The 69,274-nt window shown below is 48.2% G+C and overlaps 3 protein-coding genes across 8 annotated transcripts; all 3 read left to right on the top strand.

Annotated features, from left to right (window-relative positions):
* Positions 1 to 5,220: 5,220 nt before the first annotated feature.
* EPGN (epithelial mitogen) lies at positions 5,221 to 16,476 on the top strand. Its single transcript, XM_027669743.1, has 5 exons — positions 5,221 to 7,956; positions 8,471 to 8,560; positions 13,624 to 13,744; positions 14,476 to 14,628; positions 14,941 to 16,476. The coding sequence occupies exons 1-5, from the start codon at positions 7,920 to 7,922 to the stop codon at positions 14,993 to 14,995; spliced, it is 456 nt and encodes a 151-aa protein (XP_027525544.1). The 5' UTR covers positions 5,221 to 7,919; the 3' UTR covers positions 14,996 to 16,476.
* Positions 16,477 to 16,601: 125 nt separating this feature from the next.
* EREG (epiregulin) lies at positions 16,602 to 41,945 on the top strand. Of its 6 annotated transcripts, none has more exons than XM_027669741.1 (6): positions 16,602 to 18,727; positions 32,787 to 32,845; positions 39,552 to 39,635; positions 39,782 to 39,905; positions 40,471 to 40,617; positions 41,534 to 41,945. In XM_027669741.1, the coding sequence occupies exons 2-6, from the start codon at positions 32,839 to 32,841 to the stop codon at positions 41,592 to 41,594; spliced, it is 423 nt and encodes a 140-aa protein (XP_027525542.1). In that variant the 5' UTR covers positions 16,602 to 18,727; positions 32,787 to 32,838; the 3' UTR covers positions 41,595 to 41,945. The 6 variants fall into 6 exon arrangements, 4 of the variants coding, with proteins under 4 accessions (XP_027525542.1, XP_027525543.1, XP_027525540.1 ...); XM_027669742.1 differs by lacking the exon at positions 16,602 to 18,727 and adding an exon at positions 27,083 to 32,093; XR_003532008.1 differs by lacking the exons at positions 16,602 to 18,727; positions 32,787 to 32,845 and adding exons at positions 34,192 to 34,363; positions 41,270 to 41,433.
* Positions 41,946 to 55,466: 13,521 nt separating this feature from the next.
* Positions 55,467 to 63,012, top strand: AREG (amphiregulin). The gene is made up of 6 exons (XM_027669754.1): positions 55,467 to 55,585; positions 55,852 to 56,028; positions 58,589 to 58,772; positions 59,223 to 59,381; positions 60,731 to 60,833; positions 61,778 to 63,012. The coding sequence occupies exons 1-5, from the start codon at positions 55,543 to 55,545 to the stop codon at positions 60,816 to 60,818; spliced, it is 651 nt and encodes a 216-aa protein (XP_027525555.1). The 5' UTR covers positions 55,467 to 55,542; the 3' UTR covers positions 60,819 to 60,833; positions 61,778 to 63,012.
* The last annotated feature ends 6,262 nt before the right edge of the window (positions 63,013 to 69,274 follow it).

The following is a 69,274-nucleotide window of genomic DNA, read 5'->3' on the forward strand; positions in this document are numbered from 1 at the left end:
ATGGCTTTTTTGGGTGGAACACCAAAAATTTCCAGGAGGGACTGGTAGAGCAGGGTAGTAACACACCAGCATAGTAACTCACCTTTGAAACTGGAACTGGAAATGCCATTGAAACCAAGTTGCCTGTATCTCCTTACAATCCCTTCCATATTTTGGACAAAGATAGCAATGCTGGCTGTCGAGTCTTTATTAGGTGCTTATGTAAAAAAGAAATCTTTGTGTAAGACCTTTGTAGGTGAAGTAGTTGCAATATCAGTGGAGGGGTTTGTACACAGAATCACAGAAGATGCCGAGTTCGAAGGGACCCACGAGGATCATCGCGCCCAGCTCCTGGCCCTGTACATGAGAACTGTTCAGTTGGACTTGCCAGTGTGGAAGAGATTCCGGAAAACGGGTACCACCAGGAGCAGGGAGGCATTCCCTGTGCTGAACAGCAGAAGAGATGCCTCAGTTAGTGATGGCCGTGGTGCAAGGTGATGGGCGTATATTATGAATTTCCTTTGAATGAGATCAACCCATGATAACCTTCAAATGCAGTTTATGAATGGAAATGGTGGTCCTAGAGCTGTACCTCAGCTGCAGTGTGCCAGAAACCCGGGCTCTGTGACAGCAGCTGCTTCTGACAGGTGTCTGCTGCCGCTCCGCGTTCACTGTGATACCTGCCTGCCTGTGGGCTGCTCCTCAGTTATTGAATCCTTTCCAAATTAGCTCTGTGTGCAGCTTTTCCAGACAGTGGTCACGGAAATGGAACATGGATGTTCCAGCTGCTTTTGCTATAGCTTTAGTTAGTTCATTTCTCAGGTGATTTTGAAGAACTGGCATTCATTTTGCAATTAGTGAAACTCCAGTCTGTGGAATTGTGTCACCGTACTGCTGCCCTGCAAACATCAGGGAAAGCATTGCCTGCTGTTGTGCTCCATGAGTGCAAGGAATCCAGCAGAAGGTTGGCCTTAGGCAGTGGCAGCCAGGCTGGCTGGTGGCTGGCTGGTGGCAGTAAGCTGCTGGGTGGCCCAGCTCAGGTTCTTCTCTGGCCAAGAGGATGTCGTGCAGGGGCCTCACTGAGTAATCTGTGATATCTTGCATTTTTTTCTGCCACCACTTATTATCCCAAGGCTACCACGACATCCCATCCACCTGTCTGTGCTAATCAGCTGCATGTGGAGAAGCCGTGGTGTGTAATTTCACGCTGGGTTTCTCTGCTCAGGATGCCTCTGTTGCTTGGCTTGTAGAGGTACTGGAGAGGGAAATAATGCACTGTTAGAATTGTAGTACTGGGCCATAATTCCTTTGTTTTCCTTTATATTGCAGTTAAAACAGGTGCAGTAAGAGAAACAGGGCCAATATGCAAAAGAAGGAACTCTGAGAAATGGGGTAGCTGCTTGCTTGTTGGTATTCCACAGTGTAGTGAGCCGAATCCCAGAGCGTGTGGAGCCGAACATGGGATATCTGCTGTGAGTGCTGAGCACGTGATTTCACACTTAGGCGGTGCTGCAGGGATGCAGTGATCTGGTGTAGCTTTACAGGGACTTGTAAAGCTGTGTGGAAACAGTGCTTAGGCAGGAATTACTCTGCATCACTTAATGCAGATGCACAAGACCCAGAACTGCCTTCAGGTTGAGACTTGCTCTTGGTTTGTGTGATTAACCCTATTAGGTGTCTGATGTCCTCAGCTTTAAAGGAACCTAGGAATGAAGAGCTGTTTCCAAAGCTGTGGATCCTGTTTTTCAAGGAAACAATCTACATTTCATTTGTTCTGAAGAATCAAAGGAAGATTTCAAGGTTCTCCAGAAGCTGCAAAATAGCAGCTCCTCCTCCATAGGCACCTAATTTGCATACCAGCATTTTCCAGGTTGGAGGGGAAGGCTTGGGAGACCAGCAGACATCAGGAGAAAGCAGAAGGAAGGCTGGGGACAAAGTTATACTGTTCCTGTGAAGCAGAAACAAGATCTGAAGGAACTGACAGCACAACACCTCACCTGCCTACATGAGATCAGTCACACTCAAGTGCTGTCTGAGAACTGTGCTTTGACCTACTGCACCTGACCAGGAAAGGAAATATATTTACAATTTCGAAGGCCACGGTATTTGGCCACTTTGGTATTTACTCTTACCGATGACAACTTATCAGACAGTAGTTTCCCCAGCACAGACACCTGTTGTGCATTTGAAAATGTGGATCAGCTTTTGTGAATAAACTGTCTGGGTGGTTTTATGCTACCTGACACAAAGTATGGCTTCTGCCACACCGACTCACAGGGATTTCCATAATGACAGAGTATGGGTAGAGGAATTCCCCAGCAACTCGGGAAAACAGCGCACTGTGTTTTTCCTGCTGACGAGGGTTACTAACACCACAGGCAATACATGTTGTAGCTGATACTCATTAGAAGGCTTTCTTCAGGAAAGGCACCATCTAGTTGTGGATTGTCCCTCCTTGTAGGTAAGACAGGAGAAGTCTGAGTAACAGCACAGAAAGAGGTATGTGACATTGCCGTGGAAACGAATGTGTTCCATTTTGAAGTGCCCACAGTATTGTCACTGTTAATGTCTGTGTTTCCTTCAGATGTGGGTACATTTCAATAATTAGGATATTAATCTGAGAATTCATAGTAAGTGTATTAACCATAAGCACCAATCTCAAATGGTGGATAGTTCAAAACAGTATGACTATGAAAAAGACAAATTATTTGTGTTTGAGGATATTAAGAGGAACTGCCATGTGAAGTCTTAATTTGTTGTATTTTACATGTTAAAAAAACCGCATTGCAAATTGTTTTCCTTTTCATATATTTTAACGGTATAGCTGGTGGTACCAGTCAGCTGAGTAATTAAAACCCTCCCAGTTGTAATTACCATCTCTCCTCAATGAGGCTTAATCTTCTGTTCTTCAGTTCAGTGAGATATTCGCCGTTAACTTCTGCGAATGCTCTCGTTATGCCCCTGCCATGGGGAGTTCAGACAGCATTTGATTAATTTCTTTTAACCCCCTCTTTCAAATCTAATAAATATTCTTTCCAAAAAAAAAATTCCAATATCCAGTTTCTCAAATTCTCTTCTGATATGTTTTTTTTTTGAGACCTTTTTATTCCCGACAGTTAAGCATCACATAGATTCAAGATGAATACCCTTGCAGCAGGAGCACCTTATCTTGTTTGTTCCAAACCTAGGTGCCAAATTTTCCATCCCTCGATCTCTTATGGCCAGACACACAGTCTGCTCTGTAGTGACTTCAGTGGAATTGAATGTGCTCGTGTCAGTTCTGCTTGCTCAGTTGTCTTGTGTGTGTGCCTTTTGGAAAAACAATGCTTTTAAAAGTGGGGTGTGAGTTACCCACAAAAAATTATTACTAAGCAAGCCAAAAAAACCTCCAAACTAACAAACAAAACACCTCTCACAGTGACACCTGAAAAAAAAACCTTCAGTAGTAACCAGGTTAGTAAAAGGCTCTTTGGACTGACCATCATTAGTAAATAACTGCTCCTTACAGTTTTTTATGTGATTAGTTCCCAGGAAGTTGCACAAAATTGCTTTGCAAGCAGCTTGCAACTCCAGTCAATGGCATTTTGCACAGTATATAAAAATATCAAGTCAGGATTTATTGCTGCATTACATTAATTCCTCATACAAATAGGTTAACTTGAGTGCTTACAAAAATTAATTGGTGCATATTTGCCTCAACACAAGCATTCAAGGTGTGCACTAAATTTGGATAGTCTGGTGTGGCTCATGCTTGGAGCTGATTCAGCTGTAACTCTTTCCTTTCTGTTCAAAGCTGTACTTTCTCCCTTTGCAATTTCAAGTTCCCTTCTGTGATCCCAGGATGTCTGTGCTGAGTGTCGCTGCCGTGGGGAAAGGGCAGCCTGCTGCAGGGAGCTCAGGTGGGCCGGGTGGTGACAGCCTGCCCCAGGAGTGCCAACACTCAGCAGTACCTTGCAGTTCTGGCACTGCACTAACACTTCTGCCTGGGCCTGTCCTGTGCTCTGCGGTACCTGCCCAGTCACACTGCTTTGTGCTCCTCACCAGCTGGGCATTTGGGGGCAGTGGAAGGGGGAAAACCGTTCTGGAAACATTCTTAGCCAAGACCTATTTCTGTTTTCTCTTAGAAGTGAAGAAGAAGGCTGGCTTTATCACTCCGGTGCCGGGAGGGGTAGGACCTATGACTGTTGCAATGCTTCTGAAGAACACACTCCTAGTTGCTAAAAAGCTCATTTACTAGAGGAAATGGTCTACCTTGGAAGAAGAATCTGGGTTGTTCTATTTATTGATACACAAAATGTCTATTTTTTACTACAAATATATTTATTTCTGCATTGTATTTATTTTTTCATGTCAAGTATGCTAAACCTGATGGTTTACAAAATGTTGAAATACTTTGTTTTACCTCCTCCTAGCATATTGTAAGCAAAAATGAGTTGGAGAATGCAGCCTACACAGTTATGTTGTATGTGTTTGAGAATGAAGCATGAATTACAACTCTACACTTGCACTGGTGCAGTTACTAAGGGCTTGTAAGCACTTGGGACCCTCAGGTTTGATCAAATTGTATGAAAACTGAGTTTCAACATACGAGATATCTTTTAAATATATGATTTGAGTTCTGAGGTCACAAAACACTCTGGATGTAGTTCGAAGTCTTGAAATATTGTTTTGTTTTAAACACTTAGAGCTAGCAGCAGAAATCTCAGTTGCAAAAGGAGTGAGAGACTGCAGTGTTTGTGTCAGCTGCCAGGCAGGAATGTTGACGTGAATGCAAATGTTCAGTAAATGTTTTAAAATAGCCAAGTAAACTTGAATGCTGGTGAAATTTTAAACATCTGCAAGAGGTAAGCATGAATAAATAGGTAGAATGGAGGCCTGAATTATTTTATTTTCATATCTGGACAAAATGTTTTGGTGTGTAATCTCCTCATCTCACAAAAAAACCTCCCAAACTGAACAGTTGACTGGGCTGGATTTTACTGAAATTAGGTGAACTGTAGTTGATGTTACTGCATATGTGCAGTATAGTGGGGCAGTGGGTGAAGAGGAAGAGCAAACCAAAACTTTATCTGTGCCAGAATATTTGTGCTGGAATTTAAAGCCATTTAATTATATTCTCTTATTTTCTGGAGCTGCATGACAAGGCTTTTTATTTTTATTCCATGTTGTAAGGCTTGGCTTCAATGGCCACGATGTTTTGCTGCTTAAAGAGGACTATATGGGATAAGATCAGTATGGATGGATCTAGCATAGTCTCATGCAATGTACAAGTTGGAGTGGGGTTAATGCTGAGATGCCTGTTCAGCTGAGCGTGTGCACTGTTGGCATTCCCACTGAAGGCAGTGGGAGCCAGTTGGGACTTTTTATCTTTGTGGTTTTGTCTCAGTTGGGATAACTGTGATTTGTTTTCATCAAGAGCCTTAGATGTTTGCTGGTGGTCTTTAGATAACTTGAAAGAGGAAAGAAAAAATTGTGGCTAAATACTATTGCATTAAACAGAAAAATGCAATTACTGTAATAAAAGAGCCAAGGTGGAGCATCCCTTCCATGCTGACTGTTCTTGTGATGGACTTTCTGAGAGTTTGCCTTAATGCAGTGTTTGCAAAAGTTTGACAGAATTATTACTAAATATACAATGGCAGTAGTGCAGACACTTGTCTATTTAAATTTAAGTGGTAATACCAATGTTAGGAGAGTCAAGGCAGCTATGGAGACTATGCTTCGACTGATAAACCCATGACTGAAAGATGGAATAAAACTTGTTCACTGTTTTGTTAGTCTTGGTGAAAAATGTTGATGGAGTTTTGGGGGTGGTTGTGTTTTTCCCTTGGTTGTGTGTGTGGAGCGCAGTAAATGAAGGCCTTGCATGTTCAGTCGTTGCTGTGTCTGGCTGTTTGCATTACTCTTCTAGATTCGTGTTTGCTTTTGTTGATTTAAGCCTGATTGTCTCTGCATGTTTTGGCAGAATAACCATTTTTGGCGCTGTGCTCCTGTCCCTTGAGCGAGCCTGCTTCTGTCATGCCCTTCAAACACATTGTTGTGCATCGTAAGCTGTTTCCCTTTTCTCAGCTAGTGAGACCCTGGCTTTGCTCCACAATGTGCTGTCCTCAGAGCTGCCAGACCCACCTGTGAGAGTACTCTCCACTGGGAGAACACCCAGAAGGAGCATCCAGAGGGAAGGGCCCATGAACCAACCCAAAAAGCATGCTGGTGTGCCCGACCTGGTCAAGCCCGGTCCAAGTATGAACACTGTGTGTTGGACAGAGCGCGGCCTTGCCCACTACAGCTTGGTCCCAGGCCTACCACACCCAGTGTGTTGCCTCATGACAAAGCCTCCTGTTGGATTCAGGCTGGATTAAACTCCCATTGTGCAGCTGTGTGTTGAAAGCAGGGCTCATGAGCCTTATCCCTGCTTGGGACTGATAGCAGAGGTTGTCCAGGTAGGCATAAACACCCCTGTCTGTCTGGGAAGTGTGCAGGGCACTTGATCAGCGTGCAGGCATGCAGCAATTCAGGATAGCAAAGGAAGGGAATAGCCTCCTGGAATGCAGTCCATGAGCAGGAAAACGCATAATTAAAATGTGCATAACTAGCTTGTGTTTTTCCCTTAACATGTGAAGTGGTTAGATGTAATCCTGCAGATCACTGGGGAGAGAGCAGTGGAGAGGGAGAACTGGAGCTGACCAGTTATTAGGGCATCTATTAGAAGCTTTTTGGTTTTAAAATATAAAAATTGTGAAATGTTGTTATTGCTTGGGGCTCACAGTTGAGAAAGGAACTTGCTGGAGTGAAGGGTGTAGCTCCTCTTTGGTGAGAGTCAGGTTGTTGATGTCCATGTATGTTATTGAACTGGGCTTTTCCAATAATCTGCTCCAGTATCCTTCGGAGACCAGTCCTAGTCATTCCAGGCTGCCTGCCTCCAAGGAAGTTAGACGGTGTTTGGGGCTGTGGAGAGTGGTTTAGTATAAGAAATGTGTTTGACAAGTATGTGCTAGAGACCTCCAAGCACATGGTGTAAAAAGTGCAGTTGTTCTCATTATGCACAGTCACTTGATGGAGAGGCAGAGATAGGCTTTTCTGGCAGTAGTGAAGGGATCTCCTGATACAGGAGGCAACAGCTTACCTGCTCTTTCAGTCTGTGTTTCCTCAATGCCTGTGCTTTGCCAGCTCTGGACTTCTGCCCCACAGCTCCAGCCAGCAATCCAGGCCTTGTGGATACCAGTGGGCTGCCTTGCTTCCTAGAGCTGTGCATGGCCAGGCTGAATGGAAAGGGATTAGCACACCCCTCAGGCTTGCAGAGTCTGGGATCAAAGGCCTCTTGCTGGCAGTCACTGATGGAGAATATCATCCATTATCTTTGTGTCTGATCACTTCCTAATCTCAGCACTAGCTGTTTGAACAGTTCCTCTTCAGGATGGTGGGGACTGAGGGACAGGGAGGACCAGGGGAGGAACACTAGCAGAGCAGGGGCTGATCCCTGGACCCTGACCTCCAGAGTAGTATCCTGAGGCTGAATATCCTCCTGGAAGTAACACAACACCCACATTGCGAAGGGAAGGAAACGCCACGTTTCCACAACATGTAAATTTTCATTTTGCTCACCTCTGTTTTGCTGGTTTTTGTTCCTCTGCTCTGTCAGATTCTGGGTCTCACTCTAAAACTGTACCTTTGCCTGCGCAATTGTGCCCACAGGTAATAGGAAACCAGGGTTTCAAAAGAAAACCTGATCCCATTGCTAGATAATAGCAGTTTCCTAAATAAATGTGTGGTTGCCCGGGGGGGTGAGGTTGTTGCCAGATGCACCTTTTCTTGATTGGTGAGAACAAGAGATGACGCTTCCTGGCGTATAAGTGCAAGAGAAAACACGGGAGCACAGATAAGCACAGCAGGCGAGCCACCTGGAAAGAAGAGCTGAGAAGGTGTCAAAGCAGCTGCCTGCCATGGCATTTGGAATGCTAATCTATATTTTGCTGAAAGGTAGGTTTGGAGGAAGCTTTTCCATGTCGTAAGATCCAGGGCTTTGTTGAACAATAGTTGGCCTCTTCTGAAATAAGCAGTGGGGTGGGAAGTGTGCAGAGACATTGCGAAGCAGAACCACTTCAGTTTGAAACCCAGATGAAATTTTAACTGGTAGGGTATAATTTAGAATTCTTTGAAAAGAATCTGCTTAGACTGGTGAAGAGATGTAAGGCTGTAGTATGTTACACATACCTGTGTCGTAAAATTGTGTAAGATAATAGAGTGGAGAACAGGATGGATTTGTATTTGGGAAATTTGCAAAGCCATATGTTTGTTTTCTCACAATCATAATTATGCCGTGGCAAAAGGAAGTTTGAGGCAAAAATGTTTTAAGTGAATTGTTATTATATTGCTGCCTTGTATGGGGGTTGTATGAAGTGCATGTTGTATGAAGTGCTTTCTAGGTGAAATGAACCTTGAATAGATATACTGAGCTTTTCTGTTCCAGTAAGCATCTATTTGCATTACACAGCAACGGGGGCACTGAGTGAAGAGTCAGCTATTACTGCTTCATCCCTCAGCACAGACTTATGGAATAATTGGACAAAAAACAACGCTGAAGGTATTGCTTTTTTGTTCTGTTTGCTAATCTGTCAATTAGAAAAAAACCCAAACAAAAAACTCCACCAAAATCTATGGTGTTAGCTGCTGTGGTGCTCCTGTCACTTGGACACTGTTGGATTTGTGTGTTTTATTTGTGAGATGAGCTGCTTTCTTCATGGAGCCTTCGAAACCTCTCCGTACTCAGAGCTGCCACCCAGCTGGGATAGGCTCGGTGATGACCAGCTGAAGGATCATTTAACCCAAGTCAGCTATAATTTGACGAAGACAGGGCTAATTAGGATAGATGACCTGCATTTCTAATGGCAATTTCTGTTACTTTTACCTGGTGCCTGGTTTCCATCTGTCTTCAGTGTGCACCTTGGTGTGCAGAAGTGAGAATGAATAAGCACAACTTCAAGTGATACCTCTCATGACTGTTACTCAGTGGTTTCTTTCTTTGTTGCAGTTTTGCTTTTGGCTGTCGTGGCTTCCACAGCCCTCCTCAGAGTGCTGGCTCTCTTCCTTGTTCCTTTCTTTTTTCTGACTGAAATGTGAACTCAAGCTCTTTGCCTGCCAACATGTGAGAGCAGAGCACTGTTTATCCTGCCAGCTGCATTCTTGATGTTACTTGAGGTGCTGGTGATGTCAGTGCTTTGGGAGAGCTCTGCCATCTGGGTCTGAGGTTTTGGCAGGTCAGTAAAGGAGGAAAGGGTTCTAACTGTGATACTTATTAATGTCTTTGCACTTTAGAAAGCCCATAAATATGCACACAAACCATCTGCTGTTAATTCTAAGTCCTCTCAGGATGTCTTCCAAGCTTTTCTAGTAGATCCATAAGATTTTTATTTTTCTTAGAACAAGTCAAGCTGCTTTGTTATTGTTTCTGGTCTGTCCTAGTGGTACAGTGTTATATATATACATTCAGCCATACACATACTGTATATGTGGGTTTCATATATATGTATGTAAAACATGTATGCACACACATATGCATGTGAAGTCAAGAAGATGTTGATTTTTGACTGCAGTACTTTGGTTCAGCAGCTCAAGCACTGTGGTCTGGTTTAGTGTGTCTGTGTGTGACACAGTTCTCACAGAGCTGCATACAGCAAACAGGAGGATAATGAAGTGGAAATATGTTGTGGCTCATTAAGTGTCCTGTTTGTGTTGTTTCTAGAAAGCAGCAGTGATGGGTCATGTTTTAACAGAGAGGAGACTTATTTACAGGGTCACAGCCGTGTCTGTAGTTGTCCTGTGAATCTTTATGACAGCTGGGGCCGTGGTAGTCAACAGGATACCAGCATTTCCCTTAGAGAGTGTTCCACTCAGAGGTAGAAACAAGTTCAAAAACATTCAAGCGCACGTTTATATGGAGAGTTAAAAGTGTATTCCGGTGGGCCTTTTACAAAGCCACTGAAAAGTTAGAAAACAGCATTTCCAGAAGGAAGCTCAAAAAGAAATGCCACCAGAAAAACTGGCTGAATCTCTCTGAAAGTTTCCTGGTAGCTCCTATTCCTGTGCAGTGTAAGTTTATAGTAAGATTTACAACTGGGGTTCATAATAGTGGATTCTAAAAAAATGAATTTCTTGTTCAGTATCCACTGGAGGAACTGGCAGTTTCTTGTGGGATTCAAGTCCTCAGGAGACTGAGGTGCAGTCTGTGGAAAATCACTAATTTCTGCTCAATCCCTTTGCCTCCTATTTACAAGATCATGTCCTTTTTCCTTATTTATGTTACATAGGCTTTACTTGTCACCAGCGCTGGGGGTAGGGAATGTTAGGCTCAGTGATCAGCTGTGGGAGGAAGGGTCATGGAGAGGAGGTGGGAGGAATGGCACGGCAGGAGTACAGAACTTCTGACACGGTTGGGGCTGAAACAGAGCCTTCACAGCAAAATGGACAGCCAGGAGTAGGGAAGGGCTTGGTTTCACTGGGGAAAAAATGGGATCCCTTCGTTGCTGTCAGCTGGTTTTTCTGTGCAGCCTGTAAAGGAGGCTCTGAACCTGTGGCTGACCCCTTCCCTCCCTCCCTCCCCTTTTGGACTCTCCCGTTCCTCCCCGGTGCACCATTTTTGAAGGCTGAGCTGTCCTGGGCTTACTGGCTGACTCTTTGTTGCCAGTCTGTCAGTTTTGGCAAGCCCAGGCTTCCAAGTGCCTGTAGCCTGGATTTCGTGTCAGCTCTTGCCAGCTGTATCTGTTTGAATGACTCAGTTGCAGGCAGCTGTCAAGTGCTTACACTGCATGTTTCGCTCTCCTCACGTGACATGAAAGGGCACATGGACATGTTTATTCCACAGCTTGTTTAGTATTTAGGTGGACAGTATGATAGGAATTAACATAATGCTCTGGGGTAGGTTAGAAAAGCGTTCTTTTTTGTTTTCAAGACTCATTCTTTCAGAGGTCAGTTGTACTTTTGCAATGCCAAAATAATTAGCACACGCAGTTTTTGTGTGTAGACTTAATATCTGATCCTGCAAACCCACAACAGACCAAGCTCTTCCTCCTGACAGCGACGGAGGAATGTGTTGGTTTGTCTCATGCTTTCTAGGCAGGCTGCTGTTCCAGGCTGACCTGGGATTCTAATAACAGCAGCACTCAGGGAAGAGGATCGCGGGCATGCACGAAGCAAGGTTTCCTGCAGGCCTTGGTAGTAGGAGGCTGCCACCTCTCGGCAGTGCTGGTGTGAGTGAGGAGGGATTCAGGATGTGGGAACCCAGGCGGTGGAAGTGGGAGGTGGCTGGCGATTTCATGCCTCTGCAGTGTGGATTTGTACCTTCCACATGTTTCTTTTGTTTGGTTTTTTTTTTTTCCTTTATGACAGAGATAGAAGTGAAATATTAAACCTGTGCAATAGACATCATCTCAGGGCCTAGCAGAAGAGTAGTACTTTGGGTGGCAGGAACTGCAGGTTAAAGGCTGAATTTGATGGGTTATTTTTAGTGATTTCCTACTGCACTTTGTGCTTAAATGGATATTCAAAACAGTTGGTGCCCAAGTGTTTGAGGTGAGTCCTGGGGAAAACGTAAATGTGCCACTGCCTATTTTCTGAAACTCTTCCCTGCAGAGCTTTGGTCTGCAGGTACATTAGACCTAACTGAAAATGGGATTTTGCAGATCCCCTGCATCCTGCATCTCCTTGGCAAGCCCAACTCTGCAGCTGTGTTGACCATGTGCCTTGTCTTCCTTCGTGCTTTCCCCATCAGAGAGCAGTGTACAGTCCTCCCATGCACAGTAGTGTCACCCATCTCTTGTCACAAGATCTGTCTTTTCTTCCTGACACCTGTCCTCTCTTAACTTCTTCCTGAAGTCTGTCCCTTCAAGGCCTGTCCTGTGCTGACTGTGCCCTGAGCCTGTCCTTGGAGGTTGTCAGCAACATTCTGGGAGCCAGCCAGAAAAGAGTCAGACCTGAATTCTGGGGTCAGACCAACTTGTTCCCTTTCATTGTGTTTCTAGGGTCCACAGTGTGAAGAGAAACTTGTGATTTTTTTTCTCCTTGCAAAAATGGGTAAGATGCCCTTTTCTCAGCCCTTAGAAGTTAGTTTTAGAACAAGATGTGTTTCTTCCACCCCTGTAGCTTTTCCTGAGGAAGTGTAGTAAACCAACATGGCATTTTTCAATCAGATTTGAATTGTTACTTGTTCTCCTTGAGTCCTCTTGCTAAGCTGGAAGTCTGATGACTCTATCAGGTTTGAGAGGGCACTGTTCTCAAAGTAGTTGTGTTTGATCTGAGTATCAGTGATAGCATCATGCCTTTTGCGTGTCCAAACCACATCATTCACAGCTGAAGTTGTGAATTGCTTCAGCTAGAGCAGCTGTCTGCATTGCCTGTGATCTCTGTGATAAAGCTGCAGATGGAGAAAGAAAAAATCAGCTTAGTAGAGCACACAGGGGAGATTTCTGCCATTAAATGTCTCAAACTGGAATATGATGTGGAATTTAGGGGGTCAGTGGCGTTACTCCTGAAAGATATGTAGTGGGGTCCGTGAATTGCCCACAGGATTGCTTGAGGCTTCTGTCCATGGCAGTGGTTCTGTGTAGTATCTCCAGACCTTGATTCAGCACTTAGTCAGAAAGGAAGGGTTCTGCTTGCTGTACCATTGTTGTGTCACTCCGAGCAGACCTTGTCACCTTCCTGCATGATGTTATTTTTCTTGTGGTCATAACTGAAAGCTGGTGTTGACATGCACTTGGTTAGGAAATCACCTTCAGCCACCACTAAAGCAGTCCCCTGAAATAGTAAGGCATTGCTGGGACACCCCACCCCACCAGTGATTCCTGTAACTGAGTAGAGGGACCAGTTGGAACAGATGCTTGCAGTGATGGTGAAGCTTTGGAGCTTTCCCTCCACCTGCCGCACCCCTGCTCCCGTGGCTTCTTTATTCCCATTTGAACCACCATGGCTGAGAAAAAGGTAGCATTTTCTGTGCAGGAAGTGTACCTGCTGACCTGGAATTTTGTATGAGTTCAGAAGCTAGGTTGCCATGGACTGAGCTTTTTGCACAGCAAGATCATCCAGGCAGTCTTGGGGGCTTACTAGTGTCATTGGACACTCTGCTAACATTAGAACGTGGAGGAAGGAGGGAGCAGTCCCACCATTCATCCTCCCTCATGGCTGCAGAGCTGGCAGGCAGGAGTGCTAGAAGTGCAATAGTTTGTCTTGTGAGCAGGAAAAGAAAAAATGAATTAACTATTAATTTGAATTCAAACTGGGAAGGATACAGAGAATAATGCAGTGCTCTTCATGTGTCCTAAACTCCTGCTATTCCTGGGATGATTTTCCTAATTGGATTGCAGGTTGGATAATGCGGATGTTACCCTGGATGAATCTCCCATTATCATTTTTGTACACATTTGTCAAGAGCAAGCAACTGATTTACAGTTTGTGCTGTCTCAAAGCCGTGCTGGAACGTCTCAGCAGCTTGTTCTGTTTTGCACTGATTGAATCTGCTCTCCAGACAGAGCACAGTAAAGTCGATGTATTAAGTGTTTGCTGCACACAATGGCTGTTCTGCTTCAGTTGTGAAAGTATATTCAAGTCACTTTTTTTGTGCTAAACTTAACATGACTTTATTCTGTTTCACAGTGGATTACACAGAGCAGCCGAAGCTCTTGAAGCTCATGCAGACCTGCCTTGAGGAACACCACAGCTATTGTATCAACGGGCTCTGTGCCTTCCACAGCGAGCTGAGGAAACCCATATGCAAGTAAAGAATGCTGCTTTTTAGTATCATTCTCCTAAAATAGCACTGCCATTGTTTCTATCTGCCACATGGTACTAATGCAACTTTTTAGTGCCAGTCAAATACTTGCAAGCTTAAAATATGGCACAGACCCGAGTGCTGTGGTGGCTCGGGACTGCTAAAGAGGCTGTAGTGCTGTCCTAGTGTAAATGGACTAAAGAAGGGAGGGGGGGAATTCACAGCTTTGTGGGTCACTGCCATGGTGCCATTTCAAATCACAGCTGGTAAGTAGTAGGAGGAATAAGTAAATTTTCACAGTTGGCAAGAGGAAGGGGACAGGATCTTCCAAAATGTCGGCTGCAACTCCCTTATTCCACAAGTGCCTACAAACCGATCAGGACCATGATGTCCTTAAAATTCTGTAGGATCCTTACTGGGCAGCTTTGGCCTTGGGAGACATTGCAGCAGGTAAGGATCATCAGAGCACAGTGTTCTTAGTCGACACCCTGCACCATGAGGGGATGTTGAGACTGCATTGCTGCTGTGACTGCAGTACTTGAGCTAGCTTTAAACTAGATAAACTGGGGCAACTAGTAGTGTTGGTGGAGGGAAGAGGTTCTGACTGAGCACCAGGTTCAGCCCATCCTCATTTGGACTTCTGGTTTGTTTAAAACTGATGAAAACTAACATGTGTCTGAAATAGAAAGCATAACAAGTTCTGAATAACTTTTGCATGGTGTGTATTTATTTTGTAGGTGCCTTGCAGGTTATAATGGAGAAAGGTGTGAACATTTAACACTAAATTCATATGCACATGATTCTTACGAGCGCTACATAGCTGTGGGAATTGGTGTAGGAATACTGACCAGTGGAATACTTGCCATCATCTACTGCTACGTAAGAAAGAGGTACGGGAGATCTGGAACCTTCTGATTGCATTAATCTGAATTAATTGATCAATTAATTGAACTATTTGATTGCAAAAATCTGAACTGGAGGGCTCTGGGAGTGTGTTCTTGCCTGTTGCTCATCTGCGGTGTGATCTTACGGGAACTAACACTCTACCTCTGCTTTCCCTTCTGTCAGTGGGTCAACAGTGTGATTGTCTGAAATGCAGGGTTCACCTGGGCTGCCTGAATGAGTTAGGTGATTAGACTTTGGTTCTGTTCAGTGTGCTGTGCTTTTGTCTGATAAAAATCACAGGATGGTGTCCATTTTAGATGCAGGAAATTGAAATCCCCCTACAAAGTCTGCGTGGGCGAGACGGCGCTGTGAAGGTCTGGCACTGGGACACTCACCAGTTTGCCTGCAAAGGAGGGGAAGGTCTGCTGGGAAGGGCCCCCTGCACCACCCGACAGGTGCCCCAGCCTCGAGGAGGAGATGAACTCGAGGGAATGGCAGAGCAGGATGTGAAGGGAACTCCTGCAGAACTGACAGGCTCCGTTTAGTGTTGAAGAAAGACCTCCTCTCCTTGGTAAAGGTGGCTCATGCTCAGGTCCAAACAGCTGAGGGCACTGGCAGGCCTCTTGACACTTTCCTGTGGTTGGTGTTTGCCAAGGGGAGGACCTGGTTGGTTTTAGCTGTTTTCAGTCATTTCAAGCCCTAGAACAGTGTTCTGCTTTGGTCTTTTGTGCATTTTGTTTTCGTTTTTTGTTTGTTTTTTCTTCTTTTTTCTCCTGGAGGAAAAGTACCACCTCTCTCACAGTGGAGCTGTGTTCTGGACATCAGGCACTGACCAGAAAACGTTTGGATTCTGATTTTGGTGTCTGCTGGCTGTGTGTGTGGATAAACATCCCTCTTCCAACCCAGCTGTTACCTCCAGTGTAATGGGCCAAGTACAGGCTTCTGCTGCCATAAAGGACAAAACCAAAATGCTTTGGACTGAGGACAATGACTGGTTTGCAAAAACTTTCTTAAACTTAGGAATAGAGACTAAGCAATTCCTGGAAAATTAGATCATGACACCTCTGGGCGTGGCATGCTCTTATTGTTTTCATGAGCAAAGGAACCAGGCATCTTCCTCAAAATGGATTATGGAGTGTGCTTCTGACAAAGAACCTTTCTCATCCCAAACATCATCCAGCAGCTCCTCAGATCCATGGAACTTCAGGCAGAACATTGCCTTGCTGCACCCCGATTTCTGCACAAGACTTCAATTTCTAGAGAAGCTGGAATTTTTCCTAAAACTTCAGTACACAGGAAACAGACTCTACTCCATTCTCACATTATCAGCACAATGTGACCACTCAAATAAGAAAAAAATTATCTTGGGGATTTGGTTCTACCCTGGACAAACAGACTACATATCGGATGCTTGGCTCTCTTCATCTCATTTACAAAGAATTGCAAAGGTACAAAGATTTTGTTCAAAGAAAAGAGAAGAAAATTGATTCTGAAGATGGTGGCACTAACTGGGACTTCTCAGTGACAGCTGGAGTGTTTGCCAGTGCTGACAAGACTGGAGATGGCTCTCAGAGGTTTTCATTTCAACTGTTGTACGTTGTAGACTCACCTGCTGTGCTCAGTCATCTTCCAGAGAAAGGCAGTTGGTACTTCGAGATTTTGTGGGGTAATATCAGCTCCTAAATTCAGGTGGCTTGCTGAAAGCGCAGTTTCTTTGTTATGTGAATTAGTTTTCACAGCAGGAGGCATGTTGCTTGTTGAAAAAACTGTGTATTTGTGAGACTATGGTGACAATTCTGATATGTGAATGAAAGGTGGAGTTTGAAAGGGTTAAAAGTGCCTGTGGCACTCGAGTGGTCTGGAGTTCAGGGGGATTCTTACATGGGGGTCCTGGTCAGTAGCTGAGCCATTTTGGCTCTCCGTGTAATACCAACAAATAAACCAGCACATCACACACTGTTTGGAATCCCACATATCAGAGGGAACAAGCGGCGCGTGCCTGGATTGAGACCAGTCCTTTCCTCTGCACATCAGCATCAGCATTTTCCAACTCAGCCTTTTCATCTTCTTCATCTCAAGTTAAATCCTCAAATCTCTGCATTGTTTGCTCCTTTCCATTCTTCTGACCTTTTATAAATGTCCACTACCAGGCAACTTGTGCTCTTCACGATTTTCAACTGAGCTTTCAGTAGTGGCCCCAACGTTTTCTGTGTCACATATGTGTAGTGAGAGGGCAACGATATGTGAATGACAGTCTGTGCATCCACACCAAGGCACAGACAAAAACCACCCTTCACCCCTCTCACGTGGAAATACCTATTGAAAACATGCATGCTGTCAGGAAAACACAGGTGAGAGATCTTTATTATCGATCTCAGAGAAAATTTTAGAGCTAAGTATCCAAAGGATGAAAAATGCCTCAGGGTTTTTGTCCTGAGTGAATCTTCCTCTCAACAGTGAGTGATCTCTTTCTGTGTGCACACTGCCAGTGTTGGATTCACCCCCCGGGGACCAACCCTCCTCCATCAAAGAGGCTCTGTCTTGGAGCAGGCACACACCTTCCTCAGGGGGTATGTGCAGTTGTTAAAGAAGTTCTAAGGGCAGGAGTTTGAGCAGCTGGACTTTGCCTTGCCTAAAGAAAGCTGTTGGAGAGAGATGGATTTGGTTTGGTTTTAGCTGTTTGTATGTCCTCTTACTGATGTTTTTTATACCCTTAATGTACCAGTGGCCAAGCAGAGGATATGGGAGTTGTTCTTCTGAAGTATTTACTCATTGCAGTGAGACATTCTGTACCTATAGAAAACACAGGCTAAATTTTTTTTCATGTTTAGTTAAACGTAACTGAAAAGGAAGGTTTACTTCAAGGCCACAATTTATTGGGAGACTACATAGTGAAATATGTTTTTCCAGTTGGCTTTCTGGCCCAAGGCAGCTTTGGAGGGGCTGCCAGTGTGAGTTTGCTGAGATTTTTTTGTTAGTGGAAGAAAAGCTGGAGAATGAAACACCAGATGAGTCTGTGCCACACAAAATGAAACTTTGTGTCAGGGTAGAATAAGAATAAAATGGAAAGACAAAGATGAGAAGAAGGAAGGAAGGAAGGAAGCAAGCAGAGGTCTTTGCTGTATTTTAGTGTTCTTTGTCCAAATAGTGTCAAGGCTTCCAGAATTGGGTTCCTCACCACCTGGGTGCTGTGTGCCCTTCACCCTGAAGCACAGGCTCAGAGCAGGCCCAGGCTGTGTTTGAGGCATCCCTGCCTGCCTGACTCACTGTGCAGTTTGGTGCAGTGCCCTGGCTGAGGAAGCCTGCCCTGCCTCAGATCACTGCGTGGAGTCAGCCCTGCTGAGCCCTGCCTTGATCAGTGACAGATGCTGCCAGCCTGGTATGGTGTGTTGCTGCTTACGGTGCTGAATTTCCTGCAGAACTGGCCTGTCAGAGGATCAGGATCATCTTTCCTGGCTCATTTATCAGGCTCAGAGTCCTTCTGTAATGGCATAATTAACAGAGTTGTAAACTTCTCCTTCCCATTCTAGCTGCACGTGCCAAAAACTGTCATTTCAAGAGGAGCCCCTGCGTTTGTGTGGCTTTTAGGCTGGCCTGCCTCAGCTGTGAGGGGCACCAGCTCCGCAGGGCCGAGCCAGAGACAGCAAAGACCGGGATCAGCCTTTCCAAAGGACAGAACACTTGCCCTGTGCATGATCCTGGCTGGTGGAACCATACTGGCTTTTCCTGCAGCGCATCTCAAGCTGAGTTGCCCTTAAGCCACCCAGCCCTCAACCTGCTTCACTGGCATCTGCAGCCGCTGTGCAGGTGTGCTGGGCTGTGACTTGAACACCTCCCTCAATTCAACACCCACTTCCTGCTCTGGCGTGTGGGTGGCCTGCAGCCAGCAAGGGCTGTTTCAAACAGGGAGGTGCAAGCCTGGGGAAAAAAGGGCTGTGCTTTCCAAACAGTCCTTCCTGCCAGGGCACACTGTGGTGAACAGCGGTGCCGTGATCGCTCTCGGAGCTGCACTGGCACAGGAGCACCTGGGCCAAGAGCCAGCCAGCCACTGCAGACAGTGCCAGAGGCTCCTGGAGAAGGTTTTGGAGCTCTAGTGGCAAGCAGGTAGGTAGGAAACAGTTTTCCCTTGGAGAAGATTTTGCCTTTTTCTTAGTAACCCCGAGTATGTTTTGATAGTGACACAGCAGGGTTTCTGTTCCATCCCACTTACAGTAAAAGTACAAATCCAGTTTGCACTGCTGCAGCCAGCACAAGGCTGCCTGTCATGTGGTCTAAGTCCTGCCCTGTGTACTAAGAACTACCTGTGAAACTGGTTACTTGCTAGTGACTCTCAACTTCATGCAAAAAAAAAACCCAAACCAAAAATCAAACAGAACAAAATCAATCCCCCAAAAAATCATATGGCTCTCAGCAAAGTTTTAGAGCTGTGTAATTCTTTACACTCATTAGATGTTTTGTTTAATTTCTGGTCCGTGAAATACACTGTAGCTTTCAAAGCATCCCACAAGGAGAAGGTTATTTTGGCAAAATAATTGATATAATTAAGTTCAGAAAGCTCCTGTGACCCCTGAAGTTCTCAGTCCATAATGGATTTGTCTTTAGAGCATCCCCAGGAAGCAAAGCAGTGCTGTGGAAATGATGTGCTGTGGAGAACTAAGACAGGGAGGGATTAAAGTCACCTGAAGGAGAGGCATCAAACTTTTCCAACCTTTTCAATAACTCTTCCGTGAGTTCTTTTAAGAACTCCAGTGGTGCTCTAGTAGGTCAGTAACACAGCAGCAGTGTTGAGAGGGGAAAGACGGGTCAGATTTGGTAAAGTGCAAGTTTCATGACGGACAGCAAGGTGGCATCCGCAGTGACTTGTGGCTGCTCATACCTGTCCTGAGCCTTGCTCTGAGCAGGGAAGCGCCTGTAGAGGTCCCTGTTGTACTGCAAATCCAGGAAACCAGACGGGTCTCCTCCTTTACGACCCAGTTAACAAACAAACAAACAAAAAAGTGCAGGTACTCATTAAAAGCTCGGTGTGAGTAGTCATTAATTATCATGACAGCAATAAAATCTTGTGTGGGACTCGACGTGGGGCTGCTCCTACTCTCGCTGAATTGACTGGGAGCGAGAGCAAGTTCTGTGAGCAGCAGATGGAGGTGAGCACAGCCAACACCGCTGGGGTGTGCATGAGAGGGAAATGGGCACGGGGCTGCTGCTGGGAGCACTGGCACTCCTGCCCCCTTGGCCTCTTGGCTGCACAGCTGGGAAGAGCTCGCTGTCCTGTGGCTTCGGGATTAGGAGTTGAGGCACAGGCTGGTTTTGGCTGAGAGCAGGGTTTGACTTGCTGTGTAAGGCCAGGGCCTGTGTGGGCAAGCCCACCTCTGAATGAGAGGTTGTTCAATTCAAATTAAACTTCTCATTTCATTTTTATAAATATCAACATAAAATTTGTCTGCGACACACAATTTCACAAATTAGGATTAAAACTGTTTTAAATGCTTATTCTCTGGAGCAGTTTGGGATGAGCTGAACTTGGGAATCGAGGCATGCCTTACATAGCACTTTGGAGGGCATTTTGCACTTGAGAGTTTGCTGGGGTTTTCCCCTGTTGTGGAATTAGGGCCACCTGTAAAATGGAGCTTAGCTCTGAGCTCAGTTTTCTAACTTGTAAAAAGGTCAGAGGTATCCAAAGGCCAGGTTTTGACGTTGTCCATGCCTGACATTGAGTAATTTAAAAGCTAATTTTTAATGAAAACCTCATGTTGAATTTATCTGGTGATATTGGCGAGCAGGTTTCCTCGTAGAAATTCCCTAGTGGCATTTTGTTTTAACAATGTTTTGTCCTTTAATAAGCAAAAATGCTGTTTGCTGTACTTCAAATTCCTGATACTCAAATTGAAGCTGTGTTTCCTGGCCGGGACTGACCAAAATGCAGCATTGACTCTGCTGATGAGAGTCAGGCTGTTACTGAGTACAAATTGATGTGCTGTTACCTTCAGCTTCCCAAGCCGAGGGGCCACACTGAGATCCAGGGATGGGAGTGTTGGAGCTTTGTCACTCCTTGAAATCTGTAACACTCTTTGCTTTTTTTAATCGTTGTTCAGGTTTTTTTGGCTGGGGGCACAGGGAATGTGGGAACCCTTCCTCTGTCCTCCGTGTCCAGTGCTGTGGTGCAGAGATGCCCCTCCACAGCCCCCTCTGGCAGAGAGCACAGCCAGGGCTGTGGAGAGGACAGGGCCAAGCTTTGCAAGAACATCTGACTAACCGAGGCAAAGGTGACTTGTTTGACATCATTTCGGTGCGTCAGGCTGGGTCTGTTTGTGTGCCATTGTTGTGGCAAATCCCATGATGAACAGTGTGCTATTGACTCCTGCCGGCCGTTCATGGAGCGCGGCAGCGGATTTGGCCGTGAGCGCTGTTCCAGGAAGTGTCTTAAGAGATGCCAAGGCCAAATTTAAAGGCTGTGGGGCAACAGCTGGGCCTCTCAGGGAGCTGGGGCAGCTTTATGTCATAGGGAGGATAAGGAGCTTCCCTTGGGTGCATCCCTGCTCTGCGGGCCCCACAGCCCAGCAGCCACCTCCGGGTGGAGGTAGCAGGGCAGGGTGAGTCAGTGAGACGAGGGGACCCCGAGTTACAGGCTGTCCCAGAACATGCACAATTTGGCTGAGAGTTCTGTGTCTGTTCCCTTCATTTCAAGGCTGTGACATCCCATGTTCATGGGCGTTTCTTGGAGGGATGCTGTTTTGGAGGGGAAACTCAAGGAGGGCCCCCAAGTGGCCTTGTCTGTGTCTGTGGGTTTGGAGACTCTCAGCATCTCAAGTGTTGGGTTGTTGAGTACAAATCTTTGTAGCTCTGGCATGACATTTGGTGGACATTGGCAGCTTAATCTGCCTTATGTCTCTCAGGATGGATGGCTCCCGTGGTGCCCTTTCGGGCTGTCCGGGTTTGCCAGAGTGAACCAGCACACTGAAGTGCAGGCAGGACTCCTGAGGAGCTGAGAGACAGGAAATTCTCTTGCCCTTTCCCCTTGCCTTGTTAATACTTCTCTTGACTTTGGTGGCATGTTCATGGTGTCTCACGTGCAAAACACATTTGAAAGTTCTCCCTCAGGCATTTCTCATCTGTCTCCAGAATTCCTTCCTCCATCACTAACTGCATTTTCCATCAAGATTACAGCAGGAAAAAAATGTTCTCTATGGGCTAGGTGCTCCCCTGTGCGTGAAAAATGTGTGCAGGAGCCAAGAAACACTAGGAGTTTGTTCCTGATTGTTCCCAAGAAGAATGGGCAGTGACGCAGGCGAAGGGCACGACCTTACACCAACACACACACGTTCTGAGGCCTGCACAGAAACAGCTGTGCTCTCATTGCAGCACTGAGGAGTTTGGGGTGTCTGACCCAGCTGGGTGTCCCCTCACATTCCTCCCTGACCCTTCTGGTCCAGCGGGGGCAGGTGTCTCTCCTTCAGGAGCAAGTGCCCGGATGCAGAAGGAAGCACCTCGGTGGGCTCTGTGTGGATGCTGCAGAGGGGCATTTTGGCCCTGGTGCTGAACTCTGCCAAGGGCTGAGCTGCTCCCTCTCTGGAGAAACTGTAAAAGGTCTTGTGGGGCTGGGAGGAAAGATGGAGCCTGCTGTCCTTGTTTTCCTTTCTGTCACCTGACCACATTTGCACTGATGTGATGTCCTCGGTTCCTTTAGGCAGAGGGAATCCCCCTGTGAGCGGTGCCACTGTAAACTTGCAGGTGCCCTCGTGTAATTCAGGTGCCACGTGCTAACTGCAGCCTGGAAGGACTTTAAAGGGGTGTTTGATTCCAACTAAGGGTTAATTTGATTGCTTTTTAAACTATTAAGGGTTTGTGACATGTAATGGTGCAATACCTCCACTGAAGGCTTTTTCCAGAGAATTATTCATAAAACAAGGATCTGTGATTTTCCCAGTTAGCTCTGGCCAAACTCCTAACCCTGCTGCAGGCTGTGGTAAAACAGTTGTTGACTTCAGTGGGTGCAGGCTTGGCCTACTTGCACCACCTTGAATCTTTGGGTATTTAGGCATTCATGGCTTTTAAATGCTGTGGGATTCTTAAAATTCCCTTTTGTTTGTGGTGGTTTCTTTAATAAGAAGTACCATGATACGTAAGAAGAGTAAGGTGAGAGACACGAACCAACATGACACTCAGTAACAGCAACTCAGAGATGTTAAGTGTGCTTTGAATGCTACTTGAGGGTTAAAAAACCCTGAATGTAGGAGGAAACTCAAGGGCACTTGGCTCAGTATATGTGTATATATATACATATATATATGCACAGTTTGAGTAGAGCCTGTTGAAATTCTGGGCACTTTTCTATCAGCTTCATCAGCCTTTGGAACAGACCACAAGGGGCTTGGGTTTCCTGGGACACAGGAGAATCTGGCCATGTCTGTTGTGTTGGAGTCCCTGCCTCTCCTGTTCATGCAGATAAAATTGTAGCAGAATTAATATGGATTTTGAGCAGTAGCAAAATCCATGGCACTGGGGGGAATTAGATTGAGTATTTTCACAGGATTTTCCCTCAGCAATCCATCAGTTGTTCATGCTTGCCACAGGGCTGCTGGGGGTGGTGCATTGTCCATAATTTCAGTGAATTGCAGGGAGACTGCTTCTCTCCCTCAGTACAGATAGTTCTGCCTGTGTCTATTGAAAGAAAACATGACACTAATGGGAGCCAATTTCCCTTTGTCTTCCAAACACTGGAATACATTTAAGACTGTGCATTGCCCCTTTACTTGCACATCCTTCCATCAGCACTTCAGCAGGGTGCTGGCCCGTGCAGAATTCCTGTTCTGCCAAGTGATATTTTCAGTGCCCAGGTGCCATGGAAATACCTGGTCAAATATTGACAGAGGTGCCCTCTGTGTGTGTGAGAGAAAATCTCTGACTTTAATGTGAATGCCGTACCTTGTGCTGATGCAAAGCTGAGGCTCTCCCTTAGATATCAGGTGGTTTGGTAATGTTGAACAGCAAGTTTGTCTTTATTTCTTATAAAAATTATCTTTGTTGACTTGGATCTCGGGTTCATGCAGATCAGTATATGTGCAGAAAGTCCTGCAGAAAGCGTTTCAGTATCCTTCAAAGAACTCAGGGAAACACAAACCCAAACCCAGCAATGTGAGAGGGAGAATTGGCTCCCCTGTGCCCACAGCCATGTCCCTCCTGAGCCCCATGGAGGGTTTAGAGCTGGAAGCTCTGCCCTGGCACAGGGGCAGGGCTGTATGTGAAAGGTGCAGATCAAGGCCTGCACAGTCCTCATACTCTGCACCAAATCTTTAGTCTACGCCTTTCCACATGTAAATTCCCCCCAGGTTTATGGTCCTGTGCAGAATACAAAAATGATCATTATTAGAAATAACACAAAATACAATTCCATATGATTTAATGCAAGTCAGTGCCAAAGAAGTCCAAGGAAACATTTCGCGTATCGTGAGGAGCGAAATGGCACGAAAGCAGCTTGATCTGCTTCACGAGGCCCGTTAGTTCAGAGGCTTCAGCTCAAACATGGCTCCTGTCTTTTTTTGTGAAGCAATCTGAGTACCAGTCAGGAGTGGAGCACAGGGACACCGGCACGAGGCCCTGCACATGTGTTTGGTAGGTTGCAGACCCTGCGTGTGCCTTCGTGCTGCCACCAGACAAGTATCCGAATAACTACAGGGATGCCACGGGGATGAAAGTGTTACAGACTTTGAAGGTAGTCCAGAGGGGCTGGAGGATGGTAAAACCAATACTTAGTCCTTAAGTGATACTTTGCATCTGTTGATGGAAAACCAAACACACTCCCAGTGTGCACTGCGGGGCGAGCAGGCAGCATTACAGCAGCCAGCTGCAGTTATCCAGCTGAAATTATCCGGAGACTCCCCTGGCCTGTCACACTGCAGAGGCTTCTCTGCCTCTGCTTTTGCCGCTTGCCTCCTTCAGCCCTGCCGTCCATAAACAACTGGGGGGAGTTTCGGGTGTTACTAATTTTAATAGAGTGGTTTTAAGTATGTTTTGCCTCTGCGGAGCTTTCATAACATGTAGTAATAGAGGCTTTTGGCAGGAGCAGTAAAGCAAATTGCTCCCACCCTCCCTTAGCATGCGGTAAGCTGGATCTGTCCCAGCAGCCACGTGACTGAGAGTGTGAACACGGCCCAGCACCTGTGGAGCTGGGAATGCCCGTGTGAACCACGCACGCTCCGTGTCCAGCACAGGAGCACCAGCCTTCTGCTCTCCCACGCTCCCTGGGCCCGTGATCTCTGCCAACTGATGCACTTCTGTGCAACCACTTATTTTGGAGATGAAGGGCAATGTTCTGTCACTGGGGATGCACATCCTTGCACCATGGTTGACTCTAAGCCTTAATTTGCTTTGCTTTTGAGGGCTTGCATCAGACTTTCAGGCACTTTTGAACAGAGACATTTGTGTTTATCTGCCTACCTGGTAAGGGAAAGGTAAGCAATTTTTATGCTTTAAATGCCTGTCATATCTCCCCAAGGGCATTTAGTTATCTCGTTCCTTAGCTGTAGGTACAGTTGTAGTGGGTGTAAGTTACAGCTTCCTCCTGCTTTATCTGCAAAGCAATCTGGAGCCCAGCTGAGTTCAGAGTGCAATATGCAGGGATTTGCTTTAGAACAAGTAGTGCCAGGACTTCACACCACTGCCTTTTCCCCCTGGTTTTAAATTAAACAACAAGTTCCTGATGATTTCCTTCACAGAGAACACCTGCCTCATGTGACTGTCAGTGTTCAGTGCTAATGGTGGGTTAGAGGGGTGGAACACAGCCATGGTGTGGCAGTAGGGGTGACACCAGAGCAGTCTGTGCCTGCAGAAAGAAAAGCAAAAGAAAATGGGGTCCTCTCTATGAAGGTTTTGGGGACAGCAGACCCTCTGAGGTTATGTTGGGAATCAGACTGAAATGAGACTTGTTCTAGTTTTCGCTTGCTTGTGACATGGCATATGAGTCTTGTCCTTTCACCGAGGTCTGGGGGAAGTGGCTGAATGCTTTGTTGGCATCTGAGCTGATGCAGCAGTTGTAGCCTGGAGTTACAGTTCTTCAAGGCACTTGTTTTGGAGCTAAGGACATCCTGTCAGACTACTTGGCATCAGTGTGCTCCCAGTAGTGGGTTATTCACATGTGAATTAGCAGCAACACAACTTTTGCTTCTACACCAAGGGTTCTTAGTGTTGTTCTGCTGTTGGCTTCCAAGCTGGAGCTTCCCTCTGCATGCAGGCAGCTCCTCCATCCCCCAGAGCTGGCTACCTAGTCAATCAAATGTGAGCTAAACAGAGTAGGTGTGCCTTGCTTTTAATACAGTATTTAGCTCAGCAGGAACTTTGAACTACTCTCTAGCTCTGCTGAGAGGCTGTGTCCTGAGATGGACTGCCAAAGAGTGAGAGGTTAGTGTTATGACTTCTTTTTGAAAGGTATCTTTAGATTTACTGCAGAAAACTTGCTGGATTATGGATAGGTATCTAATTATTGACCATGAAAACACCCTGTTTTGCAACACTGAAGAAGAAATTCACGAGAAAAATTAGATTTTTCTATGTGTGTCACTGTCTTCATTCAGCTGGAATGGGTTGTTTATATGAAGGAGAAAAAAACCCCTACCTCTAAGTAAGATGTAGCAACAAACACTCATAGCAGTGCAACATCCTTGCCCTCTCTCCCTGAGTGAGAACTACACAGCATAAGCCCCTGGGAAATGACGCCAACAACAGTGTATCATTTCCTTGATTTACAGTTCCCCGGCAAATGCTCCCAAGGTGCACCAACTGCTTCAACACTTTGTAGAAGCCATGAAGTAGAACCACTGAGGGCACTTGTGTGGTCAGTAAGACTTGTGCAACGTTCCCAGGGAAGCCGTAGTGGGCATGTATCAAGCGGGTCCAGTGCAGCTGAGGGACTTCCAGCAGGATATTTACAGATCCTTGATATCCTGTTTATGGGAGCAGTGTAAACAATTGAAGGCCGTTGCCCAAAGGCTCCAGTGTTATTCCGATGTGTGTCAAAGCCAGCTGCAGCCCCTGCAGTGCAGTGGGCAGCTCCGATGACGGGTGGCACGGCAATCAGAGCTGCCCCGCTGTCATTAAATGTGCAGCAGTGTGCAGCAAGGGGCTCTGTGAGACAGGAGGGGAAAAGCTTACAGAGGGACCCCTCTCTCAGCCTGGTTAACCTGCACGCCCTTTAAAGTGTCTGCTTTGGGAAGATGAGTAATTAGCTTTGTGTACAGTAGCTCTTCCTGGAAATCTCTCACCTGGTTCACAAAGGGGAATGTTACAGGAAAGGGGAAGGGGGAAGGGTTGAGGAGGCTGGATGGAGGCAGAAGAGCAGGGCTATGCTCTGCACAGGCTCTCGGGTCTGGCACGTTTCACCTGAGACAGGGCATCTTCTGCACTGGCGTAACGGGCTTCTGGCTGATGTCAGGCTGCTTGTGCGCTGGGTTTCCACAGGGTAGGTGAGTCTGGGTGTGGAGCTGGAGTGTGAGCGTGTGGTGCTTGCAGGGGTGACCTCGGCTGTAGACACCCTGCAAGTCAGGGGGCAAAAGCATCTCATCCTGAGCATCTGATGTGCAGCCTCACAAGAAAGGAGTTCTCAGGGATATCTGTTCAAAGTCCTATATAGGAGCTGTTGCTTTTTAGGAATTCAACTAGGTTTGGAGACCTTTGGCTGACTGACCCTTATCCATAGCCCTTTATTTCCTGTATGAAGGACAAAGACCCTGCAGCAGGAGGATTGATCAAGAACTGCCAGCTGTAGCTTAGTGCTGTTCTTAATTTAAAAGTGATGCTGATCTAATTAAACCCAGCCCTGGCCTTTGTCCTGTCCCACTTGATTTGCACGCATGTACTCTGTGTGTCATAAGGAAATCTCCTGCCTCTCTTAAATAGCATCCAGTGGCAGGAAAGAGGACAAGGGGGTGGATGTGAAGATTCCACACAGAGGAGTTATCCGTGGAAGTGTCACAGTCAGACGACTGGCTGCTGCCACCTCCCCCCCAGGACATCCAGTTGCACATGTCCCATCTCCCCTGAACACTGCAGGCAACCAGCACACTCTGTTCCCACCAGTGGGTAGGTGGACAAGTTCGCTAAAGGTTAGGCCTAGGCCTTCTGCTCCTCTTGGCCCTTGGACAAACCCACAACCCCTTGCTGAGAGCAGAGAAACGGGCAGGGGCTGAACATCTTTTATGTTGCTTTTCAGTGCATGAGGAATCCAGGCTGCACTCCTGAGATGGGTTGGGGAACAACCAGCTCTGACCAGAGAACTGGAGTCTGTCTCCTTTCCTGGTGGCTGCCAGCAGCCTGACCTGCATACATGGGAGGAAAAACCTGTGTTGGAGGCACATGGTTTCCACTTGTGCAGGAGCTCTCCCTGCCCTTCTCAGCCCCACAGAGGCCTACAGTCCTTCCCAGTGGCTCCCAGTTGGTACCCAGTGTGTGGCTAAGTTGGCTAATGCATTTCTTTGGTGTGTGACCTAGGAACGGTGTCTAGGGAGACTTGGATACCTGAGGTGATGTTCAGACCGTTGACGGGAGGAGAAGGTGACTAGAAGATGATGTCACGTAGTCTTGATCATTCCCAAACCAAACCCCAGAGGTTTCCACATACCATGTGACTCACGATTGGCTCTCAAGAGTTGGTGGTACTGAATTCACTGGAGATCAAAGAATATGGAGTTTTATAGCAGGCTGGGCCCAGTCAGGGAAAACACCGAATGGAAATGTGATGTTGGGTGTTGCAACCCCAAAGTATTCCTGGTCAGCTTCTTTCCCTTCTTTCCCTTCTGCCTGCATCTTGGCAGACAGAGAGCATGAGGTCCAGCCTGGCTCCCAACTGATGCAAGCTGGAGGAAGTGCTGGGGATTATTTTTGCTGGAATTGTAGGAGAGCTTCGTTGGGGACCACAGTGTCCTAGTTTAAAATCTGAGTGCAATGATGAATTGGGCACCCGTGTTTATAGGCTCCCCGAGGCAGGCTGTCTCATCACCTCTGCATGCCAACAGCCAGCACAATAAAGGCCTGATCCTCACAGCCTTTTTTTTTTGGTCACTTCAGTAATAGTAATGATTAACAGTAATTATCAGGACAGTAATGGGAGTGTCCCGTGATGCTGGTGGATGGGGGAATTCCACCAAGCGCATCTGCTCCCTTGCCTAGCACTGGTTACCAGGCCAAACAAATACACCGGGGACCCGTGGCGCTTTCCTAGACTTGGTTTCTGGAGCATGTGCTGGCAAAGCTGGTTTCAGGTGAATTGCTGTTTACTCCATCATCCCTAATGACACACAGCTCCTGCCCGGGGTGCCCCAGCTCCCTGTGCGCGTGGCTGGCGTGTGGGTGACGCTCTTGTAGCCAAAACGTGGAGGCTGTGGACGGCTGAAGTGCTGGTGGTGGAGCAGGGCCTGGAGCACAGGGTGAGTCACAGCTCAGGGCTGCTCCTCATTCAGCAGGCCAAGCACAGGCTGGGAAGTGCCCACCAGGCAGCTCTTCCTTTGCTCCTATGTACTTGATATAGATGAGCAAAATATGTATCAAGGGCCAAAACATGCTTGCCAAGGGGATTGGAGCCAATGTAGCCGAGGCCTGCAATGGCCGAGGTTCCCAGATGGAGCAGGGAAAAGGCAAGGGCTCTGCTGATGGCTTGAGTGCAGCATGTATTGCTTAGGCTTTACTGCAGGCCTTAGAGGCTGGCCCTGTGCTCAGCAGGTCTGCGATTCCCAGTGACAGTGCCTTCTTCTTGTCCTCCCTAGGACAGCTAGCACCATCTGTCCCGATGGGAGGTACAGGGGAGGGATGGAAGGTAGCGGTGGAGAGCCCACAGCCAGGATGGACTGCTATGGAGAAAGCTCCACAGCAGTGGTGAGTCACACCAGTCCCCACAGTGGTGGGTTTGCTGTCATTTCACTGTCCTGAGGTGGATGTCACTCTCTGGGCAGAGCTGTTGAGCGGGTGGACCGTGTGGTCATCCACCAGGAACACACTGTCACATAACAATTTCCATTCTCTTGGCCACTGGGCAGGGATCTGAATGCTGCACCCAGGTGTGCAAGTGGTGAGCTGCCAGAGAGGGCAATCTTTGTGTTTGCATGTGTTCTGTCTCTCAGTGGTTAATCCTTGTCTTCCTGGAGAATGAGAAATGCAGTGGAAGAGATGACTTTATGAACTCAAAAGAGGTGTCAATGGACAGAACAGCACACAGGACTGATGGGTGAGGAGCTGGTGTTCTTCTCCCAGCTTGCTTTCGATTGCCACATGCTGTGGGAGAAACCCCATTTCTTCAACTGTGGTCCTTGCATATTCTAAACAATTCATTTGGAGCAAGGAGAAACAATTACTGGATATATGGGCAGTGATATGGGGGAACTGGGCTTGCTAACATCCTTTATAAGGGTACAGATAAAATGCCTGCACAGGTTGGTTTAGCAGCAAGTAAAGGCAGAAGCCATGGAAAGACTTCACAAATGCAAAAGGCTACAACCCCTTGGAGGCTAAGAAATCACTTAGCATGGAGCACCAGGCTGTAATTAGGAAAGGGAAAACACCAGCTGAGCATTGTGAAGCTCTTGCTGCCCATGAGATGTGTTGAGCTACTCAGGAATTGCCCAGGGGAGAGTAATGGAAAAGTCATACAAGCCAGAAGAATGAAGCTTTAAAAACTGTCCTCTAGGGAGGAATCCAACATGAACTGGCAGACTTGTCCACTTTTCACTGCCATCTTCTGAGATGGAGGACAATTAGCTGTTTGGGCTTTTTATCTTTCTTTTTTAAGTTGTTGGTTAGTTAATACTGACCCAAGAAGTTGGCTAAGAAATCAATGAATTTGGGGAATTGCTTTTTTGTTTTCATAGCAAAACATGTGTGTTGTCCTGTAGCTTTGACCTCATGCTGCATTTACAGGAAGAGACATCAGCCACTTTCAGCCTTGGATGCAGTGTTCTGAACTCTCATAGTTTATAGGAGAGACTGGTTGTTTAAGAACGTTTGACCTAATTCATCCCTCAGATTCATGGCAAATTTGGGACTGACCTTTAAATGGAATAATTTGGCTCAAGGTTTTTCTTTACTCTGTTTCCTTCAGACAGCCACATCCACGTATCCCTGTTAAGTACATTCCCTTCTTAGGGCATTTGTGTTCCCACGAGCCCCAAACTTTTGACCATTTAATAATTTCATAGAATCATTTATTTGGAACGGCCCTCTAAGATCGTCGGGTCCAGCCATTCCTCCAGTGCTGCCAAACCCACCACTGAACTGTGACAGTAATGCCACATCTACACGTCTTGTAAATCCCTCCAGGGACTTAATATTCATCTTGTGTAGTTCAAATGAAAATGCTTTCAAGAGTGAGCTGCACTCCAATTAACATCCGACTTTTCTGAGAGTATTTCTTGAGCATCTCTCATGCCGTGCAGGGAAAGCTTGCTGTATGTAAAAATCTGTCTTACTGTTTGAAAAATGTTGGCTGATTTTCCCATGAATTTATGAAAATACTGCTTTTGGTTACTTTGTGCCTGCGTGTAACTGTCTTGAGTGCATCAGAGCAAGACTAGGAATGATCTTCTTTCAACTTCAAAAATGCTTTCTAAAAAAAAAATGTTGATTTTGCAAATAGGTCTTGTTCTCAACAGACAAAACCAATGCAGATCCATCCTCACAGTAGCCATTCGTAAAACTGGGTGCAAGTCCTACAGTAAGTAGGTGAAATAAGTGGTGTAGTCACTTGTCATGTATGGTTTTAGTTATGTAAAAGCATGCAGATAAAATGGCAGTTCATTGCTGTGAACATGTGTATTCTTCTACAGCAAGTCACCATGAGGAAAATAGAGGCCACAGAAAAATCTACATTTAACCTGGTTTTCTTCCTCTGTAAGGTAGAAGGGTGTGTTGTTGCAGAAAGTGCTGTGTGTCATCAGTGATAGATAAACTGACAGACAAAGCTCAGTCCCTACCCTTGCAATAGTCACTGCTATGAATCTGCTGCTCCCTCCCAAAAGGGGAGAGGAGTGCTTGTGACACTGAGAGGGGCAAAAGCACAGCGTGGACTTGAGCTGAGCCTCTGTGCTTTGTGAATAGAGGTTTTCTTTAAAGGTGATTATTCAGCCATTGCAAGGTCATAAGCGCAAGTCAGGTCTTTCACGCAGGTTCTTAAGGTATTTCCTCGTATTCTTGTTACACTTTTTAAAGAAGAAAATCCTGAAATGTCAAAGCATTCAGGGGGCTACTCAGTGCCCTGGTGCCAAGGGGCACAAATCCATCAGTGCCTTGCCCTGGGCGTGCCGGTTCACCGCGGCTGAAATCAAGGCCAGCAGCTGATGCTCTGTTGCCCAACCAGTGCTGCCTCTCAGCGTTGTACAGACATGTTGCTCCGTACCCAGACTGTGGGATGCAAGGAACCTGCCTCACAATGACCCCATTGATGCAGGAAGGCACCACGCAGTGTGAACAGCCTCTTGGAAAACTGGCTCTTGAGGTGTGTGCCAACCTTATCCCAAGAATCAGCCCCCACGTGGAGGAGGGGATGCTGGGTGCGAAATCACGCACCGTGAACTGAAGCACGTGACAGACAGATGAAACAAAGATGTGTGCATGATACTTGTTTTCCAGGTGTTCAAATCTGAAAGAGGAAATTCCAATGAATTGCCACAATTGTGTCAGCGTTACTTGGTATCTGGGTACCGGTACAAGACTATAATTAAATGTTGCCTTTCAGAGGATAAATCATGCAGGAATTAGGGTAAAATTAATTATAAAGTGGAAGTTCTACGGTGATGCTGCTTTTTAAGGCATCTGTAAGCCCACACACACAAACACTTTGCTAATAACTGCAATTCCTTCCTTCACACATTATGACCCCTGAGAGAGCAGACAATAAAATCCTTAATAAGGAGCATCAGCCCAAATTAAAGAAGCAACAAAAACAGTCATGTGGCATGAAAAAAAGATACCATCTACATGACATGACCCCAGCGCTGGGGGGGGGTAAGGGGAATGAGAAAAAGATTCCAGCTATATCATGTGCCACTTACCGTGGAAGGAAATCTAAAAGCTGCTTTCACACTGAGCTTTATTACTTTTATCCTGCCACCTCTCCTACTATTTAGGTCATTCATAAGTTGTGCTGACACCCAATTCTGTTGTAACCTGCTGCCTTTTTTCATTTCAGCATCTGCATGCCTCTGTAGAGCTAAGAAAATGCTCCCAAAATTACGAGGAGTATGATTTGTGAGTACCACATCTATTCCAGCCCCCTTAGATAATGCTTTTATTACTTAGAACTGCTATCTAAACATGGAGTTATGGTATATCATATTCTGCAGTATCTTCTACAATTAACTCTCTTGTATCAATAGCTGCTTATAAAATGGAGAAACTATAGGTGCCTGAGTCACCAGTTGTTCCAGTGCACCTCAGTGCCAGGACTCAGACTCCTTTCACTCTGAGATAGGTTAAATTGGTCATCAACATGCCTTTATTGACGATGGAAGGCAGTAAGGCAGGGGAGGAAGATTTTTCCTTTAAGAGGAAAAGAAGTGACCAACACTGCTGAGCAGTTTGTTAAGCCAAAACACACTTTGTATTTCAGGCAAATGCGTGCAGAAGGGATCTGATGGTGGGGGACCCCTCAGCCATCCATGGTGGGCTGTAAGCACCAAACGAGGCCTTGCCTAATGTAGCAATGAGAGTGCGTGGGCTTCAGTGGATTACTTGCATTTTTCTCAGAAGTAGCTGTAACTGGTTGGCTGCTGTTTAGGGAACTGGAAGATGTGTTGCTTCCAGGAACTGCCCATGTTGCTGGGCTGTGACAAGGCCAAAGGCCGGAGGGGAAATGTGGCATAAACACCCCCTGAGCTCGTGACCATTGCAGGCAGCCCAGGTGCCAGGTGAGGTGCTGGCATTCCTGGGGCCTGTGCTGTAACTTAATAGACCATTCCTGCCCCTGGCCCCAGAGCTCCTTGGCAGCCCCACGGAAGTGCCAGGAGATGGGAGATTAGGGATGGCAGCAAGTTTCCCACTGCCCATCCTGAGGCATTTTCCAAGCCTTGGTTTAGGCACAAGTGATGTTCATGGCAGTGCAATGGCCCAGTGGTTCTTTGAGCACCAGCAGAGCCCATCTGGGCAGCAGTTGGCTCCCACGTGCCATTACATTTTGCATGGATGCACTGAGGGCAAAGCAAAGGCAGCAGTGCCAAGGCTGTGCCATCAGCTGTGGGCATCCACAGCCTTGGGAAGTCCCGAGCATCAGTGACTTGGCCAAATTGCTCAGAGGGGACAGGTGGTTTTACAGCCCCAGGGACTGTTTGCAGAGATGCTCACTAGAACGAGGGATATCGAATGTCCCCGGGGAGCATCCGACGGCCAGAGGGGCCCGGGCTGCCCTCCCCTCCCCGCCGAAGCACCGGGGCAGCCGGGCCGCGGCGCTCCCCCTGCCTGCCGTCGGGGCATCGCCCGCGGGCACAGGAGCGGGAGCGGCCAGTCCCGTCCCGTCTCGTCCCGTCCCGTCGGGGGCGGCGGGGCAGGAAGCGACAGGAGGCCGGGCAGGTCGCTGCCCTCGCCGGGCGGGCCGGGTGTCGCCGCCGCGGGGCCCCGCCTCTCCGCCGGCACATAAAGATGCGGCCGGCCGCCGGCTCCACACCGCTCCTGGCTCCGCCGCCTGCTTTCCTGCCGCCTCCTCTGCTCCCCGGGGACCGAGGGCGATGGACGCCGGCTGCCTGCGGGCCCGCAGCCTGCTACTCTTCCTCGGTAAGCGGAGAGGTCCCCGTTCCCGCGGGCAGGGCTGGGAGGGCATCGGGCATCGGGCGCTGCGCTCTGGGATGGGCGTTCTCAGGCTACTGGGAAATCTGTGTCAAAGCGTTAAGTTCAGGTTGCCTTTAGGTGAAGCTGATGTGTTTCTCTCCGAGGTGAAGTCACAGGTAGTGACAGGTGTACGGGGGAGGTTGTGTGAGTTGAGGAGCAGATCACACACTCCATGGTGTGTTGTTATGGGATGTTTTGTTGCTTGGGTGATGCCTGGATGTGCTCTGGGACTGAACGAAGGAGAATATTCTTTCCCTTTCTCCCCAGCTCTTCTCCTAGTGCTGTCGGTTCTCTTTGACCTTGTCCTGTCCTGTTTATAGCCTGGTCCTGCTGCCTTCACCCAGGCCATGCTCTGAGTGAGCTCAGCGGGTGAGTCCCCACAGGAGCAGAGACTTCCTTATGGTAACAAAACAAGTCGTGGCCTCCCTCTGCTTGACACTTCTCCACCTCCTCACCGGGAGCGTGTAATTCTATTGTATGACATAAGCTACCTGAAAGTCCAAAGTGAACACGTGTATCCTTAGAGCACCGAGAGTCCTGGGGCCTGGGTGTGCTGTGATGCAAGAGCTGATCCTTGTCACACACCTCCACAGGGCGCTGGCAGTGACAGGCAGTGACTGCTGGGAGCTGACCCTGTCGGGCAGTTGGGCCGTGTGGGCAGCGAAGGTCTGAGGCAGGACCGAGGCCTGGCACACTCACACCTTGCTCTATGGACAGAGCATATTCTCACATCTGTGGTGTTGGGGCCAAGGTCATAGTCAATGGAGGGACTCAGTTCCAAGACTTCTCTTTTGGGACAGATGTTTCCCTCACCTGCTAAGCCCACTGAAGCATGAGTTTGGGTCTTAGATCTTGGCCAGCTGTTTCCATAACAGCTGATGGATCAGCTGCACAGCATCTCACTTGCCAGGGCAGCAGGCTAAACATCTTGTAGTCTGTGACTCAGCCATGCTTTGCACAAAACTGGCACTGGAAGGAACTGGTGTGTCCTCATGGATCTGTATACGGATTTATTTGTTTCCGGGGCAGGCACAGTATCTAATAGTAAAGGATAGATTAGTCATAGCTAGGTGGCATCATAACAAGTAGTGCCTTCCCCTCCCAGGGCAGGAGTGTAAGCAGAACACGGTGCTCCTGGGAAGGCTGGTGTTATGCCAGACTGGAAGAGGTTCCCTGCTGAGTGGCTGAAGCCTGTAACTGAAGTGACAGCCGTGTCAGGTTTGGATCCTGGCTCTCGTGGGCTTGGTGACTGTGCAGCAGAAAGGCAGCGGTGGCAGAGAGCTGTCGCTCACTCCGAAGCAGCCACGGTGCCGTGCCACCCGTGTGCTCATGTGGTGATGGAGCCAAGCCCAGGCTTGGGAGTTGCTGCTGGAACCTTGGCACTGGTCTCCTTGTGATCCCTGTAATGCTTGCTCAGACTTCGAATCTCCAGACCCATCTTATGTTTTCCTGTGTCATGTGTGCCTGGCCATCAGCAAGTGGGCTGAACATAAAGGTTGCTGAGTCTGGAGATGGAGAAGGTGTTAGGGGCTGATGTGCCTGGCTGGAAACAATAATGGATTTCTGCTTCTTTGGCGTAGGGATCTCAGCCCCCATGCAGGTGGTGAAAGCAGAGTGGCTGAGGCACAGGGACAGTATGTGAGTAAGATGACTGGTGTGTAGGTCTCCACAGGGGTGGAAGCAGTACCGGGATGACTGGGTGCACATAATGCATAATTATCTGCATTATCTCTGCTTAAGGGCAAGTCCTGGCACAGTTGAAGATGATCGTGTGGGCCTGTAACAATTTTGGAGCAGTAGTCTTCCCATGACAGACTGGTGTTTCCAGGGCTGCCTTAGAGCTGCTGTGGCCAGGCCTGGGCATCCATGGCTGTGAGTCTGCAGTTCTGCAGTTAGACAGTGGTAGTAGGGATGCTCACAAAGCCAGTGGGACACACTGGCTAATGTCCATTTTTCCTGCTTAGTCTACACAAAGAAGGCCTTAGACAGTCAGACATGCTCTGGATGTCCAAAATTCGGTGATGGGGATACACTCTGCAGTTAAAATGGGCTGAGATCCTTCAGGTGTGTGTCACCTGGACACCTCTGAGCTTGAAATTGCTTTGGAAGTGCAACCCATTGAAGAGTGTAGGTGCTACCGCTGCGGCAGAGACCACAGAGATGCCAAATGTGAAGCAGCATCATGGGCTCTTCTTCAGGAGAACTAGTACAAGACTGGCAACCCTGGTGACAGGCAAAGCCAGCTGAAGTGATGATTGACCTCTCAGAAATTTGACAGTTCCCCTCTAAAATGGGTATAAATCTTGTAGAGTAGTTAGTGTATCTCCCATGTGCATCCTTCATTTTTAGCAGTCATCCTGCCACTGGAAACTGCAGCTGGCTTTCAGTGGATAAACTCACAGCTGGCCCTTGCAGGGCATCTCTGATGGAGGCTGCAGGAAGCAAAGGCAGTTGGTCTCTGTCCCTCATTTTCTTTTTCCCTTGTGGAAGGACAAGCAGGCAGCAGCATTGTTCCTGTTCCAGTAAGTGCTGTCAGTGCTAGCCTTGTGGGAATGCCCGGGATGTTGGATGCCAGTGATGTAGCAATCTGTGTAGCACTCACGTTCCTGCAAGGCACACGTGAAAATCCACCACCTCATTACTGTTATCTTGTGCCCTGTATTTGCTTAGTGAACAGCAAAGGAATAAAAATATAACCTCTCCCAAGTGCTGTGTTTGATATACATCACTTGATAAATATCCCGGGAAAGGCTCTCCTTTGCCATTGCTGTGTGCAGATCCCTTATCCTCCCAGTGATGTCAGAGGAGAAATATGTGCATGGGGGAAAGGGCAAAACAGAGCAGTGCAAAGCAGGAAGAACTTTGCCCAAAAGCAGCAAATACTGCTGGGTGTCAGCAAGTATCTACAGCTGTGCTCCAGCCTTTCCAGCCCTGTGTGCCTACTTTCAGGTGGAGGAGGATGTCATTCACCGTGCATGGCTGGGATTGGGCAAACCTTTGGACAGTGTTGGAGGAGGTTATTTTTAATTTGTCCTTCACAGGTGTCTGAGTTGTAAAGTGAGGCTTCCTTCTGGAGCCAAGGGGAGAGCTGACCTGTCTCTTCCACAAAACCTGGGCTGGAGCTTCTCAAATGCAAAAGCTGGGTTCTGGTAACTCTCAAACTGGGAACTTCAGATGAAAAATCAGCTGCTCAGGTGGTGCTGCTCAGGTCCAGGGAGTATGCAAACTGGCATAGAAATGTGGAGGCTAGAAGAGATCCTCAGCTGGCTTCATCAATCTGCCTAACAAGCGGGTGTCTTGGATACCTCTGGCATGTTTTGCCTTGACTCCTGCTCTTTACTGTTGTTACCTCTTTCTGTGACATGTATCCTTGTCACGGGACAGAGCTGTCCTGTGCCACATCTCCTCCCTGCTAAAGGAGCAGCTTAGTCTGTCAAGCACTCCTGAAATGTCCCCCTAGTTCCTGGGAAGAAGGACTGACTCAGTAAATCTTCTTTTCCCAGCATCTTTGGGGACCCCAGGTCCCTACTGGAGCTCAGTCTGCCATTCTGGCAGTAACTGAGCTGCCAGCATCTGTCAGCCGATGGCCTCTTCTTTCAAACTCTTGAACTTTCTGTCATGGCAACTCAAACTGGCCTTACAGAAACGTTAAACTGCTGCCTCTGAGGAAATCTGCACTGAGCACAGCGCTGCTTTAGAAGAAAATCCCACCCTGAAAGTAAACTTGCACATCCTGCCCTATTGGAGTGAAAGGCAGGTCCTGCTGAGTCACGCCGGCAGGCGCAGGAGCCTCCAGCTTGTGCAGGTGCCAGCATCATGGATCTGATACCATGGCTATGGCCCTGGGGGGGGAGAGCCCCATCTAAAACTCGATGGAAACCTGGCTTCTTAGCTTTGCAAGGAATGGTGGTTTTAAAAACTCAAACACAGGAAAAACCCTTGTCCCTCTTAGATATTCCTGCTGTCCTCGTATGTAGCTGGAATGAAGGATAAAGGAAGCCTACTAATCACCCAGAAATAGATGAGCTGCCGGAAATCCATAAATCACCACTACTAGATTTAACCCTGAGATGTAATGAAACTTTCTAATAACTGGAGTTGAATTAGAGTGATCAAGAAATTATGGAGGCACACTCCCTCCATTAGACATGCATGACCTGACAAGTTAATAGAGGCAAACAGCCCAAAGACACAAATTACAGACTTCCGTGGAATGGGGCTGATGACTAAGCAGTTCATGAGCAGGTTAATTTGTGACCACAGCAGGAATGTTAACCAAGTGGATTTCATGGCCAGCTGGGGCAGACATTCACTGTTTCTCATGGGCAGGCCATGATGCTTGCGAGTACTTGTGCTGGCCTTCAAATCCTGTTTGAAAATGTCCATTTAACTAATGGAATTCCTGAAAGCTGTGCTTGTTTCTTCTGGGGTTCTGCTGAGATAAGTAACAGTGGCCCAGGGCCCAAAAAGGGTGGGTCTTATTGCAGGAACTGTCCAGCCCTTCAGCTGCCTACAGCAAGGACAGAGCTGAGGGAGCTCTTTCATGGGAAAGAGCAGTTTTTGAGTTAAGCCTGCTTCCAGCATTTTGTGATCTCTGTAGCCAGTGGTGGGGTGTGCTGAGTCATCAGCTGCACTGACTTGCAGACTCCTCAGAAATTCTCTTCCTGTGGACTGCTGTGACTCAAGGATATCTTGATTTTTATCAGCGAAAGAACGGCTGTGATGAATGCTGGATTGTCGTGCCTAATTGTGGAACTCTGGCTGTGTCCCTTGCACAGGTGCCTTGCCAGGCCAGTCAGAAACCTAACATAATCATCAAATGGCCCAATTCCTGCCCTCCTGCGTAATCTCTCCAAGCCTGTTCCTGCCCAGGTTCACTCAGTGTGTGGCTGAGAGGTGGTCACAGACACCAGGTTTCTATCTGATCTCTGTTCTGCATCAAAAGTTTGTATTTCAGAGATGTGTCTTTGGGCTGCCTTATATGCCTCACTCAGACCTGTATTTTTTCAGCTTACAACACTGGGTTTTTCCTACTAGGATAAAAAGTTTCTGTCCTTGTGTTAATGAGTGCGGCAGCTTAAATACTTAACTCGAAATGCATCTAGTTTTGACTCTTGTTTTTATTCTCTCACAGGTTACCTATTGCAGGCAGCCCTGGGCACAACAGTGATCCCGTTATGTGGGCCTGGTGAAATGGAGAACTGCACCACAGCGCTCAGTAAGTACTGCACAGCTCTTCCTAACAACAGATCTTTGCTTCCCATCTTCCCTGGGCTGGCAGCCTCACTGAGCTGCCCTTGGAAATCACCTTTCTGCTAAGCAGCATTGCCCACCTCCTGAGGTGCTAATGAAATCTCTTTGCAGTCCAGACAGAGAACAGCCCACGTGTGGCCCAAGTGGGGATAACGAGATGCAAACCTGAAATGAAGGACTACTGCTTCCATGGGCAGTGTGTGTACATCGTGGACTTGGATGAGCACTACTGCAGGTGTGGACAGGGCCCTGTGTGTCCTGCACGTATCCCTGGGGTGGGCTTTGAGGTGAACTTGGGTCTCACTGCTGCTGGCACTTAGCTGGAATACTCAGCCAGCCAAGTATTAAAGGCTCACAAGAACTTGAAGAGGAGCAGTACGTCTATACTGCACCTCAGCTGCATTTAGGCAAGTGTTAAGCACATGTGCTGCCTCCAGTGAAATCTCTGTGCGTGAGAGTCTCAGACAACAGAAATTAATCACCAACCCACCTCGGGACATTTATTCTGATGTGCTTCCCTGTCCATCTGTATTTACAGTAGTGTGAGATCCAGATCTCAGGCACAGCACCAAGGGTCTCCCCTTTGATCCACCCGACAAAAATAAAGACCTTTTTTATGCCTAAAGGCATTTTTAAGGGTACTCCTTGTTTACCTGAAGAATTTGCAACCCTTTCTAGGACCATACATCAGTTCAAATGGCTTATCCCTGAGGAAACAGCAGGCCAGCGTTTCAGCACATAGTCCGTGCTGCAGTGGAGCCCCTCAGGCGTGTCTCTAGTTCCGTGTCTCTCATTCCCAGGTGTGACGTGGGGTTCTCTGGAGTGCGGTGTGTGCACTCGGAGCTGGTCCGGCAGCCCCTCAGCAAGGAGTACGTGGCACTGACGGTTATCGTGGTTCTGCTCTTCGTCGCTGCCATCTCCCTTGCAAGCTACTACATCTACAGGAGGTAAGACAGGTGTCCTCGGTGGCTCAGGAAGGTGAGCTGGCTGCAGGTGTTGCCAGGCACCCTCAGAGTACCTGTGGACAGCCTGGCACACCGCACTCCCTCGAGTGCACGGATTCGGTTTGATGTACAGACCCGCTGGCCTGCACCAGAAGTGCTCAGGAAAGGAAGTGTGCTGACAGCGTGGCATAACCCAAATTGCAGGCCAGGCTGCAGCACTCCCAGGTGCCTTTTCACCCCAGCACAGGACTATGTAGCCTGTCTATATAAGGACTATATAAGCATGTCTGGCTTAGAGGGTGTGTTGAGGTCAAGGAGTGAGCAGAGAGGGAATAGGAAAGTTCTGGTTCTTTTATTGGTAGTGCCGTTTCCTCAGTCATCAGGAAATGGAGAACAACTGGATTACTACTTGCTAGTTCGTTATCTGCCATGTTATTGCAGTGCCTGTGATATCATGAGCATTGCCTTGTCAGCTTTACCATGGGGGACAGTAGTCTTCTCCATGAACAGACCCACAAGCAGCAGGAATCATTCTCCAGGCTAAAAATTAACAGTAAGCAGCTGCCAGAGAGCTGAGGAGGTGGAACAACTCCAGAGGGAGAGCTCAGCTTCCCAGATCTGATAGCTAGATGGTAACCAGCAGGATTTCTCAAAAACAGACCTACTTACCCAGGAAGACTTTAGGGCAGATGTGGAATTTTCAGTGAAGAGCTGAGAAAGGAGACTGCACGCGAGTGATCTCAGACCTGGAAATGAGCACAGACAGAGCCCAGGAGCTAGAGATTTAAAGGAGGAGAGATTTAAAGCAAACTTTAGAAGGTCATACAGATTTTTTTTTTTCCTTCCTTCCCTTCACTCCCCAAAAAGCCATTTGGAACAACTGTCTTTCCAGAACTCACATTTCTCTCCTCTGCTCCAGGTACCGAAACAAGAGGAGACAAACAAACGCCAGTGAATACAAGGAAGTTGGTGCCCTATAGGAGAGACAGTGACCTCCTGCAGTGTTCCATTCATCTGGATGGACTCAGTGGCTTCCCATCTATTTAAATATTATTTTTATTAATAATATTTACTATATTTATAACCTTAAAAAAATTTCAATTGTTTGATGATTCAATCTGTATAGGTCAAGCATTTTATTTGCAGTGTTTTATTTTTTTATTAAATAATATTTCCTAAAGGAAACCCCACCTAAGTGGTTCTGTGGGATAGAGATATATTTTTATAAAAACTCATCTTCTTGCTCTGGAGAGAAGAATTTTATATTTATTCTTGTGAATATACTCAAAGCAATTGTATTCCTTGAAATAAAAGTTTAGACAAAGTCAAAATATCTGCTGCATTGAAAGGATGATGGGTCAGTGGAGTCACCTCCAGCTGGTGGAAACTGGTTCCCCAGGGCTCAGTACTGGGGCCAGTCCTGGTTCATATCTTTGTCGCTGCATCCTGTGTTCAGTTTTGGGCCCTTTACAACAAGAAAGACATTCAGGCACTGGAGCATGTCCAGAGATAGGAACAGAGCTGAGGAAGTAGCTGGAGCACCAGAGGGAGCTGGGGAGGCTCAGCCTGGAGAAAAGGAGGCTCAGGGAGGACCTTCTGGTTCTCTCTAACTCCCTGACAGGAGGATGGAGCCAGAGGGGGGTCAGGCTCTGCTCCCAGGGAACAAGGGACAGGACAAGAGGAAAAGGCCTCAAGTTGCACGAGGCGAGGTTCAGGTTGGACACTGGGAAAACTTCTTCCAGAAAGGGCTGTCCAGGCCTGGCACAGCTGTCCAGGGCAGTGGTGGAGTCACCACCCCTGGGGGGATTTAACAAACATGTAGATGTGGCACTTGGGGACATGGCTTAGTGGTGGCCTTGGCTGTGCTGGATTAATGCTTGGACTCAATGATCTTAGAGCGAAACTTGACGTGGTTTGACTGAGCAGGATCTTTGAAACCCCAGCAGTTATTTTTGGAGAGAGAAACCACAGCATTGTTAATAATATATATCAATGCACCTTAGTTCCAACGAACAGCTTTTAGCTGGCGTAACTGTAGGAAGTCTTAAAACACAGCTCCTAGTGCAGCCTATCCAACAGGTACTGCATGACAGCGGCACAGATGCCAGGCCATACCCTCAGGAAGGTTGTGCTTGTTATGTTTTGGATTGCAGCAGGGGCACAGCAGCACAAGTGGATCTGTGCAGCTGAACACACGAAGCCATGGCTGCTCAGCGTATGAGTGTAGCTACAGAAGGAAATCTGCCTCAGAACCAGGACACAAGTCCTCCCCACACTGTTTCTGCCACACGGTCCATCCTACAGGTGGGAAGAGGGCAAGGAAAGGTTTTGAGTTTGGGCATAATGCGGATATCTTGTTGGCCTGAAATATTGATAGAATAACCTGCTGGGTTCAGCTACACCCCGTGTGTGGCTCCCAGTGAACAGGAAGGATTCCTGCACCTCCTGAATCATCCTTGCTAATCCCATCACTTCTCACACTTTCAGAAGATGTGAGAAAAAGCCCAACCTTTACGTCATTCCCGGTTGGCCTGCATTGTTGGGAGTTTGTGGGTGTGAGAGCTGTGATCTCTTGACTTGTGCAACAGTGGGTTATCCTGTAGGGATTATGCTCACCATGCTGGATCTGTGCAGGTAGCCTGTGGCTACCTTCTGCCACCTTCTGAGATAAACTCTCAGCACTGGCAGTGCCACAGACCAGTCCTTGCCCAGCCCTCAGTGCAGATCAGTCAATGGTTAAGATGGGTTTGGTTGGTACAAATTTTTCCCTGGTCTGCCTGGACCTTCATGTCTCCCTTCAGCATCGAATTAGAAGGGGATCATTGGTCATTCCCAGTTAACTGGATTAACTCTGTGTCACGGGGCCCTTCCTAGCTGCTCTTCAGCTTTTCACTTCCTCTCTCCTTCTTCTGTAATCCAGTTGGGACACAGGAACCTGTTCTGCTGGGTTACGGGTGACAGCTAATGGCAACCTCAGCCACAGCCTCATTGTTAGTGCAGCCTTTCCCAGTGGGAAGATGGGCCAGAAATCGATTCTTGGAGCCTCCTTCCATTCTTGCTATGACCCAGTTAGGATTTGTGGTGACACATCTCTGTTTCCCCCTCAGGCTTCCCAACCAGTCTGTGAACTGCTCTGGCCGGTCCCTGTTCATCCTCCAGAAACTTTTCCTGGGCTCCCAGAGAGACTCAGCCCAGAGGTCCCCTCCCCACGTGCTGCCCTGTCTGCCTGTCCCCTTGGCAGGAGCATCCGAAAGGGGAGCGGAGCTGAAGATGCACCTTTCTGCTGCAGCACTCGGGTCCCTGTGCCCCTTGCTGCTCTCACAGAAGGTTTCAATTGCAGTAACAGCAGTCTGGTGCTTATCATGCCTTTAACTCTTTGACTCAAGCACATTTAAGAGGAATAGTCCACTTTCAGGTCTGTGCAGGATTTGTTTGGTTTTTTCTATCTGTCTTAACATTTAGCTGACTGTCTTGGTTTGGCTTGGGCTTTCTCCACCTATCCTGTTGCTCATCTGACTCCCAGCCCATAACAGCCCTTCCAAAACCTGTGTTTTTCTCTCTCGTGCACATGATTGAGAAACTGCAGAGCTTGGGGCCACATACCAGCCTGCCACCTCAACAGCTTGTGCCGGCTGGACGGAGGCTGCCAGTCCAGCAACCGCACAGCCGGGTCCTGCTGACACACCCCACATAATTTGTCTCTGAGAGTGAACCTCCCTCATTCTTTCCATGGTTTCTGCTGGCACCACCTCCGTCCCTCTGGTGCAGCTCTTCCTCTCCTGCACCACCCACTGCCAGACTCACCTTGGGCTGCCTCTTCCCCACAGTGAGAGCACCTGTGCTGTGCCTCCCAGGTGGCCCTGCCTGAGCCTTCCTTCCCCCACGGCTTCACTTCCTGCACGGGTGTTACAGGCTCCTGCCAGGGCAGTTCTCCCCTGCCTGGGACAAACTGCTTCACAGCAGAGTGGGTGTGGGGGGGACAGGGATTGGCACTAGATACTGGTGTGGAGAGACCCACCTGATGATCCGGTCATCGTACTGGTGGATGACAGTTGACCATCTACCTGCCCTCAGGGCCACCAGCTCTCTGGAGGACTGAGCAGCCATAGCTCCCATAGCTGCAGCAATGCTCCATTGGATGTCTCCCTATCCTTTCCAAACCTAGCCCATCCCAGACTTGCCCTCTGGGTAACCCCACCCTGGAGTTCTTGCCCACAGCTCTATATATTTTATCTAAAACCTGTTCCAGCCTTCTGGGATTCAGGCAAAGGCCATCTGATGCTTGTTTTCAGGCCTGCGGCTATCTGACCTAGAAAGCAGCAGCAACAACTCCTCCCTAGTGCTCTGTGGTAGGGTTTGAAATAAGGCTTGCTGTAAACCCTCTGAAACGCTTTGCTTTTGTGCAGACGTCCCTGGGGTCGATGTTTCCCCCGGTCACAACGTGGCTGACTAGTTTTAGGAGGGCATTAGAAGAAAAACCTTTCCAAAAGCAGCCGCCAGCCACAGAACTGCAGAGAGTGAGTAGTCCCAGCAACTCAAGCCATCCATCACCTCATCATTTCTTGAGGGAAAAGCTTTTTCAGCGTCAGTGGTGTGCCCCGTTGCCAAACCTGAAACTGCCCTTTCCAGAGCCCTTTCTGTGGCTGCTACAGGGGTTAAAAGCAATACCCCTGCAGCAGACTGTGCAGCTGCAGCCCAGGGAACAGATGCCCACAGCAGTGCAGTTAGCTTGGGAGTTGACCTTCCTCTCTCCAGAGGCCTGCTGTCTTTGCGTGCCTCATTGTGTTGGGCAACCCCATCCCTCTGTGAGTCATGTGTCCCCCTCAGCGGGTTTCCTCGGGCTGCGTCAGCCGGTCGTGTCACAAGTGTGCCGGGAGCTGCAGGAAGCCTTGGTGACAGCCCTGGGTTACATCACGGAGGTGGAGGACGTTCGGACAACTGGTCCTCGTCCCCGCCGAGGCAAGCCTGGGATTGCACAGCGCATCTGGCGCCTCGTCCCGGGGCTGCCTCTGCGAAGGGCAGGAATGGAGCTCAGGGAGGAGAGAGAGGAGCTTAAGTGGGCTGGAAAGACTTACAAATCATGTACTCATTGCATGTCTGACCTGGGTCAGTAGCAGTCACCCTTTGTGTCTGTGCTGAAGAAAGGGTGGATGCATGGATGGACTAATGGACAGAAAGGAGGGAAGAGAGGACAGGTGTAAGGAAGGGCAGATGGAAGGTGTTTCATCAGTAAATGTAGAAGTTTGGTCTTGCACAGATAGTCATCATTATTTTAAATTGCTCCAGCACTCCCATTATATAATTCCATCCTATATGATTAAAAGATTTCCCAGCAAATTTGGAGATTAAGACAACTGATCAAAAAAATATCGAGAAATCTCTGTGCCCTACCCTGATGGGTGCCAGACTGATCCTTCTGACCCAGTCCCCAGAGGGCATCAGCCTCCTGATAGGAAAAGCCAGTTGGGATTTAGGAGATGAGATGCAAGAGTGAACAGGCACCAGCCCCAGCTGGGGAGCCCCGTTTGTCCATGGACAGTTGTCAGCGGTCCCCAATGGCCCTGTGACAGTGGCTTTTTCCGTTCCGGTTTGTCAGGCTGGTTGTCAATGCCCTTCATTATAACGGGAAGCTGAGGAAGTTGGAGAAGCCACATGGATGAGGAAGAGGAGCCAGTTCAGCTGCCTCTCCCAGAGCAGCTGTCATTTGTGTGGTACAGGCAGGGAAACAGGGGTTAACTTCAGGAGAGAAGACTGGCTGGTGGAAGTGCATATCCATCTGGATACAGGCAGCAACAGCAACAGGAATAAGCCTGCAGGTCACTGCTGAAAGGGGGACAGTGGAAAGCAAGCTGAGGAGTTCTAATAAGGAGATGGAAAATCAGGGAAGAATAGGGTTTAGACGAGGGAAAGAAGAGATGGTGAGAGACTTTTGACTATAAAAAGGACACAGTAGTGAAGTCAGGAGGAAACAGAACCCAGTACCTCACAAAATCAGTGCACCTGCGGCCTCCCAAAAATCTGGAGCTCATTTGGGGTCAGTCCACCCAGCCCCGGTGGAAAGCTTAGCAGGAGACGGGAGCATTTAAAGGAGGAAAGACAAATATCAGAAATCAGACTAGGAATCTACCTTGGGTCATTTCTTCTCCCAACATATTCACCTATTTATTAAGTTCTCCTTTCTGCTGTGATAGCTGAACTGGGATATTTCATTTCTATTGGTTCACCACTGGTCAAAACTTGGTGGGGTTTTTTTCCAACTCACCCAAGTTGTTTTGTTCCAATGAATTCATATCAAGACGGGGGGGAAGTGTCCTTCAGCTGGTTTCCCTGATCCGTTTGGCGCCCTGTGACATTCCTAGTGCTGGTTTCGTTCCCATCTAGCGGCCGCCTAGAAGATTACACCTCCACTCCCACATCCCCGGGTCTTGGCGTGAGACATCCGGAGTGTCATCCCACATTGGCATGCGTGAGACTTGGGCGTCGGGATAGGGGAGGGTGGGGGCACAGCCTCCCTGCCATGTCCATGACATGCCATGAGGACTTAGCTTGGAAATTACCTGCGATAAAGCAGCGCTTTGTTCTCATCCTGAGAATGGCCCAGAACATTTCTGAGCTTAGGAATACTGAGATTTTTTGTATGCATCCAAAAAAGTGGAAATTAAGGCTTTCAGCATTTTCTTAATGCAAAATTCGGAGCACTGCCAACCACAATATGGATAAAATAATCATATTTTTGGCATAACGCCCTCTTTTGGATTAGAAATGGGAGCTGGAAAGCCAGACTTCCCAGAGGAGCAGACACATGGCTTTGATCAGTACTGATCTGAAATGCACAGCTTCTCTGGAAGGTTATCACCTGTCCTTGGAGTGATTAATCACTGCTGCAAGGCTCAGTTTCCTGATATGTATGGCAATGTTTTGCTTTCTTTGCAAACCAAAGGTGATCAGCAGCTGTCAGAGCTGTGCAGCCACCAAGGGCCTTTTGTCAGCCCCATCTCTCGCCGCCACGGGCACCCTGAGCTTGACCTGCCAGGCGGAGGCTGGAAGCCCTGCCAGGCTCTGTCACAGATTTTATTCACCCCACAGCCGCCCTTCCTGCAAATTCATCAACTTCTAAACAAGCTGCTCAGGCTCATGGTCTGAGAATGCAAGAGTCACCGTGCCCTCCCAGGGTTTTGGCAGTGACCTCAGCCCTGACGCACCGAGCCCACCGACGGACACCCGGCATGGGAAGATCTCTGACTGCCCTGGCGGTGATTTGGCACTCGTGGGTGGCAAGGAAATGCAGTCTGTGGCTCTCCCGGTGTGGGGTGCGAGCCCGTGTCAGAGAACACTGTGCCTTGGCCTCCCCTGTATTTGCTTCTGAACTGATGCTTTACCTGTTGGACTCCCCTGCCTCCGGCAGTGGGGCTGGGGCAGAGCCCACAGAGGAACTGCTTTTGCAGAGGCATCTTAAAGTTGAGTGTGAGGCCAGTTGCTATTGTAGGTCAGGAGGGCCCCGAGCAGCCTCGGCTCTCCTCCCTTCAGTTTCTTCCTAAACATTTAATGTGTTTACTTACCCTGTGGATTCATGTGTAGCACATAGCACCTGTGAAATGAAGAATCTGGCATTCACAGGGGTCAGACTTGAAATGAGACTCCTGAATTGTCATGGCCATTTCTGAATTTTTGTACACAGTCTTGTGCTTTTTGTTTCAGATCAGCTCTTTCTTTTAAGTGCTTTTCATTTTATTTGCCACCACTCTGCTAATAGGAGGGAAAAATGGCTCTCTGGCTGCAATGCTTAATGGCCTATATCATGCATGTTTAGACAATACGTCTTTAAATCCTGAAACAATTCAACTGTAGTCAAACACTATGGCTTTTTTTTTTTTCTTTTACACAGAAACACATCAGTTCCAGGCAGCTTGAACTCTCAGCCTGCACTTCATACCTCCAGGTTCCTCTCCCTCTTGGAAGCAGACCTGTGCTCCTGCTGAAAGCTCCTGGGTGGAACCCACAAGGAGCAGATCCGTGCAAACTCTGGTGCATCAGTGATGCTGCAAAACATTTTAGGAGGGGATGAGACCTCTTGTCAGCAGAGCACAGCTCTGGGAGTGGGATACCTGAGTCCCCCTCAAAGCAGAGAGCGGGTTTGCTCCAGGGAGGCAGAGTGTGCTGTAAGGCTTAGCTGAACCCAAACCTGCCAGGGTGGCATCGCGGCGTGCCGCTGTAAACTGGGTCCTGTCCAAGGACTTCAAGAATAGGGTTTTTCCTACATGAAGGCAGACCTGCCTACAGGAGGAAATGAGGCTCTGCCCAGGGAGCCTCCTTCTCAGCATGAATGTGCAATCTTTATGCAAACGAGCCCTTACTCACACGGTGTGTCTCAGCAGTCCTGTCCTGGGAACGCGCTGGCCCCGCGCTGCAGCCCCGCGGGGACACATGTGACACGGAGGGAACAGGGGACCCAGGTTCCACTGAGGGATGGAAGCAGCTCACAAAGCCCTCACTGATCCTGCTTCAGCACACTGACATGAGCGCTCCAGCTGCCAGGACTGACTGACTCCAGCAGCGCCTTTCTGGTTTCCCAAATTTCATGCCTCTTCGCTGGCACCCTGGTGCAGTTCAAGGCAGCCAGATGTCACGAGGGCACAGCTCTTGGTAGCCAAAAGCAGGCACCACCAACAAACAATGGGATTTCCAAGGAAGCATAACAAACATGCCTGTGAAATGGAGTGTTCTCTTGAGCTTCTTTGCTTGCTCATGGCCTGTGAAAAAAACAAAATCCGGAGTGATCTACGTAATCACTGTTGTGCGTAGGAAGCCTTGCCTGGGCTTTGTTCTAGGGAAAAAACCTGGCTCTGGCAAAGGTGAGAGGAAAGGAATTGCTAATTGCTGTAGGCTTCTCCTGTGATTCATTCTTTCTTCACATACCAAATGACTTCAAATAGGTAAAGAAAATTCACCACCTGATGCACCCATGGGAAGGCGCTAGGAAGATTTTAAAGCAAAAAGGTAAGACTTAAGCTGCATTTCCAGGAGAAAATTCCCAAATATTCCTCACATGTCCTTTATTTCTCTGCTACTCTGGGCACTTTGGAAATCCCATGCAACACAGAAGGAAAACATCATGTCAATTCTGTCATGTGCTCCCAGGCCTCCTGTGAGGCCGCACTCCCTCAGAACGGGCAGTGCTGTATCATTTGCTCACATGCTCTGTTTTGTCAGATGGGCTGTGATAGACATCTCCGAGGTGACTTCATTCCCCAGCCCCCAAGGTGAGGAAAGGGGTGTGAGACAAACTCGGTCAGACCCACTGCAACTTCCAGTGACACCAACGTGCTTTAGGTCTGCCAGACTTTCACAGTCAAGACTCTTAAAGGTACCCCCCAGATTGTTGCCACTCCATCACTACCCCCCTGCAGTGGCATTTTGGTTTGGGGAGGCTTTTTTTAATTTTAAAATTTCTGCTCTGGCTCTTTTTTAGCTGAATCTGTAAGACACTGGAGGAAAAAACCACCCTGTTTTCCCAACTGTGGGTATTATTTTTCCAGCAGCCACACTACCCACGTAACTACACATGCTCTAAAGTCAGTGCATTCTGCGATTGAGCTGGGAGATCTCCAAACTCAATGAACAGCAGCTTTTGCTATCTCAAGCACAGCTCCACATTTAAACATTTTTTCTCCTCTGTTTAGAATGAGGACTTTGGAAGCACTTGCATAATGATACAGTGGCTCCATACACCTTTGGGATGTGATGAGCTGGGTGCTCTCCTCTGCTATAGGGACCATGCTGGGCTGCAGTCCTGGAAATGTTACCCAGAAGAGTGATGACCTGATGATTTTGCCCATCCAACAATGATGTGGTAAGCTGAATATATCAAATAATGTGCTGTGCAGGTGAAACACTATTGTATTGGAGGTAAGGGCCACAGTAATGTTGCCTGGTAAATTGGTGTAAAGGCACTGACTACAGCAGCTGAGCTCTGGCCTTGGTTTCCTTAGGGCTTCCTGTCTAAAGCACCTTCCCCTTTCTGCCCAGTGGGGTCAGGAGGGTGGATTTGCACTGGGATACTGTAGGGAGCCTACCTTGGGGTGCACGTGGGAAGGGCCATGAGCCCGTCCTTACCAGAGAGTCCTGGGGGAAGTTCCTGGGAATCGCCCGAGGAAGCAGAAGAAAGGGCAGCGATTTTCAGTGCTCTGCAGCATGGCAGAATGTGGTATTTTAGAGGAGACTGTTAGCTGAGGGACAGCTCCCCATTCTAGTGTAAATCCAGTATTGCTTCACCCAGCTCCTGGCTTCAGGCCCTTAAAATTACTGCTGGGGTCAGGATCTGCCCCAAGCATTTGCAGATTGAGCTGTTGCACAAAAACGAGTGGGTGAGCTGTGGAGGATGTGCTTGGTCAAACGAGACCTGCTTGGTACTGTGTGGAGAGCAGAGCAGTAGAAGCCCAGGGCACTGTGCTAACAGCAGACAACTTCCCAAAAATCCTCCTAGCACGTGTCAGGACTGCTGTCCTGGGCAGGTTTGCAGCACGTTCCACACCCCTGAAGCAAAGCCGAGCCTGGCATGTCCTGCAGAGCTGTGCCTGGTGCCAGTGAGAGGCAACTACAGGAGTCACGACACGGCCCGGGGTACTCTGTAAAGGATGGGGCCGTGCTCCCCAGTGCCTGCCACCCAGGAAGGCCTGTGGAAAGCGAGTGTAAATCCCACTGCTGTGATTCAGTAGCATCACACTCCTTGGCACTGCTGTGTGTTTTATTAGATTAGGCAGGGATGCTGGTGGCCACTGGAGTTGATGCTCGCTGAGAAGGTACCCCTTAGTTTTTCATGAGAGACTGTTTTTTCATTTGTGTTGATATAAATGAGAGAAAATTCCAGATCTTGGCACCATGGGATCAGCAGATTCTGTTCCTTTTGTTTTTTCTCCTTAGACATGCTCCAGAAGATTTTGCAGTCAGATGCAGAGAGACTGTAAACACTGTAGTACCAGTCAGGCTTCCCCAGAGGGAAGAGTGCACAGATTATTCCCTTTCTGGGTTTGCTCATGCAATTCCTGCTTCAGCTTAAGTCTCTGGGGAAGGAGTGGAGCACAGGAAGAATGCCACCATCCTAAAAAATAATTATTTGCTGAGGGCTTTCTCGACAAGGAGGCACAGCCACCTGGATGCCTGCATATCTCAGAGACTGAACAAACTCTAATGATTTCCAGAAAAGTAATATCCAGGCCTTTCCCTCCCTTCCTCCCCAACACTTCGGCTACACACTAACATCCTCTCTATTACAGCAATCTTGATTTACGTTAGCAGGAACCAGAGTCACACATGCCTCACTTCAAAACTCCCTCACTGCCTGTGAGGGAGCTGCTGATAGCAGAAGATTGTGGTGTCTGCAGCTCACAAGGGAAGTGAAAGTCTGGTGAGCTGCCCAGACAGACACCACTCTGGTTTGAGTCATTACCCTTTTCCACCTGTTCTCAGCTGGATGGATGAGAAAGGATAACTCATGTTCAAACACCAGGTCAGCTGTGCCCGCCCTGGCAAAATAAACATTTGATGTCAGTTAAGAAAATTAATGGGATGGTATTTAAGATACTTCCTTTCCCTTCACGCATTTATCAGGGGTTTTATCAAAAGTAAAGAGAGTGAATAATAAGATCCCAGTTGGCACTCAGACTCTCCTGGAAGACACGATGTCCAAGCGCGCTCCACCAAGGCCCAGCAGCTGTCAGCATCGATGTCACTTCGCCTCCACAAATCCCTGCCTTCACCCTGGGTCACCATGGCATGGCTGGGGATGGGATGGCTGTGTTCTGGCAACCCCCTAATTCCCCAAACATGGGCAGGGATCAGAGGGGTGAAAAGCTGGCACCACTGTCACCTGCGCTGGGTGCTGTCGGGTGCTGTCTGAGCCTGGGCTGCGCTGGAGGTTTTCAAACTGGTGGTCAAGGCCCAGGGAGGGCCAGCTGGGCTCCCGAGGCTCACATTTCCACCAGCAAGAGTCAGCAGCCCATCTCCTCCCGCTGCACTGCTGGCCCATGGAAAACAAGGTCTGCTCAGGGCAGATGCCAAGGAAAGACTGGCCGTGCCCATGAGTGCAGCTCCCTCTGCATGTTCCCTGCTCATCCCTAAGCTGCACCCTGTTGGCTCAAGAGCCTTTGGGGAAGCTCCCTGTCCCCTGGGATGGTCCTGATGGAATAGCGAGAGCAAGGGCACTCCCCAAGCAGCAGCCCCAGCCTGGATGTCCTGCCAGGAAACCCCCGGTGCTGCTGGGAGCGGTGGCTCAGTAGGTGGCACTCTGCATCCACGGGGAACCAGCACCTTCCCAAAGGGGAGCCCTGCCCAGCCGGCCCCACTGCAGTGAGGCCTATGGAATTCCACCTGGAATGCCCTGAAACATGTGGCCTATGGAGGGTGTTTTCTCCCAGAAGCAGCCAAGCAGGACTTGGCCAGGACACTGCCATTTGGGAAGAGCTCCCCTGAACCTCTCCATGACCACCTTGCTGCATTTTCTGGACCCCAAGGAGTTGTGCTGATTGGTGTCGGGCTGCCCCTTATTGAAAGACACAGGAGCAGCAGGAGGAAGCTGGTAAAATGGTTCAAAGCATCCCAAGCCAAATTCCTCACTACTGGCAGTCAGTGAGATGGAGCCATCAGCTGGAGACTGGAGGAGAGAGGGAACACGGTGTGAGTCAGATGCTGGATATGCCGTGTTTGGTCTCTAAACAGCACAGGTAACACGGGCAATTGCACTCGGGGCATTCAACCTTTCCCCTGCTAAGCTTCTCCTTCCAGCTGCTCAGCAGTTTGCCAAGTGCAGCACACAGGACTGGAATGTTCAGTGCTCAGTATATTCCTCAGACTGAATTTTAAAAAATTAATTGGAAATGTTTCCAGTGAATCTCTGATAAAAAAGCTGGGAAAAATATTTTGTTTTAACACCTGCAAAAAAGGAAATTCATGAGGCAAGCTGCAGTGCCAGGCTGAGGTGCCAGCCTTGAGCATGGCAGGCAGGAAGGAGGAAAATTCCTCACTCCCAAACCTCCCTTTGGCCATTCTCACACCACCAACCCCACGGTTCGGCAGAAGAGACCCTAAATCCCAATGTTCCTGCCTTTGGAGAAACTCCACTCACATGCAAATGATCTCTGCAAATGCCAGACCCTGGGACTTATGGGAAACTTGTGGGAAGGGAACTCCAATCCAAGGGGAAGGGAGAGGTCCTATGGGTCACCTGCCTGCCCCCACATAGAGCTATAGCCTAGAAACTACTTGGTGACTGCCTGCCAGTGCTCTCTGTCCTGGGGCTGCGGCAGCCAGGCTGGATTTGTCTTTTTGCTGCTGCAGCCACTCTGAGGAAAGGCACAGGAAATGAGGGGAAACATGACAAAACTCCCACCAGTAAAGCTGTTGGATATTGCCAGTCAGTTTTAATTGCACTGTGCACAAAGGGACTGCAGGAGGTTTGCCGGGGCTGTCTGTCCCACGTTAACATCCGAGTGACTGATTCAGCATCTTCTTTTCCAGACCTCTTGGGCATCACTTCTTGGGATTGGCACGACCTGGCAAAGACACTAGGAGCATCTGTATGTGTGTGGAAGAAGGGAGAAGAAGGTTCAGTGACTGAGTGACCTGGATCCCTGCTGCCTCGAGCAAAGGCTCCGTCAGCTTCCTGAGCTGTAAGTAGCATTCCCGCTCCTCTCAGTTAGAAGGTCCAGGTCCTCCATTCCCAGTGCTTGGCAGCTTTGCCACCCACTGCCCTCCTGCCTCTCTGTGCTGTGAGACTGGAGCAGAGAGGCACCAGTCCCTTCATCCTTGTCCTCCTGGGCTTCTCTGGGTTCCCACCCTAGCCCAGCCCACCGGCAGTCCCATTTTTTTTCCCCCTCAAAGCAGTAGTTCTCTCTACAACTTCCTGAAAGGAGGTCGTAATGAGGTGGGGGCTCGTCTCTTCTGCCATGCCTGCAGTGAGAGGACTAGAGGAAATGGCCTTAAACAAGGGAGATTCCGATATTAGGAAAAAAATGGTTTCAGTGTTAGGGTGGTCAGGCATTGGAATAGGTTGCTTGGGGAGGTGGTAGAGTCACCACCCCTGGAGGTGTTCAAGAGGCATCTGGTTCTGGAGCTGGGTGATGTGGTTTAGGGGTTACAGTGGCAGTGATGGTTGGACTTGGTGATCTTAAAGGTCTCTTCCAACCTTGATGATTCTGTGATTCTAAGGTGGGTCTGCTTCCCGCTTCCCCACACAGCATCTCGGAGAGATGTCCGCTGTGAAGTGCCCTCCGGGAAGGGCAGCTGTGAGCCAGAGTGCCCCCATGGAGCGCATTTGTCCCTGCCCGGGTGGGTGCCACCACTTACTCAGCTGTTACTCATGCGCTGCTCAAGCAGGCACACACAGGCATCTCGGCAAGGGCTGCGTGATCGATGGGTTTATCGCTGGAAAGCGTTTCTCCGGGACACAGGCGGGGAGAACAAGGAGCACGGGAGCCAGCACATAGACAGGTGTGCCCGCAATAACCCGGCGGGTCCCCGGCGCTGTGACCCACGGCGGATCCAGATTACGCAGCGAACCCGTGGCTGCCCCATCCCTCAAAGTGTCCAAGGCCTGGCTGGACGGGGCTTGGAGCAGCCCGGTCTAGTGGAAGGTGTCCCTGCCCACGGCAGGGGGTGGAACGAGATGGTCATCTAGGTCTCTCCCACCCCAAACTATTCTGGGAATCTTTGATTCTGTAATCCTGGGATTCTGCGATTCCATGTTCCCGCCCCGCCCCTCTCGCCCCGCCCCTCTGACGCCGCTCCACGTCCGCGCCCCCAGCGCCGGCCGCCCATAAAGCGGGCGGCGGCGGCGGGCGGCTTTTCATGGAGCGCTGCGCGCCGCCGGCACCTGTCTCGATATTCCTTCCCCTTCCCTCTCTGCCTCCGTCGCCGCCCTTCACGGGACCGACGATGCGCGCTGTGGCGCTGATCGCCGCGCTGGCCGTGCTGGCAGGTGCGTGCGGGGCCAGCACGGGACGGGGCGGGATGAGGGGATGGCGCACCTGAGGGGCGGGACGGGGCACCCGACGGGAGGGGGGGGGGGCGGTCGCGCCTGAGGGGGGCCTGCGCGCGACGCGACCGTTGGCGGGGGGACGCTGAGGCGAGGGGTCTCGCGCCGCGGGCGGGAAGGTGCTGAGGCGAGTGAGGGACCCTGAGGGGACTCGGCTGGCGGTGGCTCCTTTGCCCCCTGCCCACGGCGCCGTTTCCCCTCCCTCTCAGCGAGCCGTCCGGCCGCCGGGTCCTCGCCCAACGCCACGGAGCCGCAGCGGCACGGGGAGCGGGAGCCCGAGAGCCGTGAGGGCGAGCCCGTGCCGGGTCCCGACTACGAGGAGGATGAGGAGGAGTACGAGGAGGCGCCGCCCGTCCACCAGTACATCGTGGACGACTTGATCCGAGGTGAGTCTGCGGCGCCGGGGCTGGGGTCTCGCGACTAACGAGCCCCAACTTAAGCTTTATTTCTCTTGTAAAGGCTGCTGCGCTTAGCTCGTGGAGTACGGAGCAAAAACGTGCTTGTGCTTGAAACTGCTGCTTTAGAAATAGCTGTCAGGGGTGGGAACTTAGCGCGAGTGTGCCCAGGGTGTGTGAAAGCTCCAGGTTAGTTGGTAACTTGCTGTGTGTAGCTTTACGTCTTGATAAACGTGACAGGAGGGTGCGGTGAGGTAGCAACCACCTGCTTAGTGTGGAAGCATCAGTGGCATTTAAAAGTCCTCTTTGACCTCCAGGTTTGTTTTACTCCAGGTTGTCCGTATTGCTCCAAGAATTTTCTGGGTGTTTTCTCATGGTGGCTTTTTTTGGGTTGGAGTCGACTGAAATGTCCTGGGAAAGCAGACACTTAAACTCCTTAAGTGGCTGCAGGAAAGTTTGTTAAGCAGCTTTAGAGCAATGCTTTACTGCCAATAGCTGTTGTGTGTATTTATTGTAATTTGCCCACTTACAGGGCTGTGAGTAGCCCAGCTGATTGTGGGGATGGGAGTATTTTGTTGTTTCTGGGCTAAGTGCAATTGCAATACAAGCCAGGTGTCTACAAGTGATTTGAACCTCAGTAGGTGTGAGTAGGCTGGTCCTGTTGCCTCCGGGGTGGATCTGAGTACTGCTTTTTCTGCGGGAACACTCTGGGACATGAATGAGACTAAAGAGGGGGGGGGGGGACCTTGCTCCAGAGGGCTAGTTCAGAGAATTTATGGACTTTTTGCTGAAATTTTTCATGAGGACCTCCAGGGGAAACAGGCTTGTCAGTGTTATCAAGCAGTTCAGCCTGTAAAACTGCTGGCTTGGGTGACTTAAGTGTTGTCTAACTGCACAGAAACCAGACTTGTTACCGAAGGTGGTTGGTTTGTAGACCAGCTCTTCTGCTTGGCATGAGGTTTATCTGTGGAGCCTCCAAGCTGTTATGATTCAGCTTGGGATGGCTTTCCTGGCCATGCAGCTTGCAGACAGGGACATGGAGATCAAGCTGACAAGCTGAGCCTGGGAGAGGGAGGAAGGGAAGCGGCCTCAATTATGAAAGCGCAAACCTAAAGATCAAGTTGGACGGGACAGAACAGGGGCCTCAGCTGTCGGGAGTGAGCTCACACTTCCAGGGACAGGAAACCTTGCTGCAGGAACAGTGCTCCTCGTTTACATATTAATATAGCTTATACCATTTTAATCAGACTTCTGGTTGCTGAAGGCATTTTTGCTTTTAAGTAACTTCAAGCCAGGCTTGTTGCCCTAGAAGTTAAAATGATCAGCTGTCTAGACAACAGTGAACTACACCTTGTTCCTTTGTGTGGGCTCTCAGCACCAGAAATACAGGGTTAGGAAGTAGTTAGATCCAGTTGTGCCCTATTGTGGTGATTGCCTGTGTGCATAGTGCTCTGGGTGAAATACTAATCACCCAGAAATGATTTTTGTTAGGTCTGCAGAGCACAAGAGGGAAATTGAAGTGTGTTGCAAATAGCTCGGCTGTTTCTAAGTCCTGTTCAAACTCTCCCGGGTAACTGTTATTCCTGAGTAGCAGCGTGTTGCTCTGAGAGGACTTGTGCCGTGGGTAGCAGCGACAGGGTGGGTTCTTCAGAAAAAACGTTCTTTGCCAATTCCCTCTAAAACCGCGCTATCGAACTTTGCTGCAGGGGGCAGCTCTGGAGCTTCTGACCCTAAGTGTCTGGCTCGTTCTCCTCAGTGAAGGGAAGATGATTGCCCTTTCTTAAATCCAAAGGCTACTAAGTCACCAGGATTTTAAACCACACTCTTCTAGAGGTTTGTCTTAATTGAGATAATGAGGGGCAGCAGTAAGCGGCAGAGCAAATAACCTGACTCTCACGGGCTCTCTTGCGTTCACTCCTTCCCTGCGCTTGGCATCTCTCACAAAGTAGAACTGGAAAGGAACTGTGTCCCACTGAGGACAGCAGTGCAGGTTGTTGGGGAGAAACAAGTATGCTAACCAGGATAGCAAGCTCTCCTGCCCTCAGCAAGTGCCAGCACTATCTAGCCAGTTACAATGCCTTTCATCACTGATGCAAATGGAGAGTTTAGAGCCATGGAGGCCATTAGCCTCGTATCTGAGTCGATATAAAGTTAGGGGGTGGCTTGGCTCAGCATCAGCTCTGTGTTCTTTACAGGCCTTTGCTTGAACCTGTGCATTGCACTCAGGCATATTGTGCTGTGAAATGCTGCGGTCCTTCATCTCTGCTGCACTTCATCTGTGGTGGCTGTCAGCTCATCTGTTCCTACTGCCTCTGCTCTGCATGGCACAGGACTTAAGGGTGGCAGAGTTGTGCTTTAATGAGCTGCTGAGCTTGCTGCCTTTGTGCTGGGTGTGAGATGCCCAGGTATATGCTCGCTTGCATCCCGTGCTTCCTGGTCACAGATTCTCTTGCAGTGACCGTTCTCCTTCCTCTCACCAAACTCTTTAATTCAGTTTTCTCAGAATTGTGCTTTTTAGCACTTGCATAGAGTCATCATGTCCTTTTTCCAGTTGAACCTGTGGTTAAACCCAAGCCTACAAAGAGGGGGGGTGAGAAGAGCGCTGGCAAATCAAGAAGGAAGAAAAACAGAGGCAGAAACAAGAAGAAAGGGACTCCCTGTGAAATGGAATACAAAAACTTTTGCATCCACGGAGAATGCATATACCTAGAACATCTCCAGATGGTGACCTGCAAGTAAGTTACTTGTTCCTTGTGAATTAGGTGTGATTGCCATGAGCCGGTGGCGTATGAGGGCTCAGAGGAAAAATCGGTGTCAACTTGGCATAAGTCCGTCTCCTGCCATATTTTGACTGAGAATCTTTCTGCCATGTAAATTAAGTGATGATGGAATCTGAGATGCATAACAAGCCACTGAACTCATCAGTTGGTCATAAACTCAAACCAAAAGAATGAAAAGGCGTGTCTTTCTGGAACATCACACCCAAACTAATCTCGACTTGTTGAAATGCTGACAAACCTTGTGCTAGAGCAGTGACTGCCTTTCATGAACACGCTGTGAAAGGAGCATCCTGAGATTCATGGGAAACTCGGAAGATGCCTAAGTCGGGTTTGATTGTGTGTGGGTGTCCTTGGCTCCAGACAGCACCAGAGCTGATAAGAACATGTGTTAATATTTACTTGCAGGTGTCATCAGGATTTTTTTGGTGAGCGCTGTGGTGAACAGTTCATGAAGACTCAAAGGAAGAATGATGTGGCAGACTACTCCAAGACTGTGTTGGTAGTGGTAGCTGTCCTGCTCTCAAGCATCAGCTTCATTACTGTACTTATCATTGTGATAGTGCAGTAAGTATTATCCTCCATGGTGTCTGTCTGCCTTAAGTGTGAGTGGGGCCTGTGCCCAATAACCCTGAAATGTGTGTGGCTCGTCGGAATTACCTCTGTGAAAAGCATCCAAAAGAGCTGAATTCTTATCCCAGCTCGGATAGGTCTGGAGAGCAGAAGCAAGGTCTGTGACCCTTGTATTGTATACCAAGAGCCCTTCTGCTCTTGCTACAAGCAGGATAGTTATAGTGCTGCACGACATCAGCAGGAAGCTGAGGAGCATTGATGCTGACACAGCAGTGCCTTCCCTAATCCCTGTGGAGAAGCCTGCAAGCAGCCATGTGACAGCCTGAGGCATGGCTGTTATCCAACAGCTGGGTACACAGCTGGAGGGAAGGAAATGGTGCTCTGAGAATCCGTCTATTAACGGAGGTTGCTGGGCTTTCAGTACTTAAACTTGGGAGAAAGCAAACAGGGAGACAAATGCTGTTGGTCCCAAATTCTGCTGGTTGTTAAGATGGAGGGAACAAGTATTCCAGCCAAAGCAGCTGGTGACAGTTCAGTGTGGTGGGTCATCAGAATCTGGGACTTTGTTGGAAATAAATTCAAAGAGCTTTTCTGGGGATGTGTTTCAAGCCATATATGAAACTGAGTATGAGAGCAGCCCTCCAGTTCTGCCACTGCAGCTCCAGCACTGTAGGCTTGGGATGCTACAGAAACTCAGAGGTTCAGTCTAATTTTAGATCTTGATGAGGTACCTCAACTGAATTGGGTACGTGCTGTACCCTTTCCTGCAATTCAGGAAACAAGGTGTGCGTTTGTCATTTCAGTGTTGCTTCATATTTAGCTCTGAACTTGAGGAATGCTGGGATGAACGCTTGCTCTCTGAACACTGCCTCATTCCTTGCTGCTAGGGGAGATAACCAGCTCTGTTAAGGGCAAGTGATCATCAGTAGTTTCTGGGGTGCATTTGCTTCATGTCAGGAACCCTCACAAGCTGGGAGGAGGAAAGCAATCGGGTCTCTGCAGCTGTTCACTAAAGCCACCAGGAAATCTGACACCCAGAAAGTCTGCTGGTGCTTTGCTCAGTCACAGCAATAAACTCTCTTCATTTTGCTCCCTAATCTGTCTTAAGCCAAGAAGCCCTGTCTCTGTGAGACTGCCAGTGTCTACCTTGGGGGCTTACTGATTTTGTCAGATACTGCTTGATGCTGAACGCTTAAAAACTGTCGTGAAAACCCCCTGGTGCCAAGAAGTTGCTTGAGGATTCAAAGAACATGAGTCTAAATGCTGCAGAGGATGTGGAGGCAGGTGACAGCGGGATGTGTGTCAGGGTTCCAAATCATCTCTAACATGCCGTAATTCCACAGGGTCAGGAAAAAGTGCCCTCAGTATGAAGAGAAAGAAGAAAGGAAAAAACTCCGACAAGAAAACAGAAATGGCCATGTTGGGGTGTAAATGGGGAGAAAGCAGGTATGAATGCTGACTTTAAATGCCTTTGAGCCCTTCCAGGCTGCAGTTACCTGTACGAGAATTGCATGCTTGTTTTGCAAAGCTAATAATTCGCTTTTAACACTCCAAGTACCTTGAAACACATAGGTTACATGTGAACAGCTGGCTTGGTTTTCTGCTTTCTCAAAACCACCTGAGTTGTGCAAGTTGTTCAACAGCTCTGTTAAATTTCTGACTGTTGTCTTAAAGGCCAAGTGAGGATAGGAAGCTGTACTGAGAAAAGGAGAGCTAAGAAGAAAGAGTCCTGAAAAGAGGCAGATTTATTGCAAGAAACAGGGGTAGACTTCCATCCTGGAAGATGGTGCTGCAGCCAAGTGAGTCGTGACCTATTGGAAGAGAAGTGCAGAGCATTTCCATGTCTTCTGTGCAAGGAGAGTGTCAGGAAGTTTCCGGTGCTTAGAAGCTGTAGAGCAAGACAAAGCTGCCAGCTGTGAGCACCACAGGTAACCTCTCAGTCAAGTTTCATGCTGTCATAGCAACTGAGGGCTAAAGTTCCTTGGCCTGCATGAATTGCTTCTGAGAGTGATCTAGTGGATTTTAATGAGCAGGCAAGTTAGTCTCTCTTGAGCCAAAGTATATCAAACAGCAGACTCAAGGAGCCTTACTGAATAGGAGTTATGCTACAGGCTGAAGGAGGAAGCCATAAAATACAGCCCTGAGAAGTTCTGGCAGAGCTGTGAAGCTTTGCTTTGCCATGTGTCAGCCATAGACATTTTCCAGCTTTTCCAGCGACAGTTGGAGGGTTTTGCTTAAAGCTTACTCATAGCTGAAGAGTATCTGGCAGAGTGTTCTCGGGTGTGTGCATGTCCTTCACCTACCTGCCTTGCTTGCAGGTTTGCCATGGTTCTAGCACAAAGTGCTTGTGTCTTGGGTGGTGATTAATGTGCCTGGTCTACCCCTTACAGAACAATTCTGAAGTGGCCATTGCCAACCTGCAGGGTACCTCTGGCTACCTGACACATCCACCTGGACACTGTGGGCTGGAGCTGTGGCCACTAAGCCCTGATTCATCAAGACAGAGGCTGCTCCAAGGAGATGCCAACAGGCCACTTGCTGCTGAATCGCTTGCTGGGGAGGACAGTTACTGCTGCATCTTGGCACAACCACGTGGAAGGAGCTGGCACTGTGGGGGACAGACCTGCTGTCAAGACCTGCAAGAGACTACTGCTACTGAGCCCTCCCTATCCCTGCTGGAGCTCCAGCCTCTGCTGTGGTGTGGATGGACTTTGCTCTCTTAGCAAGTCTCCTTTGGCAGCTCTAGCTCTAAGGGAGAGAGCCTGTTGCCGCTTTCAGGAGTGGATGGAGGGGAGAGAATTTTTTTTCTACCAAAGTGAAAAAGAGAAGAGGTTGGGATGGCTTCTCTCCCTAGACCTCAGTGGATAAATAACCCAATTCTTTTGTCACTGTGCTCCCTGTCAATACTGGCTTCCAAGAGCTTCATCTCTAGTTGTGACTTGTAGGGCGTTGGTGACAGATCTTTGTCAGCCTCATCTGGGTTCTGTTACTGTGTGTGTGGAAGTAACCCCTCAGAGTTCTGTAGGACTCGTGGTGTGAGTGGAGCTATCAGTTTGTGTGTGTGCTAGCCTGGGGTAAAATCAGTCTCCTCAGGATGCTGAGACAGTCAATGCAAGACCTGAAGTTTGTATCTGAAGGAAAAGATCCATGCTCAAACCAGCTGATAAGCTTGGACCCATGTGTTCTAAACACAAAGGTACTTCTGTTACCCAGGTACTTGTTGCTGCTTTAAGCAGTGCTTGAAGTATAAAATGCTTCACATCAGGTCCCATCAGTTAAACTTGACCAAGAACGTGTTCCTTTGAAGAATTAAATTCAGGCACTGGCACTCTGCAAGCAGTGGTCTCTTGTGCTTTACCTTCTGGTGCGAAGAAATCTTACCTCAATCTTTTCTGACCCAAGTGTCCTTGGTTTCTTAACTGTCCATGCAGTCTTGAGCACAGAGTATTATTTGAGTTCAGTTTCTTCTTGGAAGAGTGATTGTGTTCTGTATAAACAGAGCAGAGTTCTTCTGCACCATTAATTGTCAAGTCATATCTGTAAATGTGTAAATATTTATTACTGTATTTAATATTTAATGTTTCCATAACAAACTTATTTATTTTATAATTAAACTTTTTACATAACCTAATCATGGTAAGATTTTTTTCTTGCTCTTGGGAGTACATAGTAAACACTTGAAATTAGAGCCTGGTTTCTCCTCAAAGCAGGAATTTCAATGCTTAGGAGCACAAAGTAGGGCTGTGAGGAGCTTGTGTCAAGTCTGGGTGCTCTTACAAGAGTGCAAGGTGTTTGCTAACACGGTGTAGAAATGCAAGTGCCTGTTTCAGTAGGAAGTCCACTTCATTCACCTACAGAAGCATCTTCTACTTGCTGGACTCAGGAGAGGCTAAGTGAGCCATCTCACTGGAAGCAAAAGCTCAGACTGAAGGTTGAGCCAACAGGTATCCCTTTGCACTTGACTCCAGAGCTGGGAATATTGAATGGAGAGAGCCTTTCATCTCTGTGGTCGGAGAGAATTTGGACAGCGGCTTGAAACTTGGCCTTAAATGAGGGAAAGCAACATAGCCTCAGGCCAGTGACTCCCTAAGCAGAAAGGGAGCCTTGACCTCTACAGTCTGCTTGGAATTTCTTTTCCTCTCCTGTAGCTGTTAGTCCAACTGGGTGCTAATGTGCTCTTTAAGCACTTCTAGCAGTGAGCTGGGGTCTAAGTTCAGAGTTGCCTGAAAAAAAAATGAGTGTCAAGGGGTTGAGTTTGGCTTTCAAGTCACGGTTAAAAAGAAGGAGATAGAGAACTTTGTTTTGAGGCCCTTTTTTCATAAGTATCCTCAAGAGGTGTTGTTGGCTGTGGCGTAGCTTGAAGCAGAGCTAAGGAAATAGAAGGCAATTAGGAGCCAGGTTGTGTATCCACTGTAGGACTAGAGCTTAGTCCTGGCTGGAGCTGCTGAGATGCCTTGTCCTTGTCCTCCTGAGCTGGCCAAGGAGTTCCCAGGCTCTGAGAGCAGCCAGGACTGTCTGTAGCTGAGGTACAGGTAAACGTATTGCAACATCTCTTGGGAAGATTGCGAGACTTCATTCCAGGGAACTTGCTTCATTACCAAAGTAAACAGCACTTCTCCAAGCGGCTTTTCCACAGACATTGGCTATTAGAGCTCTGGCAAGAAAAGCTGTTTCTGTCAGTCCTGCCAAGCTTTTTGCTTTGGAGTAAACAAGCTCAATCTTGGTGGTAACCAAGCCATGGCCTAGTGAGACTGGGGATGGATTACAACTCCCTTTTGAAAGCCATGAGCCTCTTCTTCCAGAAACCTTTCTCTCTACAGTCTGTGTTTTGGGGGAAGCACCAGGTTTTCTATTTGTTAGGCTAAACCAATGCTAGTGTAGGCAATGGAGCTGCTCTCCCTCTTTCTCCCCCAGCTTGCAAGCCTGACAGGAGTGAAAATATGAGTGTAACTTGTCAATTCCATCTGTTGTGTACTTTTAATACTCTGATTACTGAGTGGACTGGAGGGTATTTTCCAAAAATTAGCGATTAGGAACTGGAAAGGCAACAGTGGAGGGCAGACTTCATAGAAGACTTGTTCCTTGCTAAGTGTTTATGTTACAGCCAGGTTTTCTGAGAGGTAGAGCAGCCAGCAGCTGCATTGCAAACAAGACTTGTGCTCTGGGTCAGTCACATCCAGCACTGCTGGATGGCTGGACTGACCAGTGCTCACTAGCAGAGCAGAGCTCTTGTGTGCCTGAGAGACGGTGCTGTCCTGTGCTGGGCAGGAAACTGCCCATGTTCCCTGTGGTGATTTGCTGAGCACTTCGAAATGCTTTCTGTGTTTGCTGTGTGTGAGAAATTTAGTGCAGGGGATTGAGGGCTCATCTGGCTGTCTAGGAATGGCACTGGTCTTTGTAAATCCAACACTGATGTGCATGAAAAAAGTTAAAATTCGCTTGGTTGTGTTTTAATCAATTATGAGTTCTCGCAAGAAGTGATGTATTTTTTCTACTTGAGCTGTGGCCCTGGCTAATAACAGCTTGCTGCTAGCTTCCTGATAGAATTGTGAGGCACAAGCACCATCCAGACATTACAGTGTCCAGTGGATTGGTTGCTTAAAAAAACCCACAACAGATGGGTGGAACTGTATGTCTGGAAGTCTCTTGCTGTCCAAGGATGCTGTGCTTTTATGGCAAGAATCTGATCTGCTGCAGGGCAAGGCCAAAGATAATTTTTATTGTGGATCCTGCACAGCCGGGTCTGCTCTTCAGGATGTACATCACCTGGCTTTTGACCTTCTCCCCTCACCCTGGAGTTACCTGTGTTTCCCTGAGCATGCCCGGGTTTCTGGTCCCACATGTTGTTAATAAGTTGTGCCTCCAGATTTTTCTTGACCTTCCATTGGCAATCTTCCTTTGACAGGAGAACATCTGCGTCCTTGTCACTTGTAGCTGCCTCAGCTGAGACCTGGAGGAGGAGCCTGATATTCTTGCACAATTCTGTGCACACAGGGCTGATTTGGCAAGGTATTTTCGATATCCAGATCAGTATCCAGGGATAATGTGATGGTCATGTGTGCTTGCACAATTCCTTCCTCTTTCCTGAATGTTTTGTTCTCCATGACTGTTGTAGAAAGAACGACAGCTTGTCACGTTGGTGTGCTCTGTTGTGTATTTATGGGGCTTTTCAGTGTTTTGCGGTTGTCCATGATCAGAGCAGCTTCCTGTCTACTTTAGGACTTCACTTCCCTGCTGCTGCCCTCCTCCCAGCATGCCCCTGTTCCCTCTGGGCAGTAGCAGATGGTACTTTGAATTTAAGAAGTTTTCTTTTCCGTGGTAAATCCAGATATACATGGACATCTTTGAAGGTGTTTGTACTGACTGGCCACAAGTAGAGGTTGTGCAGCAGTTTGCCTCATCCACCTTTGAGTTGTTTGATGCCCTCTCCAGTAACTGCAGTTAGTGGAGTAATTGGTGTAAAGGTTTGAGTTATTAAAATACCTTTGGGCATTTTTTATAGCAGCGTTCTTACCTGGCCTGTTAGCGCTGCCGATACTTCGGTGACCTACCTGAGCAGGCAGGTCTGAAATCAAGGCTGTGAACTGGGACATGTGCTTGCCTCTCCTTGAAGAGGTTTTCCCAATGCCCTCGTGGTATGTCTCGCTCCAGAGAGCAATCCTGCAGTCACCTGGCTCCTGAGGCATTCCCCTGTGTGGGAAACCATGGCTGTCCTTGGGGACAGCTGAATGCAGTGAGTGCTCCAAGAGCCAGGGCTGCTGGTCGCCGTCTCTGTTGGACTCTGTTCACATGAGGTAGATCAGTGGATGGAAGGGTCAGATAGTCCTTAATAAGCAAACCTGGATTCCTTCTCATTTCATGCACAAAGCTGTGCATACCTATCGTTCCTGTGCTGGTTACACCTTCCCTGAGCCAGTAATCCTCCTTTGCTGCAGGTCTGGCTTTGCCTGTGACTTACGCCTGTGAATGTTAGAGGGAAACAGCCATTGTTTGCTTTCTGTGGGTCTAGGACCAAAGCCAAGGAAGCAGGATTTGTGCCTTTCTCAACCAAAGAAGACCTGTGAGGTGGCACATCCTAAGTCTAGGGTAGAGAAATGCTTTCAAAATACATTTTCCTAGTAAGGACAGTAATGGTTTTTCGTGAGGAAGAACAAGTCTTCATTCATAGGCTTTTTGTGTCAGAAAGACATGAATCAGAAAGATAGCCAATCCTCAGCTGAACATTTTTTGACTGAAATAATACAGCCCGTTCTCCTTGCATTTTGGGACAAAAAGCAAAGCTAAATAGTCTGAGAGTCTGATTTAATCCAGCATTCCCAATATGTCTTAACCTAGGTATCATACTCTCATTCCAGCATCATGCACCCTAATTCAGATAACACCATCATTGCTTCCAACTGCCTTTGGGTTCATGCCTACTGACACTTTGGTCCAGACTTAGGAAAATAGCTTCCTTCTTTGGGTGTGATTTTCCTTACACAGCTGGCAGTGAATTTCTGTTTGGGCATCAGATAGCAGTCACAGGCTGAATTAAATCACGTGTGATGCTTGAAACCTGCTAGTCTTCCAAAGCATAAGGAAGTACATGTTTTGTCATCAATTACCTTATTTTTGCTTAGGAAAGGAAACCTGCAGGTAACCAGTTAAAAACCCAGTGAAAGAGAAATTACTTTTACATGTTTAAAGTGATGAATATATTTTAAAATGTCTCCATTAGAGCATGCACAGCCCCTGTCAGTGCAGAGTCTTAGCATCTCAGATTGTACAATGTGCTGGCAGATCTGCCTTCCTCTCCTGGCATCCCTGCTGGGATGGTGATGTGAATTGCTGGTGACTGAAGAAGGACTGAGCCTGGTAGCTGTGCCCAGTGTTACCCACAAGGCTTCCCTTCCTCTTGCATTGTTTGCCCCCACACTTGTAAGTAGCGTGGTTTATGTTCAGAAATGATTAAAGGTGCACACAGCAAATGCAGGTAGAAAGAGCTCCCAGTGAAACTTCCAAGTGTAATTTGGGCAGGCACGGAGTTAGTGTGGCTGATATCTGTCTGCATTGCCTTCAGACTTAATCTGGCTCCTTCCAGTTAGAAGGCACTTTCCCATCTTATGCCCAGAGATAATTAGTGCTGGGGATGAAAGGCAGACACCTCCTGGGTGGAGCAGAGCAGAACAAAACCAACCCGGGGCTTAGGGCAACAAATGTCCTGTCAGGTCTCAGGCCCTCTCGTTTGTGATGAAAGCTTTTCAAGAACATGAACAGCAGTGATGTGTCTTAATCCTTCAAGTTGTTGTAGACAAGCTAGCATATTGCCTGGAAGAGAGAGCAGCAGTTGGGATTTCAGCTGGAAGGGGGAGTGAGGTGGAAGGACAAGGGAGCAGAGTCAAGAAAAATGGACCAGAATGAGGACAGGATTCAGCATCATGATTCCCCAGCAGGTACCCCTGCCATGGAAAAATAGTTAACTTCCCTTTCAGTTTTAAAGACTTGCCTGGGATAATTCCCATGAGTTGTGTTATCACCTATGAAGGAGCTCTTTAATAGCTACATTTGATAAATACCTCTCATATCACCACAGCTATTAAGGAAAGGCATAGCAAAGAATACTAAAGCACAGTGAGGCATATTCAGGAATGGCCCGTGTGCTATGCAAGTGCATATCACAGTGCCAGTGCAGACCAGTTTCAGGGCCTTTAGCAGGCTCAGCAGGAAGCACCTCTTCCCTCTCTGTGCTGGCAGAGAGACTTGGGGGAATACTGATGCAGGGATGCACCCTGTGGCGTGCATAAAGCCAGAAACCCCTCCCAGGACTTTGAGAAGCTGCTGTTAGCAGCAGCAGTAAGGAGAAAAGGATCCCCTTAGCATGGCTGCACACTTCTTTTTCTCAGTCACATTTAGTCTTTTGAGTTTACGAGACACCACGTAAAAAAAGATATGTTGCCATTACCTACGTATCTGTGCCTTTAGACAATAAAGATTTGAAAGAAGGCATGAGATCCACAGACAAAAATGCTCATCAGTTTCAAACCTCTAATTAGGTGCACAGAAACTGCTGTTGTAGGTGCGAGCTTGGTGACTGCAAAAAGATAGCCAGGGGAATTTTGTATTTGGAGAGGTCTCTGTGCAGATGTCAGGGGAAGATGAGCAATGACTGCTTTTATGCCTGGTCCTTCGTTTTCTATTAAAAAAAAAAACAACAACCAAAAACCAGAAATAAAAGATCATTAGCACTTCTTCTTCTCTGTTCTATGTCCATCCCAGCAGTGCAGACTGGAATTGAACTGGTTTTTCTGTGGGCTGGCACGATTTACATAAGAAATCACTTACTGCAATGCTAATGAGCAAGCAGTGCAAGACTCAACAATGTGTGTCTGTTAGCAAAACTCACAGCAAAAGTTGGTACGGGGTGTTGAGCAGTGATGGTGGGATGCTTGGTAGTCACCAGCCCTGTCACACCTGGGTCCCAGGACTATCAACCTGGTTTGTTGCAGATTTAGGGGGAGCTCAAGGAAAAGAGCAGTGTTCAGAAGATAACGTTCTTTTGCTGGGGTCTGAAAAGTTCTGCTTTGACACAATTAAAGCATTTCATAATTCTTTTTGCTGAGATTATCTTGGCTTGGGCTGAAAGCACCTTTGTTTCAGAAGACGTACATGGGTATGCCAGATGCACCAGCAAGGCCTCAGTTATAGTTTGAACACATGGCTTGACTTTACATCCTTTTCTCTGCTAAAATTTCTGGTTTTACCTGGTTCTGAGTTGGCTTAAACCATGCTCACTGTTAGGCTGTTTCATCTTCAGGATGTGTTTAAATCCCCGCTCTGCTGCACAGCGTGTCACATAAAGCTGTTATATGCTGAATCCTAAGTGGGAGTAGGATGAGTGTTGCCACTGA

Source organism: Corapipo altera, unplaced genomic scaffold (assembly GCF_003945725.1).
Source record: "Corapipo altera isolate COAL_440 unplaced genomic scaffold, ASM394572v1 61295, whole genome shotgun sequence".
NCBI lineage: Eukaryota > Metazoa > Chordata > Aves > Passeriformes > Pipridae > Corapipo > Corapipo altera.

Excerpts from the sequence above, each read along its gene's own strand:
- EPGN (XM_027669743.1), top strand. The coding sequence starts at position 7,920 with ATGGCATTTGGAATGCTAATCTATATTTTGCTGAAAG. Across the intron at positions 7,957-8,470 it reads AATCTATATTTTGCTGAAAG|CAACGGGGGCACTGAGTGAA; the intron begins GTAGGTTTGGAG and ends TGCATTACACAG. Across the intron at positions 14,629-14,940 it reads TACTGCTACGTAAGAAAGAG|ATGCAGGAAATTGAAATCCC; the intron begins GTACGGGAGATC and ends TGTCCATTTTAG.
- EREG (XM_027669740.1), top strand. The coding sequence starts at position 35,569 with ATGCCAGACTGGAAGAGGTTCCCTGCTGAGTGGCTGAAGCCTGTAACT. Across the intron at positions 39,636-39,781 it reads GAACTGCACCACAGCGCTCA|TCCAGACAGAGAACAGCCCA; the intron begins GTAAGTACTGCA and ends ATCTCTTTGCAG. Across the intron at positions 40,618-41,533 it reads AGCTACTACATCTACAGGAG|GTACCGAAACAAGAGGAGAC; the intron begins GTAAGACAGGTG and ends CCTCTGCTCCAG.
- AREG (XM_027669754.1), top strand. The coding sequence starts at position 55,543 with ATGCGCGCTGTGGCGCTGATCGCCGCGCTGGCCGTGCTGGCAG. Across the intron at positions 58,773-59,222 it reads CTCCAGATGGTGACCTGCAA|GTGTCATCAGGATTTTTTTG; the intron begins GTAAGTTACTTG and ends ATTTACTTGCAG. Across the intron at positions 59,382-60,730 it reads CTTATCATTGTGATAGTGCA|GGTCAGGAAAAAGTGCCCTC; the intron begins GTAAGTATTATC and ends GTAATTCCACAG.